At 37.0% G+C, this 60,948-nt stretch overlaps 1 protein-coding gene across 1 annotated transcript; it reads left to right on the top strand.

Annotated features, from left to right (window-relative positions):
• Window positions 1-241: 241 nt before the first annotated feature.
• LOC132270799 (probable LRR receptor-like serine/threonine-protein kinase At3g47570) lies at window positions 242-43,232 on the top strand. Its single transcript, XM_059772002.1, has 5 exons — window positions 242-444; window positions 653-826; window positions 39,055-41,863; window positions 42,026-42,468; window positions 43,001-43,232. The coding sequence occupies exons 3-4, from the start codon at window positions 39,088-39,090 to the stop codon at window positions 42,445-42,447; spliced, it is 3,198 nt and encodes a 1,065-aa protein (XP_059627985.1). The 5' UTR covers window positions 242-444; window positions 653-826; window positions 39,055-39,087; the 3' UTR covers window positions 42,448-42,468; window positions 43,001-43,232.
• Window positions 43,233-60,948: the final 17,716 nt, after the last annotated feature.

Here is a 60,948-nt window from a genome sequence, read left to right as displayed (position 1 = left end):
AAGTGTAATTTATTGAATAATACTGTAATAATAGAGGTCCTATGATGATGTTTATCCTCTCACCTGAACCGCGGTATCAACCGAACACAAAAAAAACTTAAGAGTGCGTTACCGTCACCATCCTTCTAGTCAGCGCCCTCTACGCTACCTTGGTACTAGACCTTAGACGTTTTGGCAAAGTCATGGAAGTCCACATGGTTTAATTCAATGCACCTATAATATTCTACGGTTCATATTGTTAGAAAATTATACCATGTCTACATCAAAATATCGGAATCGTTGAAGAAAAACAGTATATATGTATCAAGCCTGCGGATTGAAACGCATAAAGCAAATTGCCAACTGATCACAACTTGATATTCTCTTTTTCACTAATAAATTTCAAGGAAGGAAATTTTGTTCAACACTTCAAGTTGGTGAATCTTAAATCCAGCACACACACAGGTATAATTCCACAATCTTTAATCAAATTTGACAGTTGATTGTACTTAGACTAGTACTGCTAGCAAGAGTTCCGGACTAGCTGTGTCTAACATAATTCTTCTCCTCAAATGCTTCTCATCATCCGCTCTTTGTATTATATTTTAGGACTCAGTAAATTTTTTTTTTTTATTTTTTTATTTTTAAAATTAATTATTTTCCGCCTTAGCAGGAACCGGAGTACGATATCCATATCTTTCAGGCCACGTGGAGCGAGGAGAAATTTTCCAAACTCAGCTGGGAATTTCGACTGGCATGGGCTTAATCGTAACATGGAAGCATTCCTACCAAAGCTTCACCCCTATGAGTTTGATGCATGGAAGCATTTGCTTTCTAACATTGCCAGGTATGCACAATACTCTATGGTTATCAACTATTAGATTATAAAGCTTCACCCCAATGACTGTTCAATTCTTTTCTTCACTTTAGAGATTCATTTCCATAGATAAATGTCCTTTGTTCACATCACTTCCAAACCTCAATAAACAACAGAAATCTCATGCCACAATATCTGCCATCCATTTGTACAATTTGATATCTGCTAATATGTAGTCATGCAAAAAGAATCCATTCCATACACTAGAAATTAAGAAATGCATTGGAGCAACGAAATGTGCACTATGTGCGTGCAGCTTACAATATATAGAATTTTAGCTTACGTGAAAATAGAGAACACCAAAAAGTAGGTATTTGGCTACGTTATACATAATGAGAATATTTTCATAACACATAATACCACCAGTTTTTTCCACAAACGAGTGATGCAAAACAGGAATTTTCATTCTATTTCTCAGTTTCAAAATACTATATTTATTTTGGGTCTCACTTGATGTCATCTCACCACATGGAGCACAATATCATAGTTGTTAAAGGCTCAAGGCGCACTAAGGCGCCAAAGGCCTCTTGGAGCCTAAGCGCAAGGCGCAATATAAGGCACGAGCCTAATTGAAATAAGGCGCGTGTAGATAATAATACATATATTATTATATATATTCATAATCAAGCTGTGATTGCAGTTAATGTAAGTAATGAACCATAAATTTATGAATTTTGTCAAATATTTCACAAGGTTAAACAATACGGTATATGATATAGAACCTTTTAATTTAGTAGTCAATAAGTAAAAATGAAAGTGACATGAATAAATGATTAAAACATACAAGGCGCGCCTTTTTTGAGCCTGGAGCCTACTAAAAAGCGTGAGCCTGAGGGATTTATGTGAGCCTGATTGAAGGAGCCTGGCCTGTAGTAGGTTGAGGCGCTCTAGCTGAGCCTTGACGAGCCGGGGGCTTTTTTGGAGCCTAGGCGCGCCTTTAACAACTATTGAGCACATAAATTGGAAGGTAATCCCTACTAACACTTCAGTTAATACAAAGGATGAAAAATTGAAAGGAAGAAAAGATAGGAGGAATAGAATAAATATCCCTATGGGAAGGAAGGAACCATACTTTTTGTTTAGTTGAATGGAAATGAAATAAGGAACTGAATGGGTAATTTGTGAACTGTGAATGGATCTTTATACCATACCACAACTAATGATATATATTGGAAAATCACTTGGAAAGAGAAAAAGATGCTTCCCTCTCTTCCTTTTTCTTCCCCTTCCTCTCAAAGGAAAAACCTTCCTTCACTCCATCCTTCCTCCCTACAAAACAACTATAAACCTATTCCACTTTTAAAGTGTGGAGCCCTGTACTTCAACTCTAATTGTTCAACAAAATCATTAAAAATGAGATGCACCCGTCTCGGAGCACTTTGAAGCATGGGAAGATTAGAGGCACCCCAATCAAGGAGGGCCTCTTTCAATCCATGTGGTCCATGTAGTGAAATATTCTCAGGTTAAAAGAAATTTCATGGTACTTTCTGTGAACTTGTATTACCCATAAAGAGTATATCACTATCAAGTTTCCCACCCATTTACTTAAAAGGGTATTGAAGTTAAACTTTGCCCTCCCCTCAAAAGATTCCTTTGTTAATTACTTATTCAATCAACTTAGGTATCATTTTAACTTCCAACACAAAAAAAAAATAAAAAAATATAAGATAATATATACTCTGAATTTAACAAATTTAATACTCATCATTATAATTGGACATTTATTTTTCCCTTCAAAAGATAATGATCACTAGAAGGATTATTTTTTAAAAAACAATATTACTTATCAAATTTTTTTATAATAATATTAGTGATATCACCATGTTTTATTTTGTCAAGCTATGCATGATTCATTTATTGACAAGTACATATTAGTTATTACTATCGACCATAGACATTGCCATACATTAAGGTATAGAAATCCCATCTAAAAATGATGAACCATGTTCCTGAATGGCCTAAATATCCAATATGATTTACCCTTCAACCTTCAGTTTAGCTAAACTGCACATGCCTAAAGGTTGTAGATCTCGAATAAATCAAAAAATTCTCAAAAAATAAAAATTAAATTGTCTCACTTAAATTGTTAATCAAAATGTTAAATTCTTAAATGTTTACAACATTCTTCTACCACCTATCCTACATTATAAGGAAAACTTAACCTAGCACTAACTACGAGATCAATGCAGAACTACTTCAATCAACAACCTCATCATCTCCATCAGTCTCTATTGAGAGTTTATTTTGTAAACCAAAACCACTCATTAAACCATATTATAATAAAATAAAAAAAATGGAAGAAGAATAAGGATGGTTGGTAAGAAAAAATTTTAGTATTATATTTGTTGTTGCATAAAAATCCAAAAACCCAGAACATGTTGAAATTTATTAATAATATCAAATAAATTAAGAGAGACACCATACTACCATAGGCTTAAAATAGAAAGCAATCATATACCTATGCAAAACAGAGTACTAAAAAAATTCCTATCGTGTGATGTGATACATGGAAATAACCTTGAGATGGTGATTAAGAGAGTGAGAAACGTAGAAATGCCATATTAATTTATTAAATGAATAATGGATAAACAAATAACAGCAGCAATATAAACATAAACTATTACTTTATCAAAGTAAAAATCATCCATTCTTACCTTCTCCTTCTCCCTGTTAGTGGCTTTGTTAGTCTCACAGGTGACCTTCCTCTTCGTGTAGAATTCAATTTTGTATTCCTCGGCTTCTTCAATAATTTGGTTCAACAATTCCTTCCCTCTTTTTTCCATCTCCTCTAGTCGAATTGCGTTTTGCCTGAGCATTTAACAAGCTACATGTATTGTAAGTAATTTTAAGAACTAATTTTTTATTTTTCATTTTAATTACTCTGGCATATAGTATGCCATTTTTTATTTATTTATTATCATAGCAAATAACTCGCACCCCCACTTTAACTCTATGGGATTTGAACTCTTATCCGTCCACTTTGGGAGGTAGTCATTGGACGACAACCCTTAATGGTATATTATGCCATTCAATATGGCAAATTTTTCTTACAACCAGGGGTGGAACCAGGATTTCATTTCAGAGGGAGCACAGTTAAAAAAAAAAAATCAGCTAACATTGATATAACATGCAAAAAGAAGAATTTTAAGAAGAAAAAAGAAAAGGAAGAAAAAAGAAAGAAAATTGAGATAAATTTGAAAGGAAAAAAATTAGAGTATGAATCAAAATGGGAAATTTGACATTTTTTTATAAGAAATTTAAAGAATAAAAGAAAGAAAAAGTCAAGATAATTTTAGAAAAAAAAAATTTAGGGGGGAGCAATATATAATTTTTCACACATATTTAAAAAAAATACAAATTAACTGTATATATTCTATTGGGCGGGGCGGGGCCAGGCTAGGGGCACGTGCCCCCTAGGCCTTAATTGGCTCTGCCCCTTCTTACAAGAAGCTATAGTGAAAAATATATAGCCTAAGGTTTAAAAGTAGAAAAACTTCTATATGTGAAGAAACTAATATATCTATTACAATTTCCATGAGAAATAAAACAAAGAAGAAGAAGCAGTGTTTTCAAGCATATAGTGATATCACTACACAATAACACTACTCTGCCAATCAGCCTGCAACTACAACAATTTCAAATAGCATATAAAAAAAAAAAAAAGCAAATAAAAGAAAAAAAGCCCAGTTATGGGGTTTGTCTCTGGTATCTTGTAAAGGTTTGATTATATTATAAAATCTCAGCTTGCTTCCCAAAAAACAAAACAAAAAATTAAAAATAAATAAAATAAGTCGAGTTATCCAAAAATATTATACAACATACCCGGAAAAACCAAAAATCTCAATCCTCTATTTGTCAATCATTCATACTCTCGGGGGTCTGATATATTCACATACTAATTTTAAGTTTATGTTAAAATTCAGGTCCCAAATCCACCAATACAATTGCATAGAGAAAGTAAAATCTCTCATTCCAATTCATAAGAAATTGGGGAAAAAAAAAAATGAATTGCACAACCAGGCCAAATCTCGTTTTTTACAAAGAGATCTCAAAAATCAAAATACAACTCTCAAGTCTCAATCCGCAAATAATTTCTTCTTAGTTAGTACTTTCCTATTAACTAGACAGAAACAAAATTAAATAGTTTGAATCTTGATATAAACGGACAATAAATCAAATAAACCATTCAAAGAATATAAAGTGAGCTAAATCAAATAGATCACTGAACAAATCAAACAACCAGGGTGGAGCCAGGATTTCAATTCAGAAGGGGCACAAAAAAAAAAAAAAAAAAAAAAAAAAAACATTGATATAACAAGCAAAAAGAATAATTTTAAGAAGAAAAAAGAAAGAAAATTGGGATAAATTTGAAAGAAAGAAAATTAGAGTATGATTCAAAAAGGGAAATTTGACTTTTTTTTATTTTTTATTTTCATAAAAAATTTAAGGAATTTAAAGAATAAAAGAAAGAAAAAGTCAAGATAATTTTAGAAATTAAAAATTTAGGGGGGCAGGATATATAATTTTTTATAAATATTTAAAAAAAAAATACAAATTAACTATATATATTCTATTGGGCGGGCCCGGCCAGGCCAGGGGGCACGTGCTTTTGGCTCCACCCTTCTTACAAGAAGCTATAGTGAAAATATATAGCCTAAGAGCATCTCCAACCCACCTGCTATATGGGCTGCCAATTCAAAATATAGTAGGTGGGTTAAAATTAGGCCCTCCAATGGACTACTATTTCACTTGCCAAAATTTGCCTTTACTATTTTTGGTGCCAAATCTAGTAAAACTTATAGCAATAGCTATTTCTATATCTCTCAATCCTATCCGTCTCTCTCTTTCGTTGCGTGCCGTCTCTCTCTCTTTCGTTGCCCGGCCGTCTCTCTCTCTCTCTCCTCTCCTCCATCTGCAACGACCGGCCATTGACGGCGACCACCACCTCCGGCTTCTGTTGTCTATTTTTGTACTTTCTCTTTCCCTCTCACCCTCATATATGTATGTGTGTGTGTGTGTGTGTGTGTGTGTATATATATATATATATATATATATATATATATCTATCTCTTTCTTCTCAGATCGGTTTTGAAAAAGATCATAAAAAATTTCACCAAATAGGATTTAGTTTGCAAAATAAGAATTAAAGACATTGATTAGTTGATTTAGAAAAAAATAAAATAAAACAAAACCCATACGTACAAGTTAACAGTTGCAAAGAGAGAGAGGGGGACAAGCTTGAGAGTTGAGAGACAGCGGCGGAAGCTTGCAAACGGCGAACCCGAACTGGAACAGCGGGCGATGGAAACTGAAAGATATGGGTTCTGAACTTATGATTCTTGTTGATTTTGTAGTTTGCAGTTGCAGAGGGGGGCGGGGGGGTCAGAGTTGAGAACGAGAATAGAGATAGAGGATTGGGGAGGCTAAAATGATTTGCCCTAAAAATATATATATTTTTAATAATAATATAATCAAATATATATAATATACATATATATAAATTTACTAAAAAGAAAAAAAAATTTATATAATAATATAATCAAATATATAAATTTATATATATATATATATATATATATATATATATATATATTTTGTCCTTTTTTTACCAGATATTTTAGATTTTTGCTTCTTTTTAATTAGGTTTAATTTTAGTTTCCTTCTAATATCTATAACTTGACTTGAAATGTGCCTAATATTAATATTACTGATGCAACTATGAATGGTGGGAATGGTAGTTGAAAAAGAATGGTGGTTATGTCAAAAAATAGCATTTTGCATAAAATGCACCATTGGAGCAGAATTGTTAAAATGTAACATTTTGACACTGTAGCACTTGTCAAAATATAGATTTGACATGCGAAAATGACTTTTAGTATTGGAGATTCTCTAAGGTTTAAAAGTAGAAAAACTTCTATACGTGAAGAAGCTAATATCTCTCTATTACAGAGAAGAATCAGTGTTTTCAAGCATATAGTGATATCACTGCACAATAACAGTACTCTGCCAATCAGCCTGCAACTACAACAATTTGAACTACAACAATTTCAAATAGCATATAAAAAAAAAAAAGTAAAAAAAGAAAAAAAAAGCCCAGTTATGGGTTTTGCCTCCTGTATCTTGTAAAGGTTTGCTGATATTATAAAATCTCAGCTTGCTTCCCAACAAAAAAAAAAAAAAAAAATCAAAAAAATAAAATAAGTCCAGTTATCCAAAAATATTATACAACAGACCCGGAAAAACCAAAAAAACTCAATCCTCTATTTGTCAATCATTCATACTCTCTGAGGTCTGATATATTTACATACTAATTTTCAGTTTGTGTTAAAATTCAGGTCCCAAATCCACCAATACAATTGGATAGAAAAAGTAAAATCTCTCATTCCACTTCATAAGAAATTGGGAAAAAAAAAAATGAATTGCACAACCAAGCCAAGTCTCTTTTTTACAAACAGATCTCAAAAATCAAAATACAACTCTCAAGTCTCAATCCGCAAATAATTTCTTCTTAGTTAGTACTTTCCTACTAACTAGACAGAAACAAAATTAAATAGTTTGAATCTTGATATAAACTGACAATAAATCAAATAAACCATTGAAAGAATATAAAGTGAGCTAAATCAAATAGATCACTGAACAAATCCAACAGAAACAAATCGGATAAGAAAAATCAAGGCAAAAACCTAACCTTCTCCATTCTCTGAGAGCAAAACCGTCCTCAGGCTCCATCTCTGCCGGAGGGGGCAAAATGGGACCATTAGACCCCACAAAACCACTGTCGAAAGGTGTTCCATTCGCTTCCGGCGATAACGAAGAGAATTCCGGCGAAAAGGGTGAGTGTCCACTGCCAGAGACATAGATCGGCGGCGGAGACGGAGTGTCTGGTATTTGCTGCGACGCGAACACGTCGATGATCGGTGAATCGTCGACGATCGAGTCCTTGACGGACTCCGAGGTGGCGAAGTTCGAGAAAGAGTCGAAACGCTGGGAAGCGATGCGAGGATCGTACCCCAAGTAGCCGTCGTCGTCGAACGGCCGAGTGGAAGCGGCGGGTCGCGAGTCGGCACCGAGTTCGTTGAACAAGTGTAATTTCTTAACAATTTTTATTTTTTTATGTCTCGATAAATTCGACCTCAACTCCGATATAGACTTTTACCAAAAATAAAAATAGTAAAAATAAAAAAAATGGTTTACGAATAAATTATTTTATGTCGAAACAAACGGAGCTTTAGAGTAACACGATTTTCAAGAAATTTTTTGGTGGATATCATTATTGGGTACATGTAATTCTAATTCTTGTATTAAAATAATCTGATTTAGCATTCTTTAAATGGATAACTAGAGGTTTGTGAGTATCAATTAGGAAAAAAAAGATAAAAAATTATTAGATAGTTTTAAATCATTTATAATTGGTCTAAATCAAAGACTCTCTTATTAAGAAAAGTGAAATTACAAGAGTCTAATAAAATATTACAAAAAAAAAAAACTAAAAATCAGTTTTAATTAGACTGAATCATAAAGTAACAGGAGAATCATCTAATAATTTTAAAAAAAAATATAAATTGAGATGAGATTAATCCATGTCCTACCTTGTCAAGTCTTTCCATTGAAATCACTTCTTTCATTACAGCTTTACATGGGAAGAGCTTCACAATATGATGAATTTTTTTTTGAAATAAGGTACTTTAAGGACCCAAATATAATAGCCAAAGGCCCAAAACCTAGCCGTAGTTTGTACTTTGATTATAGTCATTTCTTTCATTTCGTAGATGGACTAAGTTTGGGCCTTTTATATATAATATGAGTAAATCTAAGGGGTTGGTTCGAGCACTAAGTCCCGTAGATCTCATGTCTCTTAAAGTATGAGGTTTAAGACTCGATCACATTTGGGTGCAAATAATTTTTTAAGATCACGATCGCAGATGAAAGCTCATATTTTACTAAACTCGTGTGAGGGGGCGATTTGCGCAATGTCCCGAAATTTAGTGGGTGTATGTATAATCCCACATATACCACCAATTTTAATTACAAAACTCCAATTCTATACAAACTGTCATAGTAGATACAATATTTTTTTTATTAAATCCATACACATAAAAATGAAAATCGAGCTATATCATTTTAATGATATACAGAATTATAGACTAACTTAAGTTATGTAATTAACAACATGGTGGGAAAAAAAAAAATGACATGGTGGGATCAAATGTAAAGACTAGGCAATTTTAGAAAAAAATAATGCTTGTTCTATTTTCTGTCAATTCTAAATGCTAACACATGGGTCACCTATATAGTGAATATTAATAAATTGAACAAGCGTGGGATTTGGGATCCATTTAACAAAAGTAGTGTGAACGAGAGTGGTCTTTCGGAAAAGTGAAGAACTAACAAAAGTAGTGTGAAAGAGAGTAGTCTTTTGGAAAAGTGAAGAACTTTAGATAGTGTGAAGACTTCCGGTTGAGTCATCCAACAAAATTTGTTTAAGGGTTAATTATAACGGTACTCCCTGAAGTTTGGAGTATTGACAGTCATATATAAGTTAGTCCTTTTTTTGAACACTCACACCCCCTGAAATTTAATAAAGTTGACAAAACACCCCCTGACACCATCTGTACACCTGACACATAAATAAAAAGACCATTTTGCTACTTGACTTGTTAATTAAACTATTAAAATTTTAAAATTACAAATTTAACCTTCTAAGTAATTTTAATTAACCAAACTTACCTTCAATCACTGCAACAGCATATACACCGAATACATATGTGTGTCTATATATATACATATCATCTCCTCTTATATATATATATATATATATATATATATATATATATATATATATATGTAGATATATATTTAGAGAGAGAATGGGAGAAGAGGGTGGTTGCCACCTTCACTGGCGGCACACCACCGTAGCCACCATACCACCACCTCCACCAACGCCTCTCTCTACCCTTTCATCTTCACAGCCCCGCCACACCCACACCCACCACTTTACAGCCCCGCCGCCATCATATCACACCCCTGCCACCACTCCACAGCCATGCCACACCCCGCCACATCACAGCCCCGCTACCACTCTATAACCCTGCCACGCCCACCACCACCGCGTCACAGCCCCGCCACCACCCCATAGCCCTGCCATGCCCGCCACCACCTCTTTACAACCCCACCACCACCACATCACAACCCCGTCACCACTCCACAACCCCACCACACCCACCCCCATTGGCGGCATACCACCATAGCCACCATCACCACCAACGCCTCTCTCTCTACCCTCTCATCTTCACAACCCCGCCACACCCACACCCACACCCACCACCACCATATCACAACCCAGCCACCACCACATCATAGCCCCACCACCACTCCACAACCCCACCCCACCCACCCCCACCACCACTTTGAAGACTCCAACTTTACCTTTACAGTACCACTACACCCACCACTATCATAGATTACGAATCCATAGCTAAATTTTGCAGAAGCCCTAGTCGAATTAGGGTTTTAGTTCCCTAAATGCAACTCTAACCAGTCTGATCAATTCATCAGGACTCGAACGAGGACTCGAACGAGGACGGACAGTGCTTTGTTTGATTCCGTTAGTCGTGTGACTAGAACTGCCAATTTTGTAACGACTCGAACCCGAGGGTCTGAATCACTAACCGGGTCCTTACCAGAACCCGAGGTCAACTAAGGGCACTACCGTCCTTTCTTATGTCAATACATAATGTATGTGTCATCCCAGGGTTTATAAAAATTAATAATAATAAAGAAATAATAGTAATAAAATGAGATATAGCTACAACGTATGTCAAAATAGTCTACTAACCCATCGAACCTTGTGGTGGAGCGTCGTCCACCATTTCCCTTCCGTGTCCTGAAAAATGTTAAATAATGGGGTGAGCTAAACGCTCAATAGGAAGTGCCTAAGACACACCTCTTATGACCCCGTGAATCCACATAGAGAATAGAAAGCATGAGAACGGGATCATATCTCGGGAGTCGAGTAAAACCACTGTATCATTAACAAACATACATATATCAACCAACTACCAAATGCACCAACTATGCCAATGATGTGCCATGCCATGCAATGTCACTCCCCGTTTCCGAAACAATACTGTTTCAACTTCCAAACCGTTAGTATAATCCGACCCAAGGCACCTTCAAGGCATCGCATCCGGCCTAGTTAACTTAATCCCTAATCCTCTCTAGACTACACTAACACCACAGACCACTAGGCGCCTCCTAGGAGTCTGGTTTTCACAAACACTTTCCAAAACAATTTTCCCAAAATTATTTCATTTAATTTCAAAACAAATTTTCCCTTTCTTGCCCAATGCAATGCATGAATGCTTCATGCTTTGATCACCATACCATGTCAAGTTCACAATTCCATACAATTCATCTATATCTCATTTGCATGCTTTTGGGAAAATTAAATTAATAAACTCTCAATTACCAATTTTGATAACATAGTATTTGGCATTCAAGCATTTAAGTGCATATAATCAAAATAAATAAACAATACAACCAATTTATATCACTTTCAGCATATTATACACCTTGTCATTCTCATTATACATAAAATATCTATAACCATAAACAATACTCATAATTTAGTAAACAATTTAACAACTTTTATAAGAAAACTCACAAAAGTCAAAGAAAATTATGGATTAGAAACCCCTACCTCCAAAAATTGCAAAAACCCCCAATATGCCTAATCCAAATCCTAGAATTTGAAATTCTTAGGGTGCACTAAAACCATCTTTGCTCCGATCAAATCGAAGATCTCGATGCGCTCTTCGTTTTTACCGCAAACATACCAAAAATTGAGGGAGAAATCTAAGTTTAAAGATTTGCTTGGAAAGAAAAAAAGAAAAAAGAAATAAAGGAAAGGGGAAGAGAAAGCAGCGCGAGGGACTGAGGAAATGAGAAAATGAGATCTACCAAATGGCCTTATGCCATTAAAAATATGAAATGGGTGGTGGGTTCCACCACCTTTTTCTTTAAATTTTTTTTTTTAACTTTATTTTTACACCACAATTATATATACACATTTAATAATTCACATCCACATAAATATAATAAATAAGATGCTTGAGGTGCAAATGGACCTAACTAAAAATTCCTGTACGCAATGATCGGTTGAGAATTCGATCTATGATAATTCAACATTCGCAATAGCACGAATCATTGTAAAATAGGGCTATTGGTCGGGTAAGTCGAACCACTGGGACTGTGCTAATCTATAGCAACCTAAGTGTCTAGAGTCTTTTTAGAATGATACGGGGTGTTCATAGATGATTTGTTGGTTGTCACTTAAGTTATGAAATTAAGGTGCGTAAAATAAAAGTTTGTAAGAGTTTGAAGGAGATGAAATACAAATAAAGAGGACTAGGGAAGTGAATCCACCTCCATCCCTATACACATGCTAGATTATAGCTAATTTGGGGGAAAAACAATATATGATGGTCAAGAAATATATAGCAACACATAGTTGCCATATAATCAACAAGATGTACATTAAATCTCAAGTAAGCATGATCCATCAAAAGTGAACATGTTTAGACTACTTAACTAAAGTGTAGCTTAACCACATTTACTTGAATGAAAGATTATCAAGCCCTAGATAAAATGATGAAGCACATGAAGGTAAGAAATAAGCATAAACCATCAAAGGCTTCACCTAAGCAATGATCTATCAAAGTACTTATCAACATGCCATTAAACCATTTCATAACCTTGTCTCCATTCTCACCATGAAAACTCAAGCAATATGATTAATATAAGACATCATCTAAAACAAGATAATCAACTTACAGAAATCATCCATACATATATCAACATTCATTACAACAAATGAAGTGCTCGTGGTTATGAAAAGCCCATAGAATATACATTGTAATCCCCAAAATATAGCCTAAATTAGAACATGCTTACAAGGGAGGGGCCTCATCACCTCCCTAGATGGAGGTTTAGTTACACATGGAAGCCTTAGAAGAAGGAAGAAGCTTGGTCTCCATCCACATTTTCGAGCTCCTTTGTTGTAGCTTCTAGAACTCTATCTTTTCCTCCTCCTTCTTTCTCTAGAAATCTTGCAAGATGAGAGATATTTCATCTATCATGAGACATCCTCCTATATATACTCAAAACCTACTTCCCATGCTGAAAATCTCGACCTTCCCCCTCTAGTTCATTCTCCACCACATAATATGAAGATAAAGGAACAAAAGTGCTAAAAAAGAGGGGCAGGTGAACTGCCTGAAGAGGGTCGGCGGGCGCCCGCGGAAGTTGCGGCTCTCGAGGATGTCTCTGGAATGTTTGGCGGGCGCCCTCGGGAGGGCGCGGCGGCTCCTGCGGCTGCTCTGCAAGGTGCTGCGAAAGAGGCCAGAGAGTTTGGGGTTGGCGGGCGCATCGCGGGCGCCCGCGGAGGCTGCAGCTGCACTTCAACTCTAAATTTTCTGCAATCTTCTTCGAGCTGGAGCGATAACACACGTCCCTTATGAAACACTAAGCCATGTTGCCACAAAAACGGTAATTGAAGAGGCTTCATCAAAAAGGTGATTTCCCGACACGGCGCATTCAATTCAACACAAATGATGTTAAAACCGTTTCTTTGATCACTCTTGGGCACAAAACCTGAAATTCGAAAGAAATACACAATTGAATTAAAACTTTACATTATCCTCTAATAATGGACTTAATTAATGCAAGAAGGGGCACTTGAATATGCAATATTCGGCGCTTATCACACCCTCAAACTTATATTTGCTAGTCCCTTAGCAAAACAAAAAATAGAATCTAGCAAAAATGACAACATGCAACAATCATTAAGCAAGAAATTTATCTATGAAGCTCAAATGTAACATGGAATGACAAAAAAAAATTGGAGGAAGTTTCATTAAACAGACTACCTTGCATATATGAAGCCTTAATAATCAAAATGGCAAAAATGAGTTCAATCATAAATGCATCAATCATTAAGCTCTATATAAAAACTTTAATTATCATCTCTTGAATAACATGGACTCCAACTTCAATGATGGTGGGCCGAATTCCCAATATGCGGCTTTAATCCTTTTTTTTCAATCCCAAGAGCACATTCCTTAAATCTCCTTCAAAATGAGGTCCCCATGGCATAGTTTATTCATAATACAACTTTTGTTGCTTATTGAGAACTCTATTGTTCAACACAAAAGAAAACATACAATTGGTTGTGCAATGCCAAAATCCCTTAAGCTTTTTAACCAACCCATGTAGCAAGCGTTAGGCCAACAACTCCTAAACCAGATGGTTTTAGGGTGCTAAGTGTAGAAACACTCCTAGGGCTTAATAACTCGGGTTGGAAAGGCTACGAACTTCGACGAACCAAATTTATTTATTTTTGAATAACCGTGCAATGTCTAGGTTCTTTAAGCTTTCTAACCAACCCATGTAACAAGCGTTAGGCTAACAACTCCCAAACCAGATGGTTTTAGGGTGCTAAGTGTAGAAACACTCCTAGGGCTTAATAACTCGAGCTGGAAAGGTTACGAACTTCGACTGGTCATTGATTGCTTTTTCTTTTTCTTTTTCTCTTCTTTTTTTTAAATGCCAAGGGTATCCATTCATTAGGGTCATTAATTCAGATCACTGAGTCCCGATCAAAGTCAATTTGGGTTGCATGCCTCACGATTAGGTTTCCGGTGTGCAAATGTGCAATGTGAAGCATAAAAGAGTAAGAAATCCGACAAGAATTTAATTGAAGTCTTTATACAAACTAACTATGAATCAACATGCTTATTTCAAAAGTTTCCTTATTTTCAAAAATTATCTTGGCTTCTATACACAAAGTATTAAGTACATGCTTCAACCTTCAACAAGTTCCATGGTTACACTATCATTGCTTTCAACAACATGATTTTATTAACTTATGAGCATCAAAAAAAAGAAAAATGAGCAAAAATCATACGAATAAAAGCACATGCACCCCCAAACTTGAATGTCACATTGTCCTCAATGTAAGAAGACAAAGGATAAGAGAATTAGAAAGAAAACTGGAGAGTGCAAAGAACAATAGTACCAAGTTGAGGAGGAATAGAGTGGCGGTGCAAGAATAAGCCACTTTGTGAATTCCAAGAGCATACCCCCAAACTTGAAATCAAAAACCTGTCAAAAGCATCTATACAGAACAAGAATCAAATGAATCCAAAAATTACTAACTATAACAGCAATTTATTTTAAAGCTAAAATCCATGCAAATGAACAAAAGAGATGCAGTTAAAAGTTCAAAAGAACTGGGAAAAAAATGCCAAATGCGGCCTAAAAGAAGTCTAAAAGTAGTACTACTGCAAAAAAGGAAAATAAAACGAGAAACAGGAAATCAATCCTCCATTGGCGTGGAGGAAGAAGCACCAGGTGCGCCCGGTGCCCGGTCAATCAATGACTGGAGTATAGCCTGTAAAATCTCTTGATTCTTCTGGGTCTTCTGAACGGCGCCCTCAATGGCGTCAAAGCGTAAATCAAATGCATCAAATCGAGCATTTAGGGCGAGATAGTCAGCGCGAGTCATGACATCCGGCGGCGGGACAAAAGTGGCAGTTGGAGAAGCGGGGGTATCAGGAGGAGGAGGAGCAGGAGCCACAGGGGGGGGGGCGTAGCACCCTAATCCAGCACGTCACCAATGCGAGCCTGACAAGACGTTTGAAGTTGAGCTGTGCTGGACTTCCAGACCCCAAGGTTGAAGTGCAACACATTTTTTTTCTTTCTGTTCACCACGGGGAGCTCGGAACCCCATATTTTTGAGCAACCTTGTAATAAGGTATGGAAATGGGAATGCCCAGGTTGTGGTGGTGCGCGACCGAACCAAGATTAATTCCTTATAGATTTTAAGAAATTGGTCCTAGACAAGTTATGGGACACAAAACTAACACTCCTTTTCAGCGTAGTAGAGGGTTTTCAAAAATTCCCCCTTTCGCTCGGAGTGGCCTGGCACGGGTAGGACGTTCTTGGCCAGGACCGAATCGAGAAACCATAGCCGGCAAGGTAAGAAAGATTTATTGGTGCTTGTGGTTCTGCTTCTGGTGAATTGACCATGACAAATTTCTCCCACAATGTCTGCTAAGGTAGGCTGATCGGGACCTTCGACATAAAGGGGGAGGCCCGCCTGATCCACTGGCGAAATTAAGGGGTAATCCATAGCCATAACAAGGTCGTCGAGGTCAAATTCATAATCATAGTCATCAATAGTGGTTTTAATTTTGTCCGGTTCCTCACATGAGTGGACCATGTTGGCATAGAACAGCCGGACCACACGCGAGAAGTACGAATGAGCGCGCAGTTTGAAAATAGAGGATAGGCCACGAGCCCTCAATTCACGGGCAGATCATGCGGTCTCCACATTGTTCTCGAAAATAAGTATAATGTCAAAACGAGCTTCGGTTTTAATTGGATATTCAGCCCAATTTAGAGGCGGAGGGGCATTAGAAGGGCCCTCGGATGACCTAGCACGCTTGGAAATAACCCTAGGAGCCATGGGAATGAAGAAATTTGGTTCACGACTTTTAGCGAACACCTGGTGTGCAGTACAATTGGGAAGAGAGCAAAATGTTGGTTAGAGACTGAAAAACCCAAAAATTTTGTACCTAAAATCAACCATGCACAACTCCAACAAATTCACCAACCTTCACCACATCAATCCCATCCTCCATTGATCACAAAATGAAAGAAGTAAAAGAAGAAGAAGAGAGACTTACCCAATGTGGAGGAACCAAGGCTTTGCAAGCTTAAATGATGGATGAGGAAGATAGATTTTTTTTTTTTTTGATATTAGATGATGATGATGGAGATTGGAGATGGGAAGATGAATATTGGGAGAAATAGGCAGATGGTTGCAGGGTTTGAAGGGTGTAGGGCAAGAGAAGAGAAAGGGGGAAGAGTTTAAAAGAAACCAAGTGGGCTTAAAGGCCCATTTACTTGGCAGCGGAGGGAAACTGCGGGCGCCCGCGGCAAGATGGCAGGAGCCCGCGGTGCGACGAATGTGCCTGCAATGGTTCGCGGGGGCCCGCGGAAGCTCGGCGGGGCCCCGCAGTTGTGTTGAGTGTACTGGCCTGATTCGCGGGCGCCCGCGAGAGCTCTTGAATTGATGCCTTAGGCATCAAACACAACTTCTTAAGGCCGTGAGTGAATCAGATGAGCTCTTAACATGAATTGGGGGTATGACGAAGATCTAGATCACCGCATAAAGTGACATGGAGCGAATGAATTCACAAGCTATGGCCAAGTGATGCAGAGATAATAAAAGCTCTGAATGAAACAGAGAACATGCTCAATGACTTCAAATATTTCCCGAAGTGGAACGAAGATTTGGATATAATGAATAAAACCAAATGGAATTACCGGAATGCCCGATGAACCAATTCAGGAAACATGCACATTCTTGGTCGACTTCGCCACTTCCCGGGGAAGTGTAGTCACGGGGCATGAAGAAGATGGAAGCTAAGAATTCGGAAGAATTGCTTCTCATGAATGCTAGATTTAATGTCGATAGCTAGACGAACCAGGCTTAGCATGGCGCACTAGTCCTTATAAATTGGGTCCGTCAATAGGACTTTCTCAACTTTTCGAATAGGGACTATGCCATCAACATAATGCTTAAGGCGTTGGCCATTAACCTTGAAGAGAGATCCATTAGTAGGATCTTGAAGCTCAACCGCTCCATGAGGAAAGACAGAATTGATGAGGTATGGACCATCCCACCTTGACTAGAGTTTACCGGGAAAGAGTTTCAAGCGGGAATTGAAAAGCCTAACTTTTTGTCCCGGCGCAAAAGACTTATTGACAATGTACTTGTCATGGAATGCTTTGGCCTTTGCCTTATAGATTTTGGCACTTTCACACGCATCATTACGCATTTCCTCGAGTTCATTTTATTGCAAAACACGATTAGAGCCGGCCTGTTTGAGATCAAAGTTGAGCCTTTTTATGGCCCAAAAAGCACGGTGCTCTAATTCTACTGGGAGATGACAAGCTTTTCCAAAGACAAGCCGATATGGAGACATGCCAATTGGCGTCTTATAAGCTGTCCAGTAAGCCCAAAGCGCATCGTTTAGTCTCAACGATTAATCTTTGCGGTTCGGTCGAACCGTTTTTTCCAAGATGTTCTTAATCTCCCGATTAGATACTTCCACTTGACCACTCGTTTGAGGATGGTAGGGTGTAGCAACCTTATGAATGACGGAGTACTTAGAAAGGACGGATTTAAGATAACGATTTCTGAAATGTGATCTGCCGTCGTTGATGATTGCTCGGGGCGTACCAAAACGACTAAAGATGTTAGATTGAATGAACTCGATCACGACTTTATGATCATTGGTTCTGGTAGCTGCGGCTTCCACCCATTTGGAGACATAATCCATCGCTACAAGGATGTACTCGTAGCCATGAGAAGGTAGAAATGGTCAATAAAATTTCAATTATTAAGATAGGAGTGAGGGGCATCATGTCTCTTCGGGACATGGATCCGAGCCTTTGGCATCTTTCACATGATTTACAGAAATTGTATGCATCTCGAAACAGGGAGGGCTAATAGAATCCACTTTGAAGAACTTTATGAGCGGTCTTTTTGGCACTGAAATGGCCTCCACAAGCAAGAGTATGACAGAAATTGAGGGTGCTTGTGGTTTCTGTTTCAGGAATGCATCGCCGGATGATTTGGTCTGGGCAATACTTGAATAGTTCAGGATCTTCCTAAAAGAAATACTTGACTTGGGAGAAAAATCGGTCCTTCTCTTGTTTGGACCAATGAGTTGGAATTTTACCTATCGCAAGGTAGTTGACAATATCCGCAAACCATGGAAGATTTGCATGAGAAATCTGGAAGAGTTGTTCATCCGGAAAGGAATCACGGACGACGGCGAAATCTGAAGATTTTTCAATGAGTAAGCGAGAGAGATGATCAGCGACAACATTGTCTGCCCCTTTTTTGTCCCGAATTTGAATGTTAAACTCTTGAAGTTAGAGTATCCATCGAATCAAGCGGGGTTTGGTCTCTTTCTTTGCTAACAAGTGCCGAAGGGCGGCATGATCCGAGAAGACTATGACCTTGGAACCTAGAAGATAGGATCAGAATTTATCTAAGGCATAAACTACAGCTAGCAACTCTTTTTCAGTAGTGGTGTAATTTAATTGAGCATCAGAAAGAGTTCGACTGGCGTAATAAATGACGTATGGGAGCTTGTCCACACGTTGGCCCAAAACTGCGCCTAATGCATAGTCGGATGCATCACACATGATCTCAAAAGGGAGAGACCAATTGGGCGGTTTCATTATTGGGGCAGAAAAGAGGAGAGTGCGAAGTTTAATGAAAGCTTCCATGCACGCTTCATCAAAATTGAATGGAACATCCTTGGCTAAGAGATTACACAAGGGCCCAGAAATTTTACTAAAGTCCTTGATGAAGCGACGATAAAATCCGGTATGGCCAAGAACGGAACGGATTTGACGGACGGAATTTGGAGGAGGAAGATTAGAGATTAACTCAACTTTTGCCTTGTCCACCTCAATTCCCCGTTTCGAAATGACATGTCCTAGAACAATGCCTTCTTGGACCATGAAGTGACTTTTCTCCCAACTTAGGATGAGATTTGTCTCCTTACACCTTTGGAGCACAAGAGATAAATTATTGAGACAAGAATCAAAGGAGGAGCCAAAAACAGAAAAATCGTCCATGAAAACTTCCAAGAATTTTTCAACCATATCGGAAAATATGGACATCATACACTTTTGAAACGTTGCCGGAGCATTGCATAGCCCAAAAGGCATGCGTTGATATGCAAAAGTTCCTAAGGGACATGTGAATGTTGTTTTCTCTTGATCTTGGGGGGCGATTGCCACTTGGTTATAGCCAGAATAACCATCAAGAAAACAATAGTAGCTTTGGCCGGCTGGCCTTTCTAGGATTTGATCAATAAATGGTAATGGAAAATGATCTTTCCTAGTTGACGAATTGAGCTTCCAGTAGTCAATGCACACACGCCACCCGGTGGTGGTTCGTTGCGGCATGAGCTCACCCGCTGAATTTTCAACAACGGTGAGACCAGATTTCTTGGGAACAACTTGTGTGGGGCTTACCCACTTGCTATTAGAGATGGGGTAGATGATTCCCGCATCTAGCAATTTTATCACTTCCTTCATTACCACTTCTTTCATGTTAGGATTTAACCGGCGTTGAACCTCTCTAGTAGGCTTTGCGTCCTCCTCCATATGAATGCGGTGCATACAAATGGAGGGGTCAATTCCTTTCAAGTCAGCCATTGCCCAACTAATAGCTTCTTTGTGCTCTTGTAGCACCGCTAAAAGGTTGGTTTCTTGGTCTCTTAGAAGGTCCGATGCAATGATGACCGGGAGAGTTTGATTTGAACCAAGGAATACATACTTGAGATGGGTCGGGAGCGGCTTAAGCTTAAGTTGTGGTAGAGATTTCAGAGATGGAACCGGAGGAGTGGTGGAGAGCTGAGGAAGCGGCTCTTTTGGAATTTTCCAAGGGGGAATATCCATGATAGCATCCACATCAAACAGAGAATTAACTTCTTGGATGGATTGATCAATGTCAAAGTTTGAGAAGTCGAAATGAGACATGCAAGTTTCAAGGGGATCTTTGCTTAGAATGAAGGGGAGAGATTCTTCGACCACTTCATCAATGACATCAACAAGGAAACAATCATCCTCATTGGAAGGATGTTGAGTTGCATGAAAGATGTGGAGTTTGACTTGCATGTTTCCAAAATCAATGTCCATCACCCCGGTTCGGTAATTAATTGATGCATTAGCCGTAGCTAAGAATGGCCTACCAAGGATCATAGGAATGTGTTTTTTTGGATTGTCGACAGGTTACGTGTCAAGAACCACAAAGTCTACCGGGAAGTAGAATTTGTCCACTTAGATGATAACATCCTCAAGAATGCCTCGTGGATGCTTGACCGATCTATAGGCAAGTTGCAAAACCATGGAAGTCTACTTTAAATCTCCCAGGCCAAGCTGTAAGTAAATTGAGTATAGAATTAAATTCACACTAGCTCCTAAGTCAAGGAGGGCCCTCTCGATTTCGTTGTCACCAATAACACAAGAGATTGTGGGGGTACCCGGATCCTTATACTTTGGAGGAGTGCTGTGCTGAATGATAGCACTAACATTTTCAGTTAACCTCACTTTCTTTGGCAAATGATTTTTAGAAGTGCGTTTTTGAGTGCACAAGTCTTTGAGAAATTTTGTATAAGGAGGGATTTGCTTGATAGCATCCAAGAGGGGCAAGTTGATCTTCACTTGCTTGAAAACTTCCCACATGTCTTGAATTTTACAATTCTTGTTCCCAATATGTGTTGACTCCTGAAGACGTTGAGGAAACGGAGCTTTTGGCTTATAAGTAGTTTCCATATTTGGGTTAACATGTGTGGGATTTCTGTGAATGGTATTTGGACGAGAAGAGCTGGGAATTTGATTGGAAGAGCTTGAATTTGGATTTTTCAAAGGAGGTTCTTTTTCATTTTTGTCTCCATCAACCTTGTTGTCAACCACTCTACCACTCTTAAGGGTGGTGATTGCTTGAACATGCTCATGACTCGGCCCACTCGATGGTGGGGTTTCATTAATCGCATGCATCCCTCAAGGATTTTCAAATGGTCGAGTGGGAAGCTTACCTTTGTCCTTTTGAAGCAATTGGTTCACAGAGTTAGCTATTTGGCCCACTTGATTTTCGAGCTTAGCTATGGATTGAGTATGAGAGTGAACCATTTGAGGAGTAGGCTGCAAAGATGTCAAGAGTTGCTTGTTGGAATCCATAATTTGCTTGTTTAATGATTCCATCATTTGCTTGTTTGCAGCCACAATTTCATCAGTTGGGTACACCGGAGGTTGATTGGAGACATTTGGATTGTACGGAGGACGGTAGCTTGAAGAGGCTGTAAATTGCCTATTTTGAAATTGAGGAGGGGGCTGATTTTGATGCCCCGTATTTTGAGATTGCGAATTCTGTGGGGGTTGTTCCCTCAACGAGAAATTCGGGTGATCGCGCCATCCTGGATTGTAGGTATTAGAATAGGGATTATTCCCGGATCTTGAGAACATGGCATTAGCTTGCTCTTGATTTGGATTGGAAAATTGCTCCGGTGTGGTGTAATCTTCTGTGAAATGGAATAGACTAGTACATGATGAACATATTGAACTTGTCAAATTTTGAGATAATGAAGGAAAGAGATGTGGTGCCATCAATTGATAGAATTTATGAGCTATGGCATCTACTTGAGATGATTCCTCCCTTATTGATTTTGGTTGACAAGGGTTGGTGTTCTTTGCATTGGTTGAGGTCGGAGCCCTACGAGAATTATGTTGAAGTGATTTTCGCTTAAATTCTTTTGTAGGGTCCAAGCCTCATCCGCATTCTTGGACATGAACATCCCACCATAAGAAGAGTCAACTATGAATCTATGGGGTTCGGTTAAGCCAACATAGAAAGCTTGCACTAATTGCCATTTTAGAATCAAATGATGCGGATATTTTCTAAGAAGATCTTGTAGCCTTTCCCAAGTCTCATAGAGTTGTTCTCCATCCGTTTGAGAAAAGCTAAGAATGGAATGCCTCATTTGGTTAGTTTTACTCACCGGATAATACTTCTTAAGGAATTCTTCCCCAAGAAGTGATGGAATTTGGAGTGAGTGAGTTCAACCAATACTTTGCCTTATCTTTTAAAGAAAATGGGAAAAGATGCAGATGTAGTGCATTCTCAGGGAAACCTCTCAACCGGATGGTCGAACAGATTTCAAAGAATTCATCAAGATGCTTATACGGATCTTCATTATCAAGGCCATGGAAAGATGAAAGCATTTGAATGGTACTTGATTTGATCTCATATTGAGCCGCATCGATGTTTGGCATCACTATGCATGAAGGTGAAGCATAGGTAGTAGGGATGAAATGGTCCCTGAGAGTCATTGGCTCTACATTTGGAATTTCGGCCCTATCATTATTAATTCCCTCATTTTTGATATCTCCTACATTTTCAGCCATTGCGTTAAATTTAGTTTCAAGTTCTTTTATGCTAGAAGATTCCCTAAGGTTTCATCTAAGAGTTCTTTCAAGTGAATTTATGTCAACTGGCGAGTCAAGAGTTGGTAGGGAGAGTGATCTATGGCCAAACATCAACAATACACAATGCTATCAACGCAACTATTTATTATTCACAACTCCACATACGATGTTCCCATTCTCCTCAATTATCAAGACAGAATGTAAATGGCCATGACAAGGACCAATGCTTGTACACGAAATTTAAACAAGATAATGGCCTCAACAAGGGCTTTAAAACTAAATTCTCACTAAGTTTAACACATGCACAATATTCATAATGTCGGAACTAGAAGGTTAAGAGACTTACCTAGGGTCCTCTAGACTTACAAATTAGCTAGCTTTCCCTTGGCGAGTTTCGAGTCCCTAGAATCTCACTTACAACACAAGATGGTTAAACTACACAAGACATATTCACAATTCACAATATTGACAATCAAACCAAAATTAACCCTAGCACTTCGGTTGCTAAACCGTTTATAGTCCCCGGCAACGGCGCCAAAAATTGATCGGTTGAGAATTCGATTTATGATAAATCAACCTTCGCAATAGCACGAATCATTGTAAAATAGGGCTATTGGTCGGGTAAGTCGAACCACTGGGACTGTGCTAATCTATAGCAATCTAAGTGTCTAGAGTTTTTTTAGAATGATACGGGGTGTTCATAGAGGATTTGTTGGTTGTCACTTAAGCTATGAAATTAAGGTGCATAAAATAAAAGTTTGCAAGAGTTTGAAGGAGATGAAATACAAATAAGGAAGACTAGGGAAGTGAATCCACCTCCATCCCTATACATATGCTAGATTATAGATAAATTGGGGGAAAAACAATATATGATGGTCAAGAAATATATAGCAACACATAGTTGCCATATAATCAACAAGATGTACATTAAATCTCAAGCAAGCATGATCCATCAAAGGTGAACATGTTTAGACTACCTAACTAAGGTGTAGCTTAACCACATTTACTTGAATGAAAGATTATCAAACCTTAGATAAAATGATGAAGCACATGAATGTAAGAAATAAGCATAAACCATTAAAGGCTTCACCTAAGCAATGATCTATCAAAGTACTTATCAACATGCCATTAAACCATTTCATAACCTTGTCTCCATTCTCACCATGAAAACTCAAACAATATGATTAATATAAGACATCACCTAAAACAAGATAATCAACTTACAGAAATCATCCATGCATATATCAACATTCATTACAACAAATGAAGTGCTCTTGGTTATGAAAAGACCATAGAATATACATTGTAATCCCCAAAATATAGCCTAAATTAGAACATGCTTACAAGGGAAGGGCTTCATTACCTCCCTAGATGGAGGTTTAGTTACCCATGGGAGCCTTAGAAGAAGGAAGAAGCTTGGTCTCCATCCCCATTTTTGAGCTCCTTTGTTGTAGCTTCAAGAACTCTTCTTTTCCTCCTCATTCTCTCTCTAGAAATCTTACAAGATGAGAGATATTTTATCTATCATGAGATATCCTCCTATATACACTCAAAACCTACTCCCTATGCTGAAAATCTCGACCTTCCCTCTCTGGTTCATTCTCTACCACATAAAATGAAGATAAGGGAACAAAAGTGCTGAAAAAGAGGGGCAGGTGAACTGCCTGCAGAGGGTCGGTGGGCGCCCGCGGAAGCTGCGGCTCGCGAGGATGTCTCTGGAGTGTTTGGTGGGCGCCTGCGGTGGCGAGGCGGGAGCTCGCGGGAGGGCGCGGGGGCTCCTGCGGCTGCTTTGCAAGGTGTCGCGAAAGAGGCCAGAGAGTTTAGGGTTGGCGGGCGCATCGCGGGAGCTCCGCGGGCGCCCGCGGAAGTTGCAGCTGCACTTCAACTCTAAATTTTCTGCAATCTTCTTCAGGCTGGAGTGATAACACACGTCCCTTATGAAACACTAAGCCATGTTGCCAGAAAAACGGTAATAGAAGAAGCTTCATAAAAAAGGTGATTTCCCGACACGGCGCATGTAATTCAACACAAATGATGTCAAAACCGTTTCTTTGATCACTCTCGGGCACAAAACCTGAAATCTGAAAGAAATACACAATTGAATTAAAACTTTACATTATCCTCTAATAATGAACTTAATTAATACAAGAAGGGGCGCTTGAATATGCAATATTCGGCGCTTATCACGCAACAATTTCGGTAGTGGGTCCCACACGGGACCGTCTAGCTCGAAAAATGAAAAAATGTAACAATAGCAACCTTGGCATTTCAAAGAGTCCTAGACTTAATGAAATGTCCCAACTAACTCTCGGAGACAACCGGCACACTCCACGGTGTTCGGCACGAAAAACGAGAAAAGACGAGAATGCCCTTGTATGAACGAAAAAAATTTCCCAAAAAAATTAAAATTGGCGAAATTCAGAAATATTACAATCTACCCTCCTTAAAAGATTTCGTCCTCAAAATCTACCCTCCTTAAAGAAAGAGACCCACTGCCACACACCTTCTCGAGAAACACCTTACCAAACCACAGAGCTAAGAACTCAACGACTTTGTTGCCTTTAACACCCGATGCCAATAGGCAATCACACACTGCCGCCAAAAAACCTAATGCTCACCACCTTATGAGGGTATTCATCACTCATAACATCATACACAAAGCCCGCTGAATTCTACTCTCAACTTAAAACCAACACTGGTCCTCTCTATATCGCCACACAAGGCTTCAGAGCCGAAAGAAGAACGGTCACAAGACCCCTGAACATGATAATATCCTATCTCAATTTGTCCTTCAAATAACACACAAAACCACAAACGAGGAACTCCGTTCATCTCACAATCAAGTTCAAACTCAATTTTACATGTCCCTGTCAGACCAACACTAGTCATCTGACACCCAGCTACACCACCTCATATCGGTACAAGCAACCACCAACCACACCATTCGGCAATCATTACACTTAATAACCTCAAGATGACTAAACAACAAATCTCCCAACGACTACATAATCATGAGTCACCAGAACTAATAAAACGTACTATCATGAACCCAGGACACAAATCATCAAAACAAGATCTTCAATAATCAATGGTCGTATCCTGAGACAATCACATGAATCCACACTGTCACACCGACACAACCCGCAATTCTGTGCTCTCACTGTTCCTAACAAGTCGAAATAATCATTGACCTTTGACCCGACATCATGCTAAATAAAGATTGATTCAAGAGAAATGGTTGGCCAGGCCATTCTTATCCTCGATCCGATCTCAGCACAGACGTCGTTCCTGTCCTCAAGTCCAAACCTCAAATACGATTTCACACTATCCACAAATCAACCATGAGATTCACTCTCTATCAATCCATCGCTTTACATAACCTTAACGACTATACAGTCACGTATCTACTCTAAAATCCCAACCATGCCTTGAACGCACAACCCATAACAAATGAAAAGCAACACAACACCAAATACCACAACCATCGACCAGCATAAGAGCTCTCCGATCTCCTCATAATACCCATACTAGGTAGACAATTCCATAACATCATTCAATTCAGTTTTGACCTCGTCAAAACACACAATTCGACTATCTCATGCCTGAGATCTCAAAACCAAAGTCAATCTTTCCCATTATTCCTAAACAGAATCCCACATTCACCTTCTCTAATCGCGTAATTCTAAGGCGACATTGACATTTGTTCTCAAGACATTACTCGTATCAAACGCCTATAAAAACATTCGAGTGTGTAACTCACATCACATCATCTAATCATCCTCAAACTTACAGTTCACAACATATCCCCTAGCCATCACCGACAGTACCAGACACTAGAAACACACAATCCCTATTAGACAACTAGTGCCTCACACACCACTAATCAAGACCATTCTCAGAACAAGCACCACTAAAAACCAATGACTTTATCTCCCTCCGTGGGAGTGAGTCGACCCTTCAACCAAACCTTTACCGGTGAACCCTAACAGCACAATAACTCATATATAGGTCTGTCCATCCGCGGACGCACATGACTCTTAGATAGAGAACAATGTTCACAACAACTAACATCCTTGCCAAGACTAGAACAAATGAAAAGGGTAACGAACCCCGCTCTCACGAGAGACTGACAACTAGTACTCGAATGCACCCGACACCCTATCACACGCTACTCACCAATCATCCAACTATGGACACCCAATCTCACCTGGGATGGAATGAACTCGCTACACACAAGGAGAAGAACCAACTAGAAACACATACGGGACTACGATCTCGATTCCAGGCGACCTCGCCACTAACAGACCGTCACACACCATCAACACTAGGACCTTGCAAACGCTATTCCGCAACACCTACGCTGATCAAAACCAACTAGATCCCTACGACCCATTCGTCGAGTACTAAGATACAACTCACAACACAACCATCAGACAAGAGCATCAATGCTCACAACATACTAACACTAGAAACGATCATAACCCTTCGGACACCACGTCCAGTTCTACCTAGAATCAGTCACTCCCAACCGACAACCTCTATGTCATAAAATGACACTTTACCATCCAGTTCATCTTTGCCTACCCAGGCGACACTGCCTCGATCACCATGTGTACGAGACTCATGACCTTAGTCACAACAACCCACTGAATCTTCAAAAGAAAAAGATGCCTACATGGCAACACCTCTCTCTCTGATTCTAAAGACTAAATTGACCACAATTGCCTCAATTGGCGTACAATCCCATCACTTACCTGACAACATACGACAACACTTATAATCCTAAACTACATTCGGATCATACCTTAAACCGTTTTGCTCATCAACATTAATCACCACACTATAACACCTTCACTGCCACTCATTTAAAACATCAGTTCAAACCTATCACTCCACCGGACCATCAAGTACTAACAAACAATTCTTCTTCCAACATCCTTAAGACAACACCATCATAACAAGAAAATGACCATTACTCTCGATACTCCCCACAACGACCACTACCTAACACTAGAAAAAAACCTCCATACAGTAATACCACGCAGTCAAAATCCTCAAAACAAAAATGAGCATAAAACCCAGAATGCTCAACACCCAACTGTCACCTCAATACCACCAATGATGCCATCAATCATTAACGCTTAACCCACAACTCGAACCACTCTTCACAGGACAATCTACATGCCTAAACAAGAAATTTTCATACTCCAGGTTCAATGTCGCTACCTCCCCTCTTCACTGTTCCTCACCTAGGCCACAACAAAAGCTGAATGGGACTACCAACTAGACCTACGGGATCATCCTTATCCTAATCATTCCAATCGTCAGTCCATCTCTTTGGATCCTCAAACAACCAACACTACCTCCTCGTACCCCAGACACAACATAAAATTTCAACTCTAGTTTACAGCTTCCAATTTCTAAAACACCATCCATTTAGTAACACAGTACCCATCATCTATTACTTTATCCGCAAACAACTAGGCACCTCAATGACCCTATACCACCTGCCTTATCGTGCATCCCTGCACTACACAGCTAAGACTGACTACTATACACCACCTCGAGACTCTCTCAACAACTGTAACAACCTAATCCTGCTCGCCAGTTGAGCCATATAATCAACCCATCGTGAATCGATTACCCGCGACACACTCTCGTAATTTCCCAGAATGGGGATCATCTCTCAACCAATCATAACCAATACACTTTCTTAGACCGCACCAAAACACTCGCGACATTCACCTACAACCCATAGACCACATTCGTGACTCAACCAACCTCTGTCACACATACCATGACCAGTTCGAAAAGAACCTCCATACCAAACTGTGACCCAAGTCACAAACACTAACCTCCTAAGGTCATACCTTTCTTCCTCGAAACCCTCACTTGCACACCTGACCTCCATGGTTACAGGAACCCATCCACCGATGCATGAGACTCCCACACAACAAAGACACCATACCATGAAATATGAACCCATTCTAAAGTCGTGCCCTAAGCATCGCGCAAAATGTAATGACCCACTCCACCACATGGTATGATATTGTCCGCTTTGAACCTGAGCCCGCACGGTTTTGCTCTTGGGCTTCACCCCAAAAGGCCTCATACCAATTGGAGTGACATACCTACATATAAGCACTTCACCTTCCCTTTAGCCAGGCGATGTGGGATTGTGCACCCGTAACTCGCTAGTGTGGTAGCCTGACAGTGTCTCTCGCACCCGCCCACAGTACACCCGCTCACAGGGTCATCACAATCCACCCCCTTGGAGGCTCGACGTCCCGGTCGGCACACTTCCGGCTGGGTTAGGCTCTGATACCATTTGTAACGATCCACTCCACCACATAGTATGATATTGTTTGCTTTGGGCCTGAACCCGCACGGTTTTGCTCTTGAGCTTTACCCCAAAAGGCCTCATACCAATTGGAGTGACATACCTACATATAAGCACTTCACCTTCCCTCTACCTAGGCGATGTGGGATTGTGCACTCGTAGCTCACCAGTGTGGTAGCCTGACAGTGTCTTTCGCACCCGCCCATAGCACACCCGCTCACAGGGTCATCACATAAAATGTAACTAAGAAGATCAGGATGACTACACGCCAGATAGCTCAATCTACGTGCTAAAAGCCTACGCCATTAGTTCGACAAGAACTGGCACCCAAACAACCCTGAAGCAACCGAGCTCCTCGCCTACTCAAGTTAAAACTTACACAACCATCTACGTCGTGATAAGTACTCTACCGTACTAGCTACCATCCCAATGCTCAACCACATAAACACATAATATAGATACATATACATATACGAAATGTATGAAACCTACAATATCATACGAAACATGATTGCATATATCATGATCTTTACTTATCACAATATCATAAAAGAAAATTGCACCAACCGTGCCTATTGTTTGCCACCGTCATGTATCACATATTCTCCATCTTATCAAGTATAACATGTTTTTGATCATTATCATATAGTTATTCCACATACATGGCCATGTAACACATATTTTAACATTTAATCACATAAGCATGTGAACACTTAGCAAGAAGGCATGTCTTTCAAAGCCGTAAACATTTAAGCAAGTAACAAGTAGGCATGTTTTTTAATGCAGTAAACACTTTAACATGCAATACTTCTAAATCAACTCAAGTCTCACTTAGGTTGACCCTACCTGTCATCCTTAGGTTTTCGAACCAAAGATTTTGATACCAAATTTGTAACGACCCGAACCCGAGGGTCCGAATCGTTAACCGGGTCCTTACCCAAACTCAAGGTCAACTAAGGGCACTACTGTTCTTTCCTATGTCAATACATAATATACATGTCATCCCAGGGTTTATAAACAGTAATAATAATAATAATAATAATAATAATAATAATAATAAAGAAATAATAGTAATAAAATGAGATCATAGTTACAAAGTATGTTAAAACGGTCTACTAATCCATCGAACCCTGTGGAGGAGCGTCGTCCGCCACTTCTCTTCTGTGTTCTGAAAAATGTTAAATAATGGGGTGACCTAAACGCTCAGTAGGAGGTGCCTAAGACACACCTCTTATGACCCCGTAAATCCACATAGAGAATAGAAAGCATGAGAACGGGATTATATCTCAGGAGTCGAGTAAAACCACTGTATCATTAACAAACAAACATATATTAACCAACTACCAAATGCACTAAGTATGCCAATGATGTGCCATGCCATGCAATGTCACTCCCTGTTTCTGAAACAATACCGTTTCAACTTCCAAACCGTTAGTGTAATCCGACCCAAGAAGCTTCCAAGGCATCATGAAAGGAGGATTGGCTAACCATCCCATGTGGTATACAAGTAAACAGGTTAGTCATATAGTTTTAAAAGTGGGCAAGTTAGTCATATAGTTTTAAAAGTGAGCAACTTGTCCCCTCACTTCACCTCCGACCATTTTTCACTCAATGTCATTGTGTATTTACCACATAACCCTTTATAACTAACTTTTTTTTTTAACAAAAAATTTTAAAAATAAAAAGCAAAATATCTTAAACATCCTCTATAATAAACTGAGGTATTTCATAGCCTAAATTGACTTATGTGTTGTAAATCCTCATGTGGGCATCTGTCTGGTTTATGTGAACTTGGGTTGAATGGATTTCCTACTCCTTTTTTTTCTACAAAATTGGAGAACACTTGTCCATTGTCTTTTTCCTTATTTTTTGTATTTACCACACTACCCCCTATAACTAACTTTTTTTAATAAAAAATTTAAAAATAGAAGGCAAAATATCTTAAATGCCCTCTATAATAAACTGAGGTATTACATAGTCCTAAATTGACTTAATATTATAAATCTTCATTTGGGCATCTGGTTTAAGTAAACTCGGGCTGAATGGGTTTCTTACTCCTTTTTTTTCTACAGAATTGGAGAACACATGTCCATTAACTTTTTCCTCATCTGTATTTTTATTTATTTATTTTTTTGTAACGCTTCCTTATTTGTATTTATGGCCTAGTTTAGTAGAGGGCGAAAAGATAAAAAATCATTCAGAGTACAAAACTAACTAGCAATTTATTAAAGTTTCAAGCAAATGAAATCATTGAAAGCTGCTTTAAGGTGAGCAATGAGGAAGGCTTTGAGGTCAAAAAGGGATTTACAATCTCACATTTTAAATTATATGTAAGAGGGGCTTTGACTACGTACCTTTCATGATTATATTATATCCCCAGCTATATTGTATTATATTACAGATCATTTGATATAGTCTAGTTCCCAAAAATCTTCTAATCTTAGAAAAGATAGAAGTGAAATAAATAAACATGAAAATATATATAAGGTCCAACAATAATTTTTATATATTACAACTTATTATAATAAAATACATAAATATGAATATATATATATATATATATATATATATATAAATGAATTGACCTTATATATATATATATATAAATGAATTGACCTTATATATATATATATACCACTCATATTGGAGGGTATTTTTGAAATTAATAAAAAAAGTATCAATTATGTTCATCACAATATGAAATAATAAAAGTTGTTGGAGGTAAAATGCAATGGTACAAATTATTGACTTTTGAAATACTTACTTACTCACTTTTATTTCGTATTGCTAGGTGAAAATTCAGTATTTTTTTTTGTACTTTTACCAAAATAGTATGAATCTTGATCTAAACTGATAATAAATCCAATAAACCATTAAAAAAATTGAAAATGTGCTAAATTAAACACATCACTCAACAAATCGGATAAGAAAAATCAAGGCAGAAAACTAACCTTCTCCATTCTCTGAGGGCGAAACTCCATCTCTGTCGGTGGGAGCAAAATCGGCTGTGACGCGAACACGTCTTTTTTGTTACTGCTGTTCAAGATCGGTGAGTCGTTGAGTGTTCGCTCTTGCAGTCTGGGTTGGGTCTGGTTGAAACCAGCCCAAGCTAAATTTTCAGAATCCTTAACAAGCAATTAATACAAATACCAAACCTAAATCTAAATTCTAAATTCTGGGTTGAATATCTTTAGCCAATTTGAGTCCATGGCCCATAGATAGATTGGCCCATTTGTTTTCTACTCTCTTAGATGCCTTTATGTATAACAAAAATTAGACTTTGACTTGTGAGGCGTGTCAAACTCTTCAATATCTATTAACAAGAACAATTGTGCAAAATTATATATCAAAAGATTCAGAATTTCTAATTTATTTCAAAATATCTATTAACAAGAACAATTGTGCAAAATTATCCTTTTTCTTCTTTTCATTTTTTACAATATGATGGCTTCAAATTATTTATTTATTTTTTGGGGTTTGAAATAAACTATTATTACCAATGACACGCAAAATTTTGTACCAAGGGTTCAAATATAGCCAACGCCCAAAACCTGGCCCTAGCCTGATAATTAATAGCCCTTCCATTACGTAGACGGAATGGGTTTGGGCTCTTTACGTATAAATAAATATGACTATCAAACTCTACACTAGCAGGAAAGGTAAGATATTGGTTGGTTGAAATTATTTTCAACACTGTAAAAACTAGGGGTGCACATAACTGGATTCGGTCCCAACAATTTTTAGAAAATGAAATCAAAATCGGAGCCGTTGGGACAAGGAACCGGAATCGATTCCACGGTTCTGGTTCAGTTCGGTTCGGTTCGGTTCCGGTTCCTTGTTTTATTTATTTATTTTTTAAAAATTTATGACTCTAAATCCATTCGTAGTGTAATTTGATATATAATATTGTAAATGAGAACATACTTTTATTATATATATCTCTTTGTATGCATCAATAGACATATATATTAGTAATTATATAATTAAAAATATAATATTTATAATTCTGGACCCCAGAACCGGAACTGTTTCCAACGCTTCCTAAAAATCGGAACCGAAACCAAAACACCGGTTCCAAGGTCTAGAACCGGAACCGTTCCCAATGGTTCTTAAAAATTGGAACCGGAACCTAAATCGAACAGGTTCTTTGTGCACCCCTAGTAAAAACAATCCAAAAGGGTAGATATAAGAAATGGTAGTTTTGTCCAATTAAATTTAGTTAAAATTGTCATTTGATATTTTAACAAGGGCAGTTTTGTCCAATTAAATTTTGAATAATTTTCTCTCACTTAAAAGGTAGTTTTCTGTCACTTAGAGGAGGTCATGGACTATTTTGACAATAATTTTAGTTGAGAGATATTTGGAAAATGTAACGACCCGAATTTATGGGTCCTAACCGTTAACTGGGTCCTTACCCGAATCCGATGTCAACTAAGGGTTATATCGTCCTTTCCTATGATCATAGGTAGTACACAAGTCATTCTAAGGTCCAAGGTACTCCAAAATAAAACTCGGAAGGAGAAGTCAAAAGTGCACGTAGAAGGGTAATGTCAGCCGGCTGGTGACCTTGCGTCGGCCGGCTGAAAATACAGGTTCGACCGGCTGACTGAGATAGTTAGTCGGTTGATATGGTTCCCAAAACTACATGCTCTCGGGACTTTTCCAAAGTGGTCTGTCGGTCGACTGATGGGTGGGGTTCGGCCGGCTGAAGGTGGTGTTTCGGTTAGCTGATGGGGAGGTTTAGCCAGCCGAAACGATGATACTAGAAATGCAACTCTCTGGAATGGCTAGAAGTGCACTGTCGGTCAGCTGATACTCCCTGTCAGCCGGCCGACAGCCCAAGAATGTTGCTGTCTGCAGCTGATAACACCAGAAACTAGACTCGTGTGAGCCGGCCTTGCACAAAAACCTGAAGCACAACCAATCCCAAATTCATGGCAAACAATACACGACGTCCCACAGTTATGAACAACAATAGTAGGTCGCAAATTATAATATTATTTCCCATCCATTACAAAAATGCCAACATGTTTTCAAGTTCATAAGAAAACTGTCCTGTGGTTATATTTACATTACAAAATGAATATACTTTTTAGGGCAAAGCTTTACAAAAAGAATAGATCCAAATACACAAAAGATAACAAATGAATTTCTAATCCTCTTTAAGCCATGATGGTCAGCCTCCACTACTTCTTTCCCAAGCCTTGAAAAATATTAAATAATGGGGTGAGCTAAACGCTTAGTAGGAAGTGTTTAAGACACACCTCTTATGACCTTGTGAATCCACATATAGAATAGAAAGTAAGAGAACTGGGTCATGTCTCGGGAGTCAAGTAAAACCATAGTATCGTCACAAACATATGAATATCAACCAACTACTAAATGCACCATGTATGCCAATGATGTGCCATGCCATGCAATGTCATTCCCCGTTTCCGAAACCATACCGTTTCCTTCCCAAAACCGTTGGTGTAATCCGACCCAAAATGCCTCCAAGGCATCACGAAAGGAGGATTGGCTAACCATCCACGACTCCAAGGCACCTCCAAGGCGTCATATCCGGCCTAGTTAGCTCAACCATACTAGGGTCTCTCCCTAGTCCCCTTTAGACTACACCAACTCCACAGACCACTAAGCGCCTACTAGGTATCCGGTTTTCATAAATCCAACTCAAAATCATTTCTATAAAAAAAACAAGTTTCCATTTTCGCTTTTCAAAACATTTTCCCCTTTCCTTCCCAATAGGATGTATGAATGCATCATGCCAATGCATATAATTTCCACCATTTGAAATTAATCACAACATGCCCTCATACACAAATCTAATTCATTGAACATAGTGTGCTTTGATGAACATAACATTTCAACAATTTATACACATAAAATGCAACGATAAATTTTCAATTTAGCATGCTTCTTCATATCATTGCAAGAAACAAGTAAATTTAATCATTTAGTCATATAGAACATAATTAAACACAAAACCCTCAAGGACTTAGGTAAAACAATTAAATTAAGCATGCTTATACTCAAATAAAAAGGGGAAAAATTCACAAAATCAAAGAAATCATGAATTAGAATACCCATACCTCAAAATGTGCAAAAACCCCTAATTTGTGTCCTAGATCTCGAAATTTCCAAGTGCACTAAACAAGAAATTGCTCTGATCAAATCGTAGATCTCGGTGAGCTCTTTAATTTGCCGCAAACGGCATCTAAAAATACCAAGAATTGAGGGAGAAATTTAGGATTGAAATCTTGTAAAAAGAAAAAGAAAAAAAAAAATGAAAAATGAGAGGGGTGAGAGTGAGTTACGAGACAGAGAGGAAGAATGAGACTAAATGGGTCTCTAAGCCACACATATATGCTAGTGGTGGGTCCCACCCCCATTTAAAATAAAATTTTCCTTTTTCTTTTTCTTTTTCTTATTAATTCTCATCAGAAATTTATATATATGCACCAACTATAATATAGTCACATACAACACATTAAATAAAATGAAAATGATGCAAATGGACCCAACCGTAACCCTCGTACATGACAATTCCGATAACGGGTCCCACCCGGAACCGTCCGACCCGAAAAACGGAAAAAAATACAAAGATGACAAACCTTGCATTTCAAATAGTCCTGAACTCAATGAAATGCCCCAATCAACTCTCTGACACATCCGGCACACTTCACGATGTCCAGCCCGCAAAACGAGAAAAGACGAAAATGCCCTTGCAATGACAAAATTTCCGAAAAAATGGAAAATGGCGAAAAATGAAAACACTACAGAAAAAGCTTAGAAGTGATTATGAACTATTTTGACAATAATTTCAATTTAGAGACATTTGAACAAACCTTAGAGAATGTCAGGTATTTCACCTTTATATAAGAGTAGCATTTACGCCATGCTATATGCCTAAATGACTCTTAAGGTTGGAGATTGGTTGTGTGTGAATTATATGTAGAAGTCTTATTTTATTTTTGGCTGGTTGCCCAAAATCCAAAATTTAATGAGATATTGAAATGGACTTCTACTTTTGTGACATCTCAACACAACTTATACATTGAATGATGCTCGGGTAAGCTGCTCAGGTCACTTATTTTAAAGAGATGTTGGTGGTGTCGTATTGGCCGACTATATTCATGTGAGATAAAGGCAACAACAACGACTGTGTCTTATAGTTCATTGGATTTTAATTTATGTCCCTATCTCATCATCTCTCGCCATCAAGTAGCTCATGCCTTACGGCAGTGGGCTCTCAAGCGCAAATATAATGATCAATGAACTGTGTAATATAATGGTACCTCACCACCTTTTAAGTAGAATGTCGATATTATTAATATTACATGAACAATATAAAATCCTAACACTCTTATATATTCGGGTTACAATAGATATTAGAAATCAGGTTCAAGACCCACCAAGATAATTTCATTGCCCGGCCATTTTGTCAATTAACTTCATATACTATTAAGAGCATAATAGGACTTAAATTTTTGGGTATTAAACACCTAATAACTGGTACGGTGCAGGCTCATCATGTGATATAAACTCCTATCTAACATTTCAAATCTGTCTGCAATGAGCAAATTTCACTAAATTTCCATTAGCAATCTTGTTATTTACACCCCTTATCATTAATTTCTTGCTTGTATGGGTTGTATTCTAATCTTGTCCTCGAGTTCTTAGTTATAGATGGTTTGTGAGTTGTTCCAAAAGAGGTAGGGGTAAAATGGATTGTTAATTTTTTAAATTTTGTTTCATATAGATGTGTTACATTTTGGGATTGGACCCAAATTAGGGCGCCATGGGTGAGCCCGACCCGATTAGAAAAGACTTTGGATTGATTCACATTTACAATTATCATGCAAAAAGTTTCCATCGAAATTTAACACAGTTGTCAGGTTTTGGTCCACGAGGATTAGAGAGGAGTATAACAACTGATCGCTTATATAAAGGGCATATATGGAATAATGATAAAATGGTCCCTTATTCGTATTCATTTTTTACAACTTTTTATGATGGCTTAAAAAGCAATTTTGTTTAGAAATGATTACTAAAATTTAGGGGTAGTTTGGTAACGTTTATGTATTTTTTTTTTTTTTTTTCTATTTATATTTCTAAGTGTTGTTATTATTTTGGTAGGTTTTTAAAAACAGTGAAGTGTTTGATAACATTTATTTAATTCTTGAATTTTATAAACTGCAAACCAAAAACATGTTTGGTAAGATTTTAGCACAAAAAATAAAAATAAAAATAAAAATTATTCATATAAAAATATATTAATCCCATTAATTAATATATTTTTCACATATAATAACAATTGAGTTTTCTGCTAGGATTTCTTGAATTGGCAGTTGATAATTGAGTTGAGTAATGAATGATAAAAATAAGACAAAGTAATGAAATTGAACCAATTCAAAAAGAAACCTATATTCACTTGCCTCCAAAAAACGTAACCATCAATCCCTCTACATACCTGTATATATATATATATATATATATATATCAAGATTATAAGGAGCAACAATCCCCGAGAGTCGAAGCGGATTGGGGCTTTATTGTCTTTATAAGTTTTTGCAATTTGAATTTGCAGGACATATAATATTCTATCATGTATGGGTTGTCTTTTGTTACAAAGACGACATGTCTCTCACGAAGAGACCATGAAGAAGAAGAAGAGAGAGAATAGAGTGAGAGGAGAGATATAAACGAATATGTATATTGATGCGCATAAATTAGAAATAAGTTAAGAATATGTTTCTCGTTTTTTGGTTGGGAACAAGTGAAAACAACTTTTTTGTATACTTAAAAATTGGACTTTTTGAGAACATATTTCCAAAATTTAAAAATAGAAATAAGGTTAATAGAAATATTTATCTTACCTATTTATATATTTTTTTGACCTTTTAAAGATAAAAAACATAAAACAGAAACATAAACCGAAACAGAACATTACCAAATCACCCCTTAAATTTAATTTTTTTTTTTTTTTAGTTTTGACTGATGCTCAAAATGCAAAATTTAGTGAGAGACTGGCATTGACTTTTAGAATGTAGAAGTCTTATTTTAATTTTGACTGATTGCCCAAAATACAAGATTTAATGAGAGACTGGCATTGACCTTTACAATTTAGCAGTATTTTAATTTTGACTGATTGCCCAAAAGTTCAATTTTTACTGAGACACTGGCATTGACCTTTACAATTTAGCAGTCCAATTTTAATTTTGACTGACTGCCCAAAAGTACAATTTTTTGTGAGAGACTGTCATTTGACTGACATTGCCTCTTACATTTATAGCATCTTTAAGACGGTCTCAACCAGTCAACTTTATAACATCTTTAAGACCGTCCCTACCAGTCAATTATTGCCATCAAGTAGCTCATGCCCAAAGAGGACTTCACAATTCAACATACCAATCCATATTGTTACAAAATTCAACCATGTCCACCAAATATGGGAAATAAAAGTTGAAGAAAAAACAGTATATGTATCAAGCCTGAGATTGAATCCCTTTAGGGCCTATCGCCAAATGATCACAACTTGATATATTCTTTTCACTGGTAAATTTCAAGGACTCAAACTTTGATCAATATCCTTCAAGTTCCTGAGACTTAAATCCAGCGCACAGGTACAATACTATAATCTTTAACGAAGCCACAATTGCAACTAGTTGTGACTAGCATAATTGTTCTCAAATGCTTCTGATACCGCACATTTTTGGATTATATTTTACAACTCAGCTTTTTTTTTTTTTTTTTTTTTTTTTTTTTTTTTTTTTTGGGTAAACAGGAACTGGAGTACAATATCCATATCTTTCAGGCCATGTGGAAAGAGGATAAATTTTTCCAAACTCAGATGGGAATTTCAGCTGGCTTGGGCTTAAGAATATCAAGGTCAATTTTCAATGCTTTCACCTATGTAACAATATTAGCATGTTGTATGAGTTTGATGCATGCAAGCATTCCTACCAACGCAGCCACCTCCAGGCTGAGAGGGAATGAGACAGATCGACTTGCATTGTTAGCTTTCAAGGCCAAAATAATCAGTGATCCACTCCAAGTTACGAGTACGTGGAATGGATCAATACACTTCTGTCAGTGGCATGGTGTTACATGTGGTCACCGTCACAAAAGGGTCACGAGGTTGGAGCTACAGTCTCGGAATTTATCTGGCACCATATCGCCACACATTGGGAATCTAAGCTTTCTAAGAGCATTAGTTCTCGTGAAGAATAGTTTTGAACAAGAAATTCCCCTTGAACTTGGCCGTTTACGAAGATTGCAAATTTTATCTCTTGGCAATAACTCAATAAGTGGTAACATTCCTGCTAATTTATCTGCTTGCTCTAACCTCAATGTCTTAGATTTGGAATACAACAATCTGGTAGGGCCAATTCCTGTGGAGCTGGAAACCTTGTCAAAGCTCCGGATAATGAGTATTAGGCACAATCACCTAACAGGAAATTTATCACCTCATTCATTCATGAACTTGTCATCTCTTGAGAACCTTTCTGCATATGGAAATAATATTGGCGGGGGTGTACCTGATGCACTTGGCCAACTTAAAAACCTAAGAAGAATTTCACTAGGTGACAATAGGTTGTCTGGTACCATCCCTCCTCCAATCTTCAATCTCTCTTTACTGGAAGTTTTCGATGTGATGATAAATAACCAAATAAAAGGCAGCCTTCCCTCGGACATAGGCATCACTCTTCCTAATATTCGATTCTTTGGCATTGTCTCTAACCAATTTACTGGATCTATTCCTATCTCAATATCCAATGCATCGAATCTTGAAGTGTTATTACTCAGTTTAAATAATCTGTCTGGAAAGGTGCCTACAATGGAGAGATTGCTAAAGCTGAATTTTTTAAATTTGGCCAGCAATAATCTTGGAAGTGGGGGAATTGAAGACTTCAACTTTTTGTCCTCTTTGACCAATATCACCAATCTAAGGGTGATGGTCTTGGACAATAACAGTTTTGGTGGAATGCTTCCCAAATCCATTGCCAACTTCTCAACCAAGTTTCAATTCTTTAACTTAGCCAATAATCAATTATTTGGGAGCATCCCGGAAGGGATCGAGAATCTAATCAACTTGAATTGGCTAAATATGTGGGGCAACAAGTTCACAGGTAACATTCCCACCGAGATTGGAATGCTTCGAAACCTAAACGAATTGAGCTTGGCTTATAACAAATTTTCCGGATCCATTCCCTCCTCTCTCGGAAATTTAACTATGTTAAACCTCTTGAATTTAGCTAACAATAATCTCAATGGCAGCATTCCTTTAAGTCTTGGGAAATGTCATAATTTATTATTACTTGACCTTGCTGAAAACAATCTCAATGGTACCATACCCTCAGAAGTTCTGAGTCTATCCTCCTTATCAATCTATCTAGATCTGTCTCAAAACCATTTCACTGGTTCACTTCCCACAGAAGTTGGAAATTTGAGAAATTTAGGTGCACTGAATGTTTCGGAGAACATGCTGTCCAGTGAAATTCCAAGCACTATTGGTAGCTGTGTGAGATTGGAGGGATTATATATGGCAGGTAACTTCTTCCAAGGAAGCATTCCATCATTTTTGAGCTCTCTGAGAGGTCTTCAAGATTTAGATCTTTCTCGCAACAATTTGTCTGGAAAAATTCCAGAATATCTTGAGGGTTTCGAATTATTAAAATTTTTGAATCTATCTTACAATGATCTCGAGGGTGTGGTACCAAAAAATGGTGTCTTTGGAAATGCAAATGCAGTTTCAGTCGCTGCAAATAGTAAGCTCTGTGGAGGTATACCTGAATTACAGCTGCCTAAATGTAACTTCAAAGGATCCAAAAAGAGGGTATTAACTCTTACCTTGAAATTAATAATCCTCGTAGCATCGGGGCTTATTGGATTAACATTACTCTTGTGTATTCTAGTTCTTTACTGGCATAAAAAGAAGAGAGAAAGACCTTCTTCAGAAAATTCAGGAAGATTTTTTTTGAAAGTATCCTACCAAAGTCTACATAAAGCTACCAATGGTTTCAGCATCTCCAATTTGATAGGGGTGGGTAGTTTTGGGTCTGTATATGAAGGACTTCTTGACGATCAGGAAGGGAAAAAGGTTGCCGTGAAGGTACTCAATCTTTTGCGGCCAGGAGCTTCCAGGAGTTTCATCACCGAGTGTGAGGCGTTGAGGAGCATCAGGCATCGGAATCTTGTCAAGGTAATCACTGCATGTTCAAGTGTTGATCACCAAAATAATGACTTTAAGGCTCTGATTTATGAGTTCATGGTCAATGGGAGCCTAGATGATTGGTTGCATCCAATTCAAGGAGACCTTGAGGAGTATGTGGAAGCAAAAAGTTTGTGCCTTGGTCAGAGATTGAATATTGCCATTGATATTGCTTGTGCATTGGATTATCTCCACCATCGTTGTCAAACTACGATTATCCATTGTGATATGAAGCCAAGCAATGTTCTTCTGGATGATGACATGATTGCTCATGTAGGTGACTTTGGGATATCAAGATTTCTTCTTGATGCTAACAATAATGACAGTGGAAACCAAACCAGTTCTGTTGGAATCAGAGGTTCCGTTGGTTATACACCACCAGGTATTAACGATACGATTTTTTATTTCTCTGTTAACATTTCTTTCCCTTAATCTTAAGGAGTAGTTGTGATATATGTACCATGAATCCTATTTTACAGATAAAATGTTTGTTTTGTAAAGAGATATTTACATTTCTTTTTGCACTGGGTTGTGTGGATTGTAGAGTATGGTATGGGAAGTGAGGTGTCAATATCCGGTGATGTGTACAGCTATGGCATTCTCTTGCTCGAGATGTTTATAGGAAAAAGGCCTACTGATGAGATGTTTATTGATGGTCTGAATCTTCATAACTTTGCCAAGACAGCTTTGTCGATGGACAGAGTAGTTAGCATTGCAGATTCGGTACTTCTCCAGCAAGGAGAAAAGGGTGACGCAAGTACGAGCACCAACAACACTCTCAATCAAAGCCGTGTTAGCAGTTGCAAGATTCTGGAGTGCTTGACTGCCGTATTTAGTATTGGAATTGCATGTTCAGAAGAGTCACCAACTGAACGATTGGATATTACTGATGTTGTAGCTAAGTTGCATGCCATTAGGGACAATCTTCTTGGAACTGGTGGAGCGCATGTCGGAAGACCTAATTAACTGCAGGTTGATCGTGAGTAGGTAAGAATCGAATTACTGTCTTGGTAACTGAAATAAACATTTTGGAGGGGCAAAAGAATTAGCTAGGCCAATGTCTAGGCATGCATGTAGTTCTCATGATGTTCTTTATATGCTTTCTTTTCCGACAAGAATTGTAATGATGTCTAATATATATATGTATATATATATATATACATATATATATATATATATATATATATTTTCACCTACTTTTTTTCTAGATATGATTTTTTTTGTCTTTGAGCATGCAGACCACACATGTTCTTCTGTGTTGGTTCAAATATATTTTTTTTATATCTAATTCATTTAACTGAAAAACAAACCAGATTTTGTGAAAATTGATGATTTAATTTCCTGAAAATTGTGTTCGCCTGAAACCAAAAAAGCATGATAGCTCGCTTGATCATGTTATCCTTAAGCTTAACATATTGGTTAAAGGGCTTCCAGTATTGCACCTTGTTAATTTACATCTTTCACTTTCTTATATCACATTCGAATGTCCGAGAGCTAATTATGTTTCTTCTATTTCCAGATGCTTTGAGGTCTGTTGAGCTTGGAGAAGTTGGTTGATTCATCAATTGTGCAGTGCATGTCAAATACTGCTTTTGCTGATTGTTACACATACTGTTCTGTATTTTCTTTTTCTTTTTCTTTCATCTCTGCTCTCCAGTGTGCAACTTTTCTCATTTAAATGTACTTCAATAAAGAGTCATGAAAATAATTTCAGCATAAATAAAAATTTATATAATGTAGTGCATAAATTTGATTATGAAACAAACCTTCATTATACATTTAGATGGGAGACAACCCCTCTAATATATGGTGCGAGTGTTGAGGGTTTTCTTTATTACAATTTACACGCAGTGGAGATTAGGATAACCCCGTGCTCTAAAAAAATTGATGTTATGACGTCAATAGACTTTTAAGATTCAAACTTACAATGATACCCAAATTGCATGAACCAAATTTCCACGTTAGGATTACACTATATATATATATATATATATATATATATTATTTTTATTTTAAGAAAAGCATTTTGTTGATCCTTTACGTCATAAAGAATTACCTATTTTGACAAGAGTATAGAGTTTAGGGATTAAAAAAATGAGAAAATGTGTTTGGAGTAGGCCAGACAATTTTATTTGACAGGTGTTTATTTTGATAATTTCTTCTGTTATATTAAAAAAAAAAAAATCTAACAAAGATCCTTAACTCTAACTCTTATCCAATGTACCCTGGGCTCCTCGATTTAGAAGGAGAAAAAATTAATATACAATGCACCCGGTGCACTGGGCACATTGTGTATTTTCTCCTCCAAAAGTTAGCGAAAACTTGAACCAATAAACTCTATTTAAAATCAACCTCTGCAAAAATATTTTTATACAGAGATAGCATCCTTAACCCTATCTCTTATATTTTCAAATGTTCACACACTTTAAAATCATATAACATGGTCATATACTATAAACTTAAAATATAATAATTCAATGTTTCCATTGAAATTCGATCAGGTGCATAGATCAAATGGTCATACACTTAAAAAATTTAGTATAAAATTGGCGGAACCCAATTTGATAAGTCTAGCTATTTTCAATCCATATATAATCCATGCAGTAAGACATATTAAATAAAGTAGGTCGTTAATTTTTTTTTTTCTTTTATGATATCACAAAAAAATTAAATCATATTATCATGAAAGAATTAGAACAATTTGTAACTGGTATCAATCTCCTTTCTTTTCAAACAGAATGTAAATTATAAATTTTTTTGTTAAGACTTAAGATTATAATAAGATAGTTGCATATGGATTGAGGTTGAATAAGGGTTCTATAGGAAAAAAGAAAACATGCCAAATAACTTTTGTCTGATATTAGTTTTAAAATTTTTCAATAGTATTTCTTTTTTATAGAACACATGTCAAATAATTATTAGACCACATATCAAGTAACTTTTGCCTAATAAGACCAAGTATTATCCGCAATAAAATAAAAACCTAATCAATAAAAATGGCTAAATACTCAAAAATAAATTTCAAAATAAATTTTTCTAAAAATCACAAAAAAATTGAATAAAAAACTTAATCAATAAAAAGTTAATTTTTTTTTAAAAAAAAAACTTTAAAAGAAAAAAAAAATTCAACCACCTATATGTTTTCTTATTTATAATTTTCTTGATTTTGCAATTACATCCAAGAATTAGGTAGTGATTAAAGTCACTTTTTATGATAGAATTGTGGCATCAAAAAAATAATTACAACTTACACATTTTATCAAACACCTATTACGCAAACAAACTTGATTCTCTTTCAAAGTGAAAACGATCAGCATCACGCAACAAATTAAAATGACCCAATCCTTTAAGCAAAGGCTCTACTTCCTTTCTCTCTTCAAGATCATGTGATGGTGGTAAAAATGATGTGATTGAGAGTGAAGGAATCGGCCTCCAAGACTATCATTTTCTCAATTTCGCCCGTAATTTATGGCGCGAAATCGTTCATGTCGTCGGCGGCAATCAGGTTTCGTCAGCGGGGAAGCCCCGTTGTCTTTGTCGTCGCCTAAGAGGAAGTGCAGTTGCAGGGGCTCTTCTGGCCGCTGCCATTGCTCCAAGAGGAGGTCAGTCCCCTCTCTCAAATTTACACAAATGCTTTATATATATATATATATATATATATATATATATAGGTGTAGATATGTATATATATGATTATGGTTTTGATCTTATAAATATGGTCCATGCAATGACAATTTCGAGGTCTGAATGTAATTTATCCTATAATTTAAATAGTTTTTTTTTCTGAGCAACGGTATTAATCCAGTTATTCTCTGTCTGTTTATATAATTGACCTCATTATTTTCCCTTTTTTAATCATTATGTAGAGTTATACGAGGATAATTATTTTCAGGCCCAAGTCTGCAGCCGAATGCTAGGGCTGAAGCACAGGCATCCATGCATGTGCACACAATCAATGTATGTGTTTCAGCTATGAAGACCTTGGTCTGAATAGTATAACTTTTTGTATAATGGCATTAATATCGAAGTTAGATTACCAAGGACTAAGGGAATTATATAGCCTCAACTTCGGTTTCACTGCTGTTCAAGCAGTCTCTGTTTCAGAATAAATTTCGATAGAGGAAAAACACTACTTAGAGCTATATATTCTATGCGAGCATGAAGCAACAGCCAATACTTGAACAACTATGATTTTTTATTTATTTTTATTATCTCAATCAATTGACTAACAACTAACCTGATTTTCTAGACAACTATGATTTAACCTTAATTTGAAGAACAATTTTTGTTCATAAACATGATAGGTTGACTGATCACAAGATATTTTGCTAATTTTCTTTGTTGATTTGCATTTTTCCTTGGGGAGTGTTTGGCTGCATTCCATTAATTCTAATTCCAAGACTTCAATTTCATGCAACCGAACACCCTCTGGAGGCATTATCTGTATCGTGAGATTTGTAAAATATTCACAGATCATCATAGTTTGAAATATTTGTTTACACAGAAGGACTTAAATTTGAGATAAAGGCGCTGGATGGAGTTAATCAAGGATTATGATTGTAATATTCACCATCATCCTGGAAAAGCCAATGTAGTAGCAGATACCTTGAGTAGGAAGTCTTCAGGGAGACTAACTTATGTACAGTGTGCACGGGTGGCAAATATTATGGAGTTGAGACTGATGGGAGTTGAATTGACAGTTACGAACAAAGGAGCATTGTTCGCACATGTTACGGTGAGACCTTTGTTGCTGGATCAAATTAAAGAGTTGCAAAGTCATGATGTATTCCTGGATAAGAAAAAAAGAGAATCTCAAAAAGGTATGCAAACTGAATTTACAATTAGGGATGATGAGACTTTGTATTTTAAAAGCCGAATTTGTGTTCCAAATGATGTTTCTTTAAAGAAAAATATTTTAGATGAAGCCCATAGTTCTATATATGCTATGCATTCGGGAAGTACTAAAATGTACAGGGATTTGAAGGAATACTACTGGTGGAACAATATGAAACGTGATATTGCAGAATTTATAGCAAAATATTTGATTTGTCAACGGGTAAAAGATGAACATCAAAAGCAAGCAGGGTTGTTGCAGCCGTTACTAGTTCCACAGTGGAAATGGGAGCATGTAACAATGGATTTTGTGACGGGACTTCCAAGATCAAAATGGGGACATGACTCCATTTGGGTGATAGTTGATAGATTAACGAAATCCGCTCATTTTCTGGCAGTAAAAACTACTTATTCTACAAAGGAATATGCTCGTTTGTATGTTGATGAGATCATATGTTTGCATGGGTTCCAGTTTCTATTGTTTGTGATAGGGATCCGAAGTTCACTTTTAGATTTTAGTGTAGTTTGCATGAAGCCATGAAAACTTCTTTGAAGTTCAGTACAGCTTTTCACCTGCAGACAGATGGGCAGTCAGAATGAACTATTTAGATTTTGGAAGATCTGTTGAGAGCCTGTGTGCTGGATTTCAAAGGTAGTTGGGATGATTATTTACCATTGATTGAATTTGCTTATAATAATAGTTATCAGTCTACTATTGGGATGGCACTGTAATGTTTCCAATGTTCAGCATTTTTCATTTTTCTGGAATTTCGTTGATGCAAGGGTATTTATGTCTTTTCACTTTTTTTGTACGGCATTTTAGTTGGGTCCATTTGCATTTCACACATTTTATTTTATGCGAATTAAGTGGCATTTACTTGGTGGTGCATGTATTTAAATGTGTGGTGTAATTTTGAAACAAAAAGAAAAAAGGGAAAAGAAAAGAAAATTGGTGGGACCCACCACTAACCACATAAGTGGTCTAGAGACCACAATTTGTTTCCCCACTTTCTCTCTCCTTGTAACTTCTTCTTCTTCTTTCTCAATTTCTCTTCATTTTTCTTTTTTTTTGAGAAGTAAACTCTGATATAAGATTCCATCTTCAATACTTGGAATTTTTTAGTGTCGTTTGAGGCAAAACGGAGAGCACGACGAGCTATACGCGTGAGTACCAACAATTTCAGCTTTGGGCCTTTATTTGGATTTCAAAATTCTTGACCCATTTCAAAAGTTTTGCTCATTTTAGAGGTAGGAGTTCTTAATCCATGCAATCTTGTGCTTTAGTGAGTTAATTCTTCATGAATTGTTGCTTAGCATGATTAAATTGTATAGAGCCTAGCAAATTGTTTGGTTGTTGTGTATATATGAATGTTACTTGTGTGACTATATGTATTAAATGATCTATGTGAAGAGCATGCCTATGTGTTGATTTTCGTATGCCTAAAATGTTAGATGTTTATTATATGAAGGCATGTTGTAGATTCCTTAGCAATTCTTGTGAACCATGCTTTATTAGTCAAACTTGAGCTAATTGTGAAATGATGAACATGGACATGGCATTGATGCATCTATGCACTAGCATTGGGCATAAATGGGAGAAATCCTTTTGAAATGAAAAAGGGAATTTTGGGGGAAATATTTTGATGAATTGGTTTTATGAAAACCCGGTCGCCGCGGGGGTACCAAAGGGCCGGAGGGTTAATATAGCCTAGAGGGAACTAAGGAGATTGCCCTAGCGTGGTTGAGCTAGCTGGGGCCAAAATGACGCCGCGGGGGTACCAAGGGTCAGGGACACTAGTCAATTCTTCTCTCGTGTCGCTGCAGGGTCACCAAAGGGCGGGTTATATTAACCGTTTGAAAGTGATGGTTTTGAATGTTGAAAATGGGGAATGACATTGGCATACATTGCATTCCATGACATTTCATTGTTTATATTGAGATTAACTATTATGTTGAGCTTTCCCGACATAGCATGATCCCCATTCCCATTACTCTATTCTTTGTATGGATTCACGGGGACACAAAAAGCGTGTCTTAAGTGCCATCTACTGAGCAAATTGCTCACCCCATATACTTATCATTTTTCAGGTCATGGAAAGGAATCGGCGGATGATAATCCACCGCAAGCTTGAAAGTTATTAGAAGACCATTTTGCTATTTTGTATTTTGGCCATTCGGTGTATAATCATAGTTTTGAGAATGTAACAAATGTTAATATTCATGGCCTTGTAACTTAAGAATGAAACTTGGTTTTCATTGAATTTAAATGGGATTAATGTAATATTGTGTATAACTTTATGTAATGACTTAAAAAGATGTTGTAAGTTGATTATGTGATAGTACTCATGTTCATGATCATGGAATGTCTCATTTTCGATGGTTTACTTCACGTTTGAATCATTCTAAAGTCCCCATCTTAGTTTTCCTTTAATTTCTAAAGTTTAGCATATCAGTTCCAGCTTCAGGGCTCGAAGAAGTCACTTCGGTCGACCGAAATGGTGCATCGGTCTACCGAACCCATTGTTGGCTCTCAGGATCTCCTGTTTCAGTCGACCGAAGAAGAGTATCGGTCGACCGTTTCTTGAAGGTCTACTTCGGCTGATCAAAGCTGCATTTCGATCGATTGAAGTGCACCTATTTGGGTTACTTTGCTCTTCCTCACTTATTTCTCCACTCTTGATCCTTGGGGGATTTGATCAGAGCCAATGTGGAAGCCTAGTTATGATCCTATAAGTGTCATCACACCTTTAGAAATGATGGGTTTGATGCAGATGACCTTGGGTTCGAGTAAGGACCAGGCTAACGGTTCGGATCTCTGGGTTCGGGTCGTTACAGGCACCATATGAAGCATTGTATGGAAGGAAATGTAGAACTCCATTGTGTTAGGGTGAAGTGGGTGAAAGAAAGTTATTGGATCCAGAATTAATTGAACTTACAACAGAAAAAGTGAAGGTAATTCAACAGTGTATGAAAGTAGCACAAGATAGACAGAAAAGTTATGTGGATGTGCGAAAAAGAAAGGATTTGGAGTTTAAAGTTGGTGATTTTGTTTTTCTTTGTATTTCTCCTTAGAAGGGTATTATGAGGTTTGGAAAGAAAGGTAAATTAAGTCCCAGGTACATTAGACCTTACAAAATTTTGGAATGGATAGGAGCTATAGCGTACCGTTTGGAATTAACAGAAGAATTATCAAGATTACATGACGTTTTCCATGTGTCTATGCTTCGGAAGTATATATCAGATCTATCTCATGTTTTAGTTACGGAACCGATAGAGTTGAAGGAAGATTTGACTTATGTAGAGGAACTGGTACAGATTTTGGATTGTTGGGAGCAAGTGCTACGGAATAAAACTATATCACTGGTAAATGTATTGTGGAGAAGTCACACAGTTGAAGAAACAACTTGGGAAAGCGAGGAAACTATGAGAATGCAATATCCTCATTTGTTCGGTATGTTTCATGCATTTTAATTTCGAGGACGAAATTAATTAAAGGGGGGAAGAATTGTCATACCCCGATACAAAATTAATTTGGTCAGCATAATTTAATTTTAATTGACATGATCATATATGAATATTATATGGAGTAGTTTATTTTGTGAATTTTTTTTAATTTTTTTTTATCAAGCTTATTACTTGCAGTCCAATTGGAAATAATATTAATAATATAACTGATAGGAGTAGAAGGAGTGATATATTTGTGTTAGTGGGATACCATGAAATGGGTATGTCCCAAAGTTGTGTGTGGGTGTGGTTGATACCAGGTGGTGTGTGTGTGTTTGGTGATTTTAGAGGTGATAAAATTATATATATAAATATACACTGTATATATATTATCAAATGATGCTAGATGTGGAGGTTTCCACACTTTTCCTTGCTGGTGCTTGAAGTTTCTAGATATATATAATGTATTCTATTAAGTTGAATTAAAGGTGTGAAATAAGTTTGTGGTTTGACTAGTATATGTGTATATTATTATATTATAAAGGAAGTGATGTTTCAAGTTTTAGAGAGAGAAATTAGCTGCCAGCACATGGGTTTTTAAGCTGCCAGCACACACACAATACACCTGTACATGCGTAAATGAATAGTTTGAAATAAGATATACACTGAAATTGGAAAAGGAAAAAGAAAAGAAATAGAAACAGAAGGGAGTTTCAGCCATAGAAGGAGAAAAGAGAAAAAAGAAAGAAAAAGAAGATCAGCAGCTTAGGACGACCAGAAAGAAAAAGGAAAAAAGTTTTAGAGAGAAAAATTATTGGGTGCAGGCAAGGAGAAGGAGCAAACAACTTAAGCAATACAGAAGGATAAATAAATAATTTGAAAGTAGCCAAGGTGAGTGTACTCACTGGAAGTTTATACTTGGGTATGTTTAATTGAAGTATTGAAGCTATTTATGTGAATTGAAGATGAATATATATATAACTTGATTATATTATATAAGGTCCATACTCTGGCCTAGAAGGAGAGTACTATATTTAAATAAGGTCCATACTCTAGTCTGGAAGGAGAGTACTACATTAAATAAGGTCCATACTTTGGCCAAGAAGGAGAGTACTATATTTAAATAAGGTCCATATGCTGGCCTAGAAGGAGAGTACTATATTTTAATACCTGTAATATGTTAATGAAGTTTAATTGGAGTTATCAGATAATATTTGTTATATTACTCTGATGTAGGAGTGTTGCATTCATTGGGCTTTAAACTCATTCCTTCCATATCTATATTTTTCAGATATTAGGTTGGGTTGCTACTACTAGGTCTAGAGTCTTCAGTGTGACTGGAGAAAATAACAATGGAACGTCTTTTGTATAAAATGTAAATATTATAGTAGAATTTAATATCGTGACTTGTAATTAACGTTTTAGTTTTGGCGGGATTGCATAATGGGCATATAGTTTGTTTTTAATTGTAAACTTTTAAGTAGGTACTCTGATATATGATGACGTCATGTATGTATGAGATTAATGTAGATGGTTAGATACATTCCAATTGTTTACTTTATTTAATAGAGTAAATTGGGTTGGGGTGTGTCAATATGTAACATACAAGTCATGCTATAATGATTAATGAATACTTCTAAACACATAGTTACCTTAGCATGTAAACATGTTATCAAGAAGCACGTAGATACAAAGTATGTCATCATATGCGAAAGAAAACACAAGGAATGAATACAGGTTGCATATAATCATGTCAAGGCAAATAAACATATACAACATGTCAAGTCAACGAAGCATATACGACATGCTAAGGTGGTTAATGAAATTTTCTAAACGAATTGCCACATAAGCATGTAAACATGTTAAGACATAAAACATATATATATATAACGTGCTAAGACAAACAAACATACACAACGCGTTAAAACAACTAAACATACACGTCATGCTAAAACAGTTAAGGTAAAGCTTTTAAGCAGATTATCAAAAACAAGTAAGCATATCAAAGTATGACAACAAAAGCATGATATGCACCCAAACCCGTCGTCCAAAATTTTTGAACCCGGATACTCTGATACCACTTGTGACGTTCCAAATTTTCATAAAACCCAGTTAGTCAATAAGACCCGAAAGTTGACCCGATAACGGATCCAGAATGCGAAAGCGAAAACAAAGAAAACAAGGTTACTAGGGATGCACGGCATCCCAAGAACCCTAGAGTGACTTTCCATAAAGTCACGGAGTTTAAAAGAAATAAAATGCGGAATTGATATTTTTAAAAATGAAAATTTTAGCCCTAGGGGCAAAATCATAATTTTCAAAAAGTTATGGATGCTACAGAGCACACCATTGGATAGACGGCGAAAAACTAACAAAATTAGATTTGAGAATCACTTGATTTGGAGTTCGGACGAAGGAGAAAGAGCGAAAACAAAACGAGCATCGTCGCGGTCGTGAATAGTGTTTTGACAACAGTGAACAGTGCTAGGCAAAAAAAAATGTTGAAACATTGTGCCATTTTGAGGCACTAAACGACGTTTTTTGGAAAAACACGAAGAAGAAAACTCCCTTAAAATAATTTTTCCAAGATGACGATATCAAAAGAAAATTTTATTTTTGACATGAAATTCCCAAAATACCCTTAAGATCATACTTTTTTTTTTTTCTTGAACAAGTGCGCACCAGGAAATCAGATTTGACGTGGGGTTTTGGAGGCCGAGACGACATTTTTTGGAAAAAAGTTGTGAAGAGAACCCCCCCCCCCCCCTAAAATCACATTTTCTAAGTGACCATGTCAAGACCGGAATTTATTTTCGAAGAAATTTTTTCAAAATGCCCCTAAACCAGATTTTACGAAAAATGTTAAAAAATGAGAGCAACCAAGTGTTCAAATAACTAAATATGAAGTTGTGGGCTAAAACGATTGTGCACACAAATGTAATAAGTGTTTTAAAGTGTGTGAGAATGGTCCGTGACCCCCAAATATACCCGATGCAAAATCCAACCTATCAAGGCTTAAAAATGCCTACCATCAAGCATAACATGCAACCATGATAATTTATGCAATTTGATCATTCTATCAAGTGTAATATACGTAATAAAATGCGTCCCAATGGCCCATGGCCTCAAAATACACCATAAGCAGAATATGATATGTCCAAGCCCCAAAATCATGAAAAATGGCTCTTAAGCAAAATTTGAAGTCAACCATCATTGATGCATTCAAAGAATTGTTTGGCCATGGCCACATGTCATATATGATATAAGAACACTATGAAAAATGATAAAACACAATTTCCACCATCCAAGCTGAAATTGTCATGTTATAGTTTTGTATTTTTCAATTTTTCTCATTTTAAGCATAATATCAAATAGCATAAAAGTAAAACATGAGGTTCTTGGCCCTTGGCCTCATCACAAACATGTCAAATAAGTCCCAAATGTTTCATTTAGGTACTTATTACATATCCCAAATAGAAGCCACAAGTTTTGACATATTTAATCCAAAATAAAGCAAAATCATGTGAGTAAGTACATGAATGAAACTACTTTAATCTCATCAAGCCATATGCAAGCTCAAGGATGTTGTACATCCCTAAAGTAAGGTTCTTTACCTGAAAAATGTCCCAACAACGAGGGTGAGTAAACAAGTTTACTAATAAGAAATGAACATGTGTATAACATAAAGTTCTGTAGGTCCTTATAAGTTGATATAAATCAATTTATGTGGTTCATACCACTTGACGTCTATGTCCAAGGTGAGATTAAGGGATCATCCTAAGCTACATTAGAACATTCATATCATAAATTACAATATATAAGCAACTAAACAATATTAAACATTAAATGCCAAATAACAAAATATAAATTCACAAAGTCACCAACTTGGAATTTAAAATGCGAAATCAAACAAGAGGAATCTTGGACGTCACGTCGGAATAAAATCGACACCAAGCATCATTTGGGTTACTAGCCCGTGAGTACTTGCCCCTAAGTGCACACTAAAATAGAGGGCTCTCAAATCCCCCGTACTAGAGCCGAGCCCAAGCTATAGTCAAACTTACGACATCCCCAAGCTTCCAAAATTAACAAATAGTGCACAACAAGTATATACACATATACTAAATGCACTTAATCAAATATCATACACAATCAAATTGTGAAAACATACAAGACATGGCCTAGGTCTTTAACTACCATGGCATGTAACATAATAAGTCTTGAAAACATTAAAGGTGTAAATAAATCATACTTTTATTAAATGGAAGCTAATAAAATAAAAATTAATTAATTCCTCTAGGTTGCAAAACATCACCAAATGACATGAAATTAACACATAATAAGCAACATATCATGAAGAACTCATATATCAAATCAAAAATCTAATTAAGCCACTAAAACACTTAATTAATTTTTAATTAACTTAATTAATTAAATATCTCTAGATTTCAAAAGTCATCCAAAAATTTCAAAAATAATATACGATAAACTACAAGTCATGGGCTCTCCAAATATCATATTATTAATTAAATCTAAGCATGCTTCAACTATGAAATTAAATTATCATTTAATTAAAACAAAAAATCATTTAGATCTAAACTTTAAACATGCATATAAGTTATATAAATCTCAAAAAAATGTAAAATACTAAGATTTTAAACATGAAATACCTCCTACCTCACTTGAAATGAAAATCTCAGATCTCACCAAAATCAAATTCCCTAAAATACGATGAAACTTTAGAGTTTTGGCGAGGACAACAAGGAGAGCAAGAAACCTTCAAGAACAAGACCCAAATCCAAACTTGAACTCTCACCCCAAAAATCAAAGTACTACAAATCAGAAACTGATCGGATAGAAATGACCGCGTCTTCGAGGAGATAAAAAAAGTATAAATCGCGAAAATAAAATTCAAAGAGGAAATAGATGAAAAGAGGAGAAAGAAGGGGCAGCCTCCAAGCTCTAGAAATGGTGGTTGCTGCTGCTACTTTAGGAAATAAAAAGTTAGAGATATTTTCTCTCTCATCCACTAACCCTAAATAGGTTAAAAAGGTGTCCCGAACAGTCCGAACGAGCCCCATCTAGGTCTAAAAAGTGAAATCAATGAAGACGCGCTCAAATACCAATGGTCCACGAACAAAATTTTTTTGAAATGGAACTCTAAGGTCAACGGAAGAAACGGGGTAAAAAATCGAGTTCCGAGCGAGGAGATATCGAAAAATCAAAATAAATGAAATAAAAATTCAAAAAATATTCTGGAAGTGCTAGAGTCCATAAAAAGTGAAAATAAACCCCTCATGAAAGTTTGAACCCAAAACAAGAAACTTTTCTGAAAACTTTTCATAATTACACAAATACCCCTCCACTAGATAACTCAAAAAGTGAATTTCTCAGAAAACCTGTTACACCCTGAAAGAATTCTAATAAAATGCTCTGATACCAAATTTGTAACGTCCCTAAACTGATACCATTTATATAAAAAAAAAAAAATTTCGGCATGACCTCTGCTAAAAAGGGATTTACAACAACCTGCTTAAAAAAAATATCAATGGCCTTTCTTGGCTTTTCAAGACTTATCCAACCTGTTCCAACACACAATAAAAAAAAATATAATACATTCCCCAATACTACCACATCAATAACCTGTTCAAGTTGGCCCATCATCGTCATCCCATTCATCTTAACCATTTACATAGTCTCAATTTACATCCAAAAATAGTTAAGTACCTTAGTTATGTTACATAGCCATGATAAAATAAATTAATACTCTTTTCCATAATTTGAGACTTTACAAAAATTAACCAAAACACAAAAGGTATCAAAATAGATCTTTAGTTCTCTTCATGCTTGAGAGGGATTGACATCCACTATTTCCTTTCCTGGCCCTGAAAAATATTAAATAATGGGGTGAGCGTAAAGCTCAGTAGGTAGTGCCTAAGACGCACTTCTTGAAACCCCGTGAATCCAAACCGAGAATACGACAATAGGAATTGGGGTCATGCAAAACCGGAAAAACACAATATCAATTCCAAGTTTAAGGCAAATAAGTCTCGTGCCATGAACGCAATGTTATGCATGTCACTCCTCATTTTCAGAAAACATCCATCACTTCACAAACTGTTAATATAACCCACCCTTTGGTGACTCCGCAACGACACGAGAGAAGGATTGGCCACTGTCCCTGACCTTTGGTACCTTTGCAGCGTCATCTGGGGCCAAGATAGCTCAACCATGTTAGGGCAATCTCCCTAATTCCTTCTAGGCTATATTAACACACCGGCCCTTTGGTGACTCCGCGGCGACCGGGTTTTCCTCAAAACCATTTTCCTAAATTTTTCCCCAAAATCCCCTTTTCATTTGTTCAAAATCATTTCCTATCATTCATACCCCATGATATGCATGTATGTCTCATGTATTCAATGCTAGGGCAATAAGAAATTTCCATAATACTTCCATAATCAAACAAGCTTTACACTAATTCTAAGAAAATTTCATAAGCTTCCATATATCATTTCTACCAATTTTGTCAACACAATAACATAAAGAAATTACAATAATTCTAAGAAAATTTCCATAAGCTTCCATGTATCATTTCTAGCAATTTTTTCAACATAATAACATAAAGAAATTAATAATAATGCTAAGAAAATTTCCATAAGATTCCATGTATCATTTCTAGCAATTTTGTCAACACAATAACATAAAGAAATTAATAATAATTCTAAGAAAATTTCCATATGCTTTCATGTATCATTTCTAGCAATTTTGTCAACACAATAACATAAAGAAATTAATAATGAAGCACCCACAAGAAAATCATTCTAGAGGTAATTAATTTCAATTAAGCATGTTGGCATCAAATAACAAGAATTGACTCACAAAGGAACAAGAAAATGCAAATTAGAGACCTCTACCTCAATCTAAGCCAAAAACCCCAATTTTCACATCAACAATCTCCCCCTTTTGCCTTTTAATGACAAAAACCTAGTCTTCTCCCCCTTTTGACATTGAAAGTCAAAAGGGCCAAATGTCAGAGCCACCATGATAGAGAGATGAGAACCTTCAGTGCAGCGGGTTGGATAACTTTTATTTGAGGAATCAAAATAAAGAGGCAAGGGACCAACAATTATACGAGGCAATGAAACAATTGCAGTAACAGGTAATGGTTATGTTGAACTAGTGAGAATGCAGCTATTTCCAGTGAATTCTTCAAAATTAGCTCTTTAAAATCATACACAACATTTGAATTGTAACATGTAGATGCTCAAATGATGAACTTGAGGTACTGAGCAACATACCAAGAGATGAAAATCAGTTCTGAAGTGATACTACAAGCTTGAACCTACCATTTAAGAATACTGCCATCCAGAAATTTTTCTTTGAGTTGAGAGCTGAGGAAAGACTTCCATTGACATGAAATAGCAAACCACTCATGTTAGAAACAACACCAATCAGTGAACAACAGTTGAATTTTAAAGTTCTTTGTTAAACAATAATTTTAAGAAAATTTCTATAAGCTTCCATGTATCATTTCTAGCAATCTTGTTAACACAATAACATAAAGAAATTAATAATAATACTAAGAAAATTTTCATAAGATTCCATGTATCATTTCTAGCAATTTTGTCGATACAATAACATAAAGAAATTAATAATGAAGCATGCTTTTTTTTTTTTTTTTTTTTTTTTTTTTTTTTTTTTTTACAAATCAACAATTACACATATAATCATGAACTATACATCCATAAGAAAATCATTCTAGAGGTAATTAATTTCAATTAAGCATGTTGGCATCAAATAACAAGAATTGACTTACAAAGGAATAAGAAAATGCAAATTAGAGACCCCTACCTCAATCTAAGCCAAAAACCCCAATTTTCACCTCAAACCCTCAAAATGGGTTTCAATTTTTGGACTTCCTAGAGTGGCCAAAAGCTGAAATTGGTAGTATGGATTTGAAGATCTCGTCGTGGGCTTCAATTTGCCGCAAACGACACCCAAAAATTCCAAAGATTGAAGGAGAAATCAAGTTCTAAAGTTTTGATTTGAAAAAGAAAAAGAAAAAGCACAGTAAAGGGTTGAGAGAGAGAACCAGCAGGGTGAGAGAAAGGGAAGCAAGAAATGAGGCCTAAATGCCTCTTGGTTCAATCTTTAACATGATGTGTGGGCCCCACCAAAAAATTAAATTTATTTTCCTTTTTTTTTTTAGTTTCATTATACACCACATATATACTTATACACATGTTAAATAATTCCACACCTTATATAACACATTAAATAAAATAAATATGATGCAAATGGACCCAACCAATATCCCCGTATGCAACAATTCCGGCAGCGGGCCCTACACGTGACCGCTCGGCCCGAAAAACTGAAAAATGCAAAAATGATCACCTTTGCATTTCAAAGAGTTCTGGACTCAATGAAATGCTCCAAACAACTCTCGGACATAATCGGCACACTCCGCAGTGTTCGGTACAAAAAATGTGATAAAACGAAAATGCCCTTGCTGCGACAAAATTTCCGGAAGAATAAAAAATGGCAAAAATTTGGAAATATCACAAAACCCAAAACTAAGTGCCATTCAAAAGATACATTTAAAAGAACCTTAAATACAAAATTTTATCAAAAGATAATTACAAAAGATACCCCAAGTAAAGAAAATAATTTTCAAGAATCTTTACATTTATACCCCCTACGGGCAAAAATAAACATCTAGCACGCTTTTCTACAAAAGTAAAAATGTGGATCACATAGAAATTAAGTAAAATGAATGCATGTAAGGTCGGAATCAAATTTGAGCATGACCCGATAGGTTACGCAAAATGAAAAGATAGTGAAAAAGTGACGGAAAAAGAAAACTCAGAAAAAGAAATCAACGAAAAAAAATTATCCGAAAAATTTGAGAGAATGAAAAGAAGGAGAATGACCGGGTCACTACAAGAAAATACCATTATCTAAAACGAAGGTCTTTCCTAAACCAGATCCACACTGTCATACTGACACAACACGCAATTCCGTGCTCTTACAGTCCCTGACAAATCAAAATAATCATGGACCTTTGACCCGCCATCATGCTAGAGAGGGACTGATTCAGGAGAAATGGTTGGCCAAGCCGTTCTCATCATCAATCCGGTCCCAACACGGACGTCATTCCTATCCCCAGGTCCAAACCTTAAACACAATCTCACATAGTCTACAAGACAACCATGAGATCCACTCACTAATAATCCATTATTCCACATAATCCTTGATAATTATACAGTCACATACCTGCTCTAAAAATCCCAATCATACCTCAATTACACAACCATAGCAAGCTAAAGGTAATACGACGCCAAATATCACAATCATTGACCTGTATAAAAGCTCTCCAATCTCTCACAACACCCAAACGAGGTAGACAACTCCATAACATCACTTGATTCAATTCTTACCTCGTCAAACACACCATACGACTATCTTATACCTGAAATCTCAAAACCAAAATCAATCATTCTCATTATTCCTCAACGGAATCCCATATTTACTTTCTCTAATCACGTAGTTCCAAGGCGATATCGACACTTGTCCTCAAGACACTGCTTGAATCAGACATCTATAAAAACATCCGAGTACATGATTCACATCACATCACTTAACCATCCTTGAACTTATGGTTCATGACACACCCCTAGCCATTATCGCTAGTACCAGACACTGGAAACACACAATCCCTATTCGGCAACTCATGCCTCACATACCACCGGTCAAGACCACTCTCAAAACAAGCACCACTAAAACCAAATACTCTACCTTCCTCCGTGGGGTGAATCGACCTATTCAACCAAACCTTTACCGGTGAACTCTAACAGCGTAACAAACCACACATAGGTTCGTTTATTCGCGGACGCGTACAACTCCTAAATGGAGAACAAGACTTATGACAAATAACGTCCTTGTCAAGACTATAACAAACGGAAAGGGTAAGGAACCCTACTCTCATAAGAAACTGACGACTCAAACCTGAATGCACCCAACACCCTGTCACACGCTGCTCACCAATCATCCAACCGTAGACACCCAATCTCACTTGAGATGAACTAAACTCCTTACACACAAGGAGAAGAACCAACTGGATACCCGTACGGAGTTATGAACTCAAATCTAAGCGATCTCACCACTAATGGACCATCATACACTATTAACACCGGAACCTTGCATACGCTACACCACGATACCAATGATAGTCAAAACCAATAAGGTAAGAGTACCAATTACTCACAGTGTACTAACACTAGTAACGATCATAGCCCTTAGAACACCGCATCCCATTCCATCTGAAACCCGTCACTCCTAAATGACAACCTTTATGCTATAAAATGACACTTTACGACCCATTCCAATTTTACCTCCCAGACGATACTGCCTCAATCACCATGCACACAAGACTCGTGACCTCAGTCACAACAACCCATTGACTTGTCAAAATAAAAAGGTGCCTATCTTGCAACATCATCCTCACTGGCTCTAAAAGGCTAAACAGTCCACAATAGCCTCAACTAGCGCACAACCCCACCACTTAGCTGACAACACACAATAAACAACTCACAACCTCTAACCCATCCTCGGGTCATACCTGAAACCATTCTGCTCATCAGTACTAAACATCACGCCATAATGCCTTTACAACTCAAACTTGCATCTCTCCAACTTAACAGGCTACTGCCAAACGATCTCCCCTCAAGCATCCCTAGGATAATACTATCACAATAAGAGACCATGCCTCACTTTCGATACTCTCCACAGTAACCACTACATACCACCAGGATAGAACCCTTACATGACAATGCCATGCCGACAGATCCCAAAGAAAAGGAATGAGCATAAAAACCAGAATGCTCAATACCTAATTATCTCCTCAAACCATTTACAACACAATCAATCACCATCACTTAATCGGCTACTCTGACCATTCTTCCCTAAACAATCTACATACTCAACTAAGGAAACTTTACGCCCTAGCGTCAACACCGTCACTTTCCCTTTTTACTATTCCTTAGAACATCCTTAGCCCCGACAAAAGTCAAATGGGGCTACCACTAGACTTACGAGATTACCCTCGTCCCAATCATTCCAATCGACAGTCAATCTTTTTGGATCCTCAAACAACCAGCAATTCAATGACCCCATATAACCTGCCTTATCATG

This window comes from Cornus florida, unplaced genomic scaffold, assembly GCF_030987335.1.
Source record: "Cornus florida cultivar Cherokee Brave unplaced genomic scaffold, ASM3098733v1 CherokeeBrave_3.0.0_Hap2_Chr08, whole genome shotgun sequence".
NCBI classification, from domain to species: domain Eukaryota; kingdom Viridiplantae; phylum Streptophyta; class Magnoliopsida; order Cornales; family Cornaceae; genus Cornus; species Cornus florida.
This window is presented reverse-complemented; position numbering and strand designations above follow the sequence as displayed.

What these genes read in the sequence shown, in the direction of transcription:
- LOC132270799 (XM_059772002.1), top strand. Translation starts at nt 39,088, where the DNA reads ATGTGGAAAGAGGATAAATTTTTCCAAACTCAGATGGGAATTTCAGCT. An exon ending in CGTTGGTTATACACCACCAG is followed by an intron (nt 41,864 to 42,025) that starts GTATTAACGATA and finishes TGTGGATTGTAG; the next exon opens with AGTATGGTATGGGAAGTGAG.